This window comes from Anabrus simplex, chromosome 4, assembly GCF_040414725.1.
Source record: "Anabrus simplex isolate iqAnaSimp1 chromosome 4, ASM4041472v1, whole genome shotgun sequence".
NCBI classification, from domain to species: Eukaryota; Metazoa; Arthropoda; class Insecta; order Orthoptera; family Tettigoniidae; genus Anabrus; species Anabrus simplex.
The window spans coordinates 142,085,491-142,157,579 of record NC_090268.1 but is presented as its reverse complement, the minus strand read 5'-3'; the positions used below and the strand labels follow the sequence as shown (position 1 = coordinate 142,157,579).

The window sequence follows — 72,089 nt, the reverse complement described above, 5'->3', positions numbered from 1 at the left end:
AATTGTCATTGATTTGAGCATTAACGTTAAAATATACACTTGCAAAAAGTTATTGCATTGCTGTGAAATATGGACTTACCGGTGAACAATTTACTCCAAATCTTCTGTGTCGCTATTGCTGGTTTCAGTATCTGATGTGCCATCCTTGCCGCTGCTTATACCAATATCAGATTCTTCATCTCTCTGCCACACTGCCATCATCGTCGTATCCATCTAGTGCGTATGAAATCCCATTCCTTTTGAAGTTCTTGGAGACCAGTTCAGGTGGTATAAGGTCCCAACTCTTCATTAACCATGAGTATAACCAGTCCAAGGATGGACGCCTAATACTTCCAGAGGACTTCAATTGCTGATTGCCACTCATCATCCACTCCTAAAATAAGTGGTTTTTAAATGGTTTGTCAATGCATACGTCCAGCGGCTGCAAAGTCATATCTTATTTTCATTGAGTAGTTGCTTCACTTCGTTCATGAGGTGACCTCGGAAACTATCTAAAACGAGCACTAGTGCACCAGATCTTCTATCCAGCACAGTGGTAACGCAGTCCAGCATGAGTTTACATCCATCCAACCCTTTGGTTTTAATCATAGTTTAATTCCACGGGGAAACTGTATTTCCTTGGGCATTGTTTTCCTCTTAAAAATTATGTAAGGCAGCAACTTTCTTCCATCAGCTGTAATGGCAAGCTTTGTTAGGCATCGTAATTTCTCACTACTGCTGGTTTTCATAAATACATTCAGTGATTCCTTTAGTGCAATAGAGCTGTTGCGAGGTATATCGAAAAAAGACTGGAGCCTGATCAGCATTACCAATTTGAGAAAGTAAGTATGAAGTTTCCTGGTGCAAACATAAGACAAAACCCCTGTGGAGGGCATAGATGAAGAATATACCCACGGTATCCCTTGCCTATCATAACAGGTGACTATAAGGGGCGACCAAGGGATGATGAAATTATAACCATGAGACTACTTGTGATAAGTATCATTACGTTCGGAACACCATGGGTCAACATTACGTGTGACTAGTACGACCTTATAGTTATGAATTTCATTGGTTCCGTATTGAAGTGGGATTACAGTAAAATTAAATTCTTTCAAGGTCCACCTATTCAATACAATGACATTTTATTGTGATTCAATCACATGTCAAATGGTCAAATGGTACTAGTTTCGGCATCTATGTGCCATCATCAGCCTTAAGTACAAATTAAACAATATATATATTCCTAAAACATCTAAAACACATTTTAACACATTATAAAATACAATTACTGTAGTGATACATGAGATAAGTTAAAATTATGTTACAATTGATTGCTGTGATATAAAATTCTTAAAATTCCAGCTGTTCGTTACATAGTTCAGTCTGTGTACATCCGGGATAAGTGAATTTGTGCTGTTGTATGCTGTCTGTGTGAATGACATTTATTCCCTTGATATTAGGTGGTTCCGGGGAAGTTTATTTTGATCATGTAAGATCGTGATATAAATAAAGATGAATTCCCATTTCAATTTAAACCTTGAGCAGCATGTTAAATGTGTACACTGCTGTATTTTCCCTTTGTTGGTGAATAATTTTCTTGCCCTGTAATACTCTAATCTGTGGCCTGTTCATTCCACATGATCCATGCTCCAAATTATTGTTGTTCATATGGTAACATTATCTCCTTGTGTCTACTGCAAGTATCGCCACGGTATGCAATCCACCTGTCCACTGGTCTCTCTCTCATCATGAGGCAGCCAGCTGTCCTGAGTGGAGAAAGTAGCGCTTGATCCCTAGAGCAACTACTTGATGGCGTCTGTCGTTAACCCACCCATGACTCTCCTTAAACTGAGTTATGGGGATGTTGTTTTTGCATGCTACCTCCTATGCCTTCATTTATAACATTTCATAAGTATTTTGTAAGCTATGTAATTATTATAAATAATATCTCATCTGAAGATAAGATAGTTAGTTCTATGGAGCATTTTACATGTACAGGGGAGCTCATCCTTTTTCTCTGGACCTTCCATATTTCTGAACAGAATTGTGGTAAATTAATAATACTAATACTAAAACTAATACTAATATGATACACTGCAGCCATTGTTACATGTTTCATTGACATACACAAACATTTCTTTGTCAGTTCTTGGAAACTTTCATGTTTTAGGACCTCTAAGCACACATCTAGAATAGGAGTGCTTTTTAGCTTGTCTTTTAATTTCTGCCAATTCTGCCCCAACTTTTCACTTACTGAAAATGTCCTTTCCGCAGCTCTGTTTTTGTTCTGTTTAGCGAAGACAGCATTTAGCTTGAAGCCAACAGAATAGTTTCTATAATTACCCATGATCACAAATAAATGCTTCACATGTTAATGTGTTGCTATGTAAATTACTGTCCATAACTTTTCAGTATTATTGCATTAAAAACAAAATATTTCTACAGACACTCCAAAAACAAAAGAATATTTAAATTCTCGTGCACACATGTCTACAGTAATCATGTCACTCACAAGTAAACACATCCATATGTATAATCCAGAGCAGTCAATACCTCCGCTAAAGTACCTAATAAACATGAAACGGGAAAAACCTACATCCCCCAGGACCTGGAGAGACCCACTTGAGGTGAAGTACAAGGGTTGCAAGCACGGGTGAACCTATTCATAAATTTCCAACATTTGGTTATGTATTATAGCAGACCACAATACTGTGAATTAGGTTTTCAGTGACTCATTTTGTCGCTGTTTGCCTATGTGTTCTGTTAGCCCTGGTTTGCAAGGCTTTGAAAGCCGTACAAGTAAACAAGTGTGTGTGGTGCTGGTATTTCCTGGCGACATTGCCAAAAAGCGACAACTTACGGCCTTGTGTATTTCAAATAAGAACTCATAATATGTCACTGGTGAATAAAGTGTACATTGTATCACAACCACATCGTCGAACTACTGATAAACCTTGCGTCGTATGTATGCTGGTATTAATTCATGTATTATTTATTTATTTTATTTATTTATTCATTCATTCACTCATTTATTCATCCATCAGCATCTTGGGAAAGGCATGTCACTCTGACTGATGAGTCTGCTGCCAAACTTGGGCGAATTGCTGATAATTTTGTGACTGAAAAGGGCAAAAGAGCTTGAATACTTCTGTATCCTTTGTTTATGTTCCTATCCTCCTTCCCAGCTTCCTGTCTTTGGTGAAAATCTGTTCATTTTGTTGTTCTTTCTTCATTGCATGTGTATGTGTTTTTAATGTGATAATGTGATAATGCAAAAGTTGTTGTTCATATTCTGATGTTATTATTTCCTGCCTTCAGCAAGCTCCTCCGGAAGTTATTCGTCAGGGAGCACAGTTTGAGAGAGCACTTGCAAGTCAGATCATAATGCTTGCTCCTATGGCTCCTCATTTTGCATCTGAATTGTGGTCAAGATTTTTGAGTGCGCCAAATCGCCTCAACACTTCAACTGGAGAAATTTTGTGGAATCGTGGTGTGCTAGAGCAAGTTTGGCCTTGTGTTGATATGAATTATTGTCTAGAGCTGGTTTGCAAGGTGAGTGAGTGCCTTTATCATCTTTCTTTGCCATTCTTTCTTTTTTTTGCATTAATTTATTTATATATTGTTTTTAAATTTCAAGGTTGTATACAGCAGAACTTTGTTATAGCAACATCGGTTCCCGCAGCCCCTCATCTGTAACGTTACGTATTCTATAATACCAATATGTTCCTCATAAGGGAAATGTTTTTCGGCCTTGTTTAAATGGCAAACATGCATGCATGTTCCACATATCATTTTATACCTCAGTTTCAATTAGGATTTTCTAAGAACCAAAATATTTTAAAGATATCTGTTGTCACTGAAGGGAATTCTAGGAATTGGTGCCTACCTAAACGGGTAAACCCTGTCCGAGGCAGGACATCGTACCATCCTGTAAATCAACTTCCCTAACAGTAACTATACAGCTCAGTTCATCTTCATGAACATGGCAAGAACCCATGGCTTGCTATTGCATGCGTTGCTATTATCTACATCAGGTAAGTGCTGTAATTTTTGTGTGTGTGGTTTTTTTTTTCTTCTTCCTGAAGCCATCTCTGTTCATTTTTGACTTGGTTAATTTATAGCTGCTAGGTTCTTTAGTCTGCCAAAACTAATTATGAGTAATAAATTTATAAAGTACCTGAAAAATAAAATGTATGGGAGCAGTATTATGTTCAAAAACAAAAGAAACCGCTTAAATTTGTGTTAATGTGTTTTTAATGATGTTTAGGAAATATGCGTTTATAAACTTAATATTAACTAGAAGATCCCGTACTGCTCCGCAGTATTCATTATAAATAGGTCAAATAACGTGTCTTGATATGAAATTGCTCCATGCGTTGCCTGTAGGGATGTGTTCTTGATACTTTTGATACTAACGATACTTGCATGGTATCGTCATCGAACGATACTTCAGAAAATTTGCTCGATACTTTTTTGATACTTCGGTGGTAATTCTGCAATTTTTATTTTATTTTAAAATATTATTGCTGCAAGTAGAACATTTTAAAGTGGTCGCAATGACCACATAAACAATAGAGATGAAGACGGAGATACAGTCAGGAAGAACCTTCCTTCAGTTCCTGCTTATTCAATGCAAACCCAAACATCTAATTACCTCACTGCAAATCAAGCAAGAACCTGACCAATTACACGTTGAGTTGAATTTTCTAGGAAGTGCTTCTTTGTGATTTTCTAACGATAGAGAAATTACCTTTGTTGTGTTGTGGGAAAAATTAAACTACTCCTAAAAGAAGTATTTGACAGATCAACTTACAGTTAAAGCTTTCTGGTGAAAGTGAGTCACTTAATTATATTATCAAATCATAAAGCGGTCTATTTTGATATGTTCTTAATTGTCATATTTGAATGCCAGCGCTGTCAGTTGAGGGGGAGCATCATCTGCAGGAGCTCTGCTGCAGCTGCTAGGAATTTCCCCATGGCAGGGATTGGTCCTCATTACCTTAATTTGTGGATTTTCCCACTTGCTTGTCTGGAGATAACTAGAAATATCAACACAGGTAAATAGACAACTTCTTCGGGAAAAGGCCTAATGAGGTTGACCGCCTGCTGTGAGCATTAGTTCTCCCCTTCCCCCCGGCCACTCGCAAACTGATTATTTATTCTTCAGTTGCTATCTCTACGTGACAAAAGATTATGTGTTTCATTTCGTGGTACCATACCATCTGTATTCTATTTTGTTCAATATTTGTTAGACAGAGCTGTGAGAGACCTAAATGGGAACAAGGCACCTGAAATTGAGGACATTCCCTCTAAATTACTGATTGCCTTAGGAGAAACCAGCATGGCAAGGTTATTCCATTTAGTGTGTAAGATGTATGAGACAGGAGAAGTGCCATCCGATTTTTGACAGAATATTGTTATACCTATTCCCAAGAAAGCCGGTGCTGACAAGTGTGAAAACTACCACACCATTAGTTTAGTATCTCATGCCTGCAAAATTTTAACACGTGTTATTTACAGAAGAATGGAAAGACAAGTTGAAGTTGAGTTGGGATAAGATCATTTTGGCTTCAGAAGAAATGTAGGAACATTGATATAGGAATTAGAAAGACGTTTTCGAAGATTTTTGTCTGGAGCATGGCATTGTACGGAAGTGAAACATGGACGGTAACTAGCTCGGAAAGAAAGAGAATAGAAGCTTCTGAAATGTGGTGATACAGATGATTGCTGAAGGTGAGATGGATAGATCGAATCATGAATGAAGAGATACTGAATCGAATCGGTGAGAAGAGATCGATTTGGTTCAATTTGATGAGAAGAAGAGATAGAATGATAGGACACATCTTAAGACATCCAGGCCTTGTTCAGTTGGTTTTTAAAGGAAGTGTAGGCGGTAAGAACGGTAGGGGTAGAACAAGGTATGGCCATGACAAGCAGATCAAAGCAGATTTAGGATACAATAGTTACGTCAAAATGAAAAGGTTAGCACAGAATAGGGTGGCATGAAGAGCTGCATCAAACCAGTCTATGGACTGATGACTACAACAACAACATGAGTGAAGTGTGGAACTATTTTCAAATATAGACCCCCCCATCATGATGATCGCGCTATTTGTCGCATTTATAAAAAGAGTTTTTCGCGTGATGGAAAATCTCCCAACACTAGTAACCTAAAAAAACATGTCACATCAGTGCACAAAATTGCTTTTTCAGAACATCTTAATAAAAAATTCTGCAGAAGTGGAAATTTAACTCTTTGACTCTTCTTTCAGTCATCGACGACATCAGTACCATCATCACCACCATCATTCTCTCAACAGTCTCAACGTATACTTCAATTATTAATGGACAAAAAATCTGCATTTAAACCAGGTGATATCGGTCGAAGACAATTACCAGAAAAATTTCTACAATGGTATACAAAGATAAACAACCATTCAGCATTGTTGAGGATGAAGGATTTAAGGAGTTGATTAAGTATCTTGAACCTAGATATGCTATGCCTTCTCATAATCAAATATCTAATCAAATAATTCTAGAACTTTGTGGAGAAGTAGAAAGTAATAATAATAATAATAATAATAATAATAATAATAATAATAATAATAATGTTATTTGCTTTACGTCCCACCAACTACATTTTAGGTCTTCGGAGACGCCAAGGTGCCGGAATTTAGTCCCGCAGGAGTTCTTTTACATGCCAGTAAATCTACCGACACGGGGCTGTCGTATTTGAGCACCTTCAAATACCACCGGACTAAGCCAGGATCGAACCTGCCAAGTTGGGGTTAGAAGGCCAGCGCCTTAACCGTCTGAGCCACTCAGCCCGGTGAGAGAAGTAGAAAGAAGAGTAAGAAAAGAGCCTCAGAAAGCAAACAGCATAGCTGTCCGGGCGGATATGTGGACATCAACAACCTGCGACGATTATTTGTCACCGTTCATTTTGTGGACCTGGACTATAATCTTAAACATATTGAAGTGATACCATTTGAAGAAGTGGTGAAAATATAGCCCATTTTTTAAAGAAAAGTTTAGAAACTTGAGTTTAATTGATAAATTAATGATCGTGATTCATGATAACAGTCGCAATGTTGTAAATGCTATGAAGTTGGGAAGCTTTACTCACCTGTCGTGTTCAACTCATACATTCCAACTTGTTTCAAAGCATGGACTTTTCACTTCAAAAAATATTGAAAGTCTCATTTTGTCATGCAGGAAACTAGATGGGAGTTTCAAACACTCCTCAAAATCCACTAAGATTCTGAAAGCGGCACAGAAGGATCTTTCTTTACCACAACACCGCTTGATTCAGGATGAACCTACGCGATGGAATTCAACTCTACATATGCTAAGAAGACTTCAGCAGCAAAAGAGGGTCGTAGTTCTTGCATCCTCTGATCTCTCCTTGCCAGTGAATCTTACAGTATCGCAGTGGGATCTTGTTAATGTACTGATTGACACATTAAATATTTTCGATTACGCAACACTCGCCGTAAGTTCATCTTCAGTGTCAGTGTCCGAAGTGATACCTATTGTGGACAGTGTTATTTCTGAATTGGAAAAGTCGTCAGACAGTAGATCAGGAATTGCGACTTGATTGCTGGATGAAATAACATGAGGTATAAATCCATTGAAGAAAATGAAATATGTTGTGTTCTCAGTTGTGCTAAAGACCGACTGATGGACCTTGCTAACCAAGAGGAATGTCCTGCATCCAAAAATGATCAGGTAAAATTTATTTTTAATTATTTTTCAGTTTTTCTGGTGCCTATGTAGGGATAGTCGTGTAATACTGACATACTCGTAAAAATTGATCAATTCACAAACGTTTCTTTATTTTATTTTAGACATCACCTACTGCAAAGCCCGAGAAATTGCCAGGAATGTGGTACCTGTACAGTAACATTATGCAAGAAAATAATCGTGTGTCAGATTCACTGCTAATTAACAGTTCCCAAGAAGAAAACACTGCATAACTCAACGACGATTTGTCACCTCTTTCTAGTGCACTGGATTACTGGAAAACAAATTCAAAATTTCCAAAACTATAAAAATTAGCTGCTAAATATTTGTGTCTTCCACCTGCAACAGTTTTTCTATGAAAGAGTATTTAGCACAGCAAGACTCACTTTTCTCATGCTACTGCCATTTTTATCGCGGTGTGTCTTGATTCTGCATTTTATGTTGCCTTGTGCATCTGGTCTCTGTGTTTGCATGTGTGGATGCGTTGTACGAATGTCGGGTCTGTGGGTTTTATTTCTTTTCGTACCTTATGAATGTTGCCTTTAGTTTTACTGTTATGGTTGTTTATTTGATTACTTTGTCTCAGCTGGTTTAGCCATTTCATTTTTATATTTCAGGATCTTATTCTATGTCTTACATATCATCTTTGACCATGTTTATTTCACTTCTGTAGCTATGGCAATGCCCCCTTTTCTTCCTCCCTATATCCTCTTTGTGTTCTGTTATTATTCTTTTTGCCTGAAGTGCTTCTATGTCATTTTAAATTCTGAGAGAGGCTACTCTTTGGAGATTGTTGATGTCTTGGGGATTGAAGTTTGGCCTTGTTTTGTTCTGGAGCGGTTGCAATTACTTTTCGGGATATTTTCTTTGGTTGAGGTTCCACTTTCACGAAAGAAATGTTTTGTGACAAATTCAGAGTACCATTGTTTGGTATTGTCTGAATCTATTGATACTATCCTTCCCTATGTACTGATAAAAATGAGATAAGTGAAGAAGTTGATGAGATTATTTCTGAGGAAGTAAAAGTCCTGTGCATTTTAAAAGAAAATAGCCTCCAAGTATATGTATGTAACATTTTTCCTTATGTTTCCTTTTGTTGGTTATGTGTCCATCTTATAACTGCTTCAGCCAATTTTATGATAATAAACCCTAATCTATTTTAACTTATTTCTGTCTTGGGTTCTTGCCTTTTATGCTTTATTCATTTGTATAAGAGGCCCGGATTCAGTTCCTGGTTGTCTTTCACCAGTTTCAACCAGTCCACAATTATTGACCTTGTTAGCAAAGGATCTTATTCTATGTCTTACATATCATCTTTGACTATGTTTATTTCGCTTCTGTAGCTATGGCAATGCCCCCTTTTCTTCCTCCCTATATCCTCTTTGTGTTCTGTTATTATTCTTTTTGGCTAAGATTAAATTCACTCTCCAGTGATCATTTTTCCCATACTGTTCATGATAAAAGGAAAGCTTAGTTAGGGACTCCTCCTCTTGTTCGAAGTATGCATTATATTAATTTTGTGTTAACCAAAGGAACTTCCATAAGAGTGTGTGTATTCTCGCCAGAGTTTCTGTTCATGTTACGCCAAAATTGATGTTAAGTGAGTACATGCTAATAAGGGTTTACTTTATGTAGTAACATGTAAAGTGACTAGGTAAAATAACCAAGAAAGTTCATAAGAATGAGTGCTAGAAGAGGTGTTAGATACAATATTACGATTTAATTATAACTTAACAGTTCCAAAAATGTTGTTAATATTATTCTCATGGACTCGACACTCTTTATGCATCAAATGTATAACTCAGATATAGTATATAAGTTGCTGTGTGTAACCTTTCCTCCTCAATACCAACTGAAATAGTTTCATAACACTTTTATATTGGCCCAGCTTATAATTCACAAATCTTTTGTTTCAGGTCAATGGAATTGAGAATTGCTCCATCCGTTTACCTCGGCTAAAGTTGGACACTCTCTCACACGACGACGCATTGGAATTAGCACTTTATCAAGCTGAAGTACAACAATTCATAGCAGGATACAAGATAGTGAATACCTACTTTACATTACATCCTAGTTATGAAGCTGTGATCAACATCGTGACAGACAGATTTACCAAGCAGGAAAAGAGAAAGCGGCAAGATGGTTGAGATTTTTAAAAAAATAATATGTTTTGGTGTGTTAGAGCCATTTGTGCTCTTGCTAGGATCTGAAAAATGGCCTCATGTCAGCTGTGTGGTCTAGCTTTGCTGAATTTAGAAAGCTATGGAGGATTACAACCTGGAAGGTACCGCAAATGATGTTGTAGGGTCTAAAACTGTACATGTCCACAGATGTAACTTTTGAGAGAAAGAGAGAAAGTAAAACTGTTTGCTGCAGCCATACCTCATCCCATGTTTGTTCCCAGTCTGATATGCTCATTAGCAGGAGGTAAGGTGCAAAATCTGAGGACAATCTTTACACTGTTGAAGATACAATAAACAAACATCAGTGTTGGAAACATATGGAAACTAAATGTGCACCTTAGTTGAAGGACCAGTTTCTCAATGTAAACTAAATTTTCCTACCATAAAATGAAGTCTCTGCAGACTTATTGCATGATTAAAATGGCATAAAACTGTCATGAGGATAGCCTAACAACTAATTGTAAGAAAAATTTAATTTTGAAGAAGAAATCCCATCTGAAGTATGTGTTGCGGGAATCTTGCTAATTACCGTATAATCCTGAATACCACCCGCCACCAGATAAGACCTGCACACCTGAATTTCTAGTTACAAAATTTGGAAAAAAAAAATAAATCGCATGTTTACTTACCAATTTTTTAAATTTCCTGTAAATGTTTCACAAAATTGCTAATTTAAAACACCTTACAAGAAAAAAGCGCTAAAAACACCACAATGGGAAATAAAACTAGTTCAATGTACAAATCTGTCACGATGCGACGTCATCAGAACTACCACCGTCGGAACTTTGATCGCTTTCACCTTCCCGTACTTAGTCGTCCTCACTACCATCCATAGAATTTGAAATTCCATATTTCTTGAAACTTTTCCTGATCAAGTCATTGGAGATGCGATTCCATGTAGTCTTTATCCATTGCATAGAAGTTCCACTTAGTGGTGTTTCACTTGTCCTGTTGGTGTCAGTACGTGATCGCCAGCAGATGCCATTCACTCACTGTAGAGCTGTTTCAATGTAGCTTTGAAAGGCCGGTTGTTGCATAGAGATCAGCCCTCCTGGAATTATTGCCAGATCAGTTTTTCCTTTACTTGTCAATTCCTTTATGGCGTCTGTAGTATGCTCGCAATAACTGTCAAGCACAAGTAGGCTCTTCTTCTGCAATAAAGTTCCCAGGCAGTGTTCCCAAACACACTTTACCCAGTCCTCAGTTAGCTTACTGCCCATCCAACCGGATTCTTGGGTTGGAATTAAAATACCAGACGGCATTTCCTTTCGGAAGTATTATTTTTCAGAACCACATATGGAGGAAGTTTGGTTCCATCAGCTAACATGCATAACATTACTGTGCTGCGTTGTGATAGTACTGCTTTTAGAGCCCTTAATGTGAATTGAATTGTCTAGTGGCATTTTGAAATAAACAGGCATCTGATCAGCATTCCTAATTTGAGAAAGCAAATAGGAACTTTGCTTTCGCAAACAAATAACATGACGATGAAAGGCTGTCAACAGGGAGACGTGAAATAGATGTACGCCTTCGCATACACATTAATATTTAGAAATTTCATGATCCGTATTGAAGTGGGATTACAATATTTAAAAATTAAGAGGGTTCCTCCTATTCAATACAAAGATATTTATTAATGTGAAAGAATCACATATCGTTCAAATGAGGTACTAGTTTCGGCACCAGATATGTGCCATCATATGCAGTACATATCCACATCATTTACCCCCACTACCACATCCTTCCGCTCCATCTTAGCTCCGTGACAGTTGCACCGCCTCTACCCCTTCCCTCTCCTCCCTTACGCCTCGCCCCTTAACCTTGTAATTGCATCCATCAGTCCAGCTCTGTCCGCCGATCACTCAGGCTGCTCAAGGTGAGTTCATTTCTAGTATTCTCTGGGTTTTTCTAGACTTTTCTTTTTGATCTTTCCTTCCGATCTTTTGCCTAATTCGACTTCTAATTTCTTCCCCAGGTTCCTCAACCCATATTGAAGTGGGAATTAATTCTTTGGATCTTACCAAGTTCATGTTTACGTTTATTTTCCGGAACCAAACTACAGAACACACATAGTGTCAACTTCGTATGACAATAAACCTCACAGCATAATTTTAACAGTTTTAGAAAACTAAAGTTATATATAAGCTGGACAAACCGCCATGGGTATACAACAACGGAGTCATCATTTTAACGGATTTTAAAATGGAATGCAACTTCATCTACCATATTTTATTTTATATTCATCTGTGCAAATGTTATAATGTGTTTTTAAAGTTGTTTTAAAGTCATATTTCATATTCATCCATGCAGATGTTATAGTGTGTATAAAGTTGTTTTAGGGTTTTATTGTGTTTGCCCGATTTGACTTTGTGGCTGATGATGGCACATATCTGGTGCCGAAACTAGTACCTCATTTGAACGATATGTGATTCTTTCACATTAATAAATATCTTTGTATTGAATAGGAGGAACCCTCTTAATTTTTAAATATTGTTCGCATACACAATCCGTTTCTTCAATAAAAGTTCCTTATTCACCGACGGCTTGCAGGGAAACCTTCCATTTTAGTTCGTGTGTGATCTCTAATGATTTTAGTTGACACATTTCAGTCAATACACCATAACCTAGTTCATGTCTTTCAGTCAGGTACTTATGTATAAAGCCGCTCTTCAATTTCAGGAAACTGTGCACTCTTCCCTCAGAAACCTCTACAGTCATGTTACTTTTTAATAACATTTCCTTCTTCTTCCTCCAGTCGTAAAGACAACTGCCGGCGGCATGATTTCCGATAGTTTCAGCTTCCGTTACGACTTTAAATTTCTCACTCGCTGTAAATGACTGCAAACGCTTTTTTTTAAATTCATCACTTGTTACCAATGATGCTTCTTCACTCAGAACACAAAGTATTAATCAACTGCCGCACCATGTAGTTCTGGTAACGCAGAAATGAACGACAGAGGGAGATTTCAGCCGTTGCCAAGTAGCGTAACATGAAGCTGTGTTGACATGCCATCAGAATAATGTATTACAGGTATGAGACCACAATCCGAAAGGCTTAAATATGACCGCACCCGAATTTAAGGAGCAATATTTCTGTATAAAAGAAAAGAAAGTGAGGGTGGTATTCAGGATTATACAGTAACTAGAAATAAGTCATCTGTATGAAGTCACTTGTTAGTTGGTTTGTCATGAGTCTGCTAGTATCATATACAGTTTCTGTATAAATAAAATAATATTCTGTCTGCATATTTTTAATCTCTGTCTTGGTTAGAATGTTAGCTAATTGTGCCCTGCATCATGTTCGATGCTGATGTCATTCTTGCTGCCGTAATAGAAATGCACTACAATGACAAGTCCAGTCATGGAATGACCACCTCAACCAGTTTGGAATCTTCCTAATCATCCAGAAAATTAAGTATTTTAAGACTATTAACTCCTGGAACACTACAAATAAATGGACAAACCTTAGAAAAGGTGAACATTTTTCAGTACCTTGGCTCCCATTTCTAAGGTGATGGTAGTATCAGTAGTGAGGTTTGAGCAGGAGTTAATCCTTTGCGCTCCTGTGTTTGCAGTGGCCCAGCAAATAAATATTTCTGTTGCACTCCTGTATAAGGTGTCATTCGCCCAAGGAATGTATGAATCTTACCGACTTATAATATTTTTTTTCTCTACAGCAGGCCCTGAATAAGATCGGGTGTAAATGTGCTGAGTAAAATATTGATCTATTAAGAAGAAATGTGTCTCAGTTGTGGTTTCTAGGAGCTATTTGTGATTTGATTATATGTGTTGACCGTGTGTTGGTGTTATCCTGTGACGACAATCTGCTATTAGTGACATTAGGGTCATATTTTGCTATATTTTTGTGCCCTAAGTGTCCGACATCTTGATTTCTTATAATCAGTCCATAGATCAGTCCAGTTAGAAGGGCATTTTATTATTTTTGTCGATCATACTGCCCTAAGTGTCAGCCACTTTTCATGCTTAAAACCATAGCTATGGAAACCATAATATAGACACTCTTCATAATCTGCATTGCCCTAGGCCACAGAGTTTGTATTGTTTATCTTCAAATTTTGGTCAACGGCATTAGGATGCAGAAGGATACGGGAAACTACTGCATTCAAGATCTTCAGGGATATCCCTATAAATTCACATAGTAATCGCTCAGTACAATGCAAAGATCAGAGCTGGCTACGTGGATCACCAACCTCCGTATGGAGACGGTGTCTTAAGAAGAAAATGTCTTGTAGTGGAAAGCTTGAGCTACATCCATGCGCAGTGTAAATAAATTGTTTTTAGGCGTTCAGTAGCTCGATAGTTTTACTTTTTTTTTGTTATTGGCGTTTTGTCACGAGCAATCTGTTGAAATGTCAGACCTATCAATCATCAATCAGTACTGATCTGCTTTTAGGGCAGTCGCCCAGGTGGCAGATTCCCTATTTGTTGTTTTCCTAGCCTTTTCCTAAATGATTTCAAAGAAATTGGAAATTTATTGAACATCCCTCTTGGTAAGTTATTCCAATCCCTAACTCCCCTTCCTATAAATGAATATTTGCCCCAGTTTGTCCTCTTGAATTCCAACTTTATCTTCATATTGTGATCTTTCCTACTTTTATAAACGCCATTCAAACTTATTCGTCTACTAATGTCATTCCACGCCATCTCTCCGCTGACAGCCCGGAACATACCACTTAGTCGAGCAGCTCTTCTTCTTTCTCTCAATTCTTCCCAACCCAAACATTGCAACATTTTTGTAACGCTACTCTTTTGTCGGAAATCGCCCAGAACAAATCGAGCTGCTTTTCTTTGGATTTTTTCCAGTTCTTGAATCAGGTAATCCTGGTGAGGGTCCCATACACTGGAACCATACTCTAGTTGGGGTCTTACCAGAGACTTATATGCCCTCTCCTTTACATCCTTACTACAACCCCTAAACACCCTCATAACCATGTGCAGAGATCTGTACCCTTTATTTACAATCCCATTTATGTGATTACCCCAATGAAGATCTTTCCTTATATTAACACCTAGATACTTACAATGATCCCCAAAAGGAACTTTCACCCCATCAACGCAGTAATTAAAACTGAGACGACTTTTCCTACTTGTAAAACTCACAACCTGACTTTTAACCCCGTTTATCAACATACCATTGCCTGCTGTCCATCTCACAACATTTTCGAGGTCACGTTGCAATTGCTCACAATCTTGTAACTTATTTATCACTCTATAGAGAATAACATCATCCGCAAAAAGCCTTACCTCCGATTCCACTCCTTTGCTCATATCATTTATATATATAAGAAAACATAAAGGTCCGATAATACTGCCTTGAGGAATTCCCCTCTTAATTATTACAGGGTCAGATAAAGCTTCACCTACTCTAATTCTCTGAGATCTATTTTCTAGAAATATAGCAACCCATTCAGTCACTCTTTTGTCTAGTCCAATTGCACTCATTTTTGCCAGTAGTCTCCCATGATCCACCCTATCGAATGCTTTAGACAGGTCAATCGCGATACAGTCCATTTGACCTCCTGAATCCAAGATATCTGCTATATCTTGCTGGAATCCTACAAGTTGAGCTTCAGTGGAATAACCTTTCCTAAAACCGAATTGCCTTCTATCGAACCAGTTATTAATTTCACAAACATGTCTAATATAATCAGAAAGAATGCCTTCCCAAAGCTTACATACAATGCATGTCAAACTTACTGGCCTGTAATTTTCAGCTTTATGTCTATCACCCTTTCCTTTATACACAGGGGCAACTATAGCAACTCTCCATTCATCTGGTATAGCTCCTCCGACCAAACAATAATCAAATAAGTACTTCAGATATGGTACTATATCCCAACCCATTGTCTTTAGTATATCCCCAGAAATCTGATCAATTCCAGTCGCTTTTCTAGTTTTTAACTTTTGTATCTTATTGTAAATGTCATTGTTATCATATGTAAATTTTATTTCTTCTTTGGCCTTAGTCTCCTCCTCTATCTCGACATTATCCTTGTAACCAACAATCTTTACCTACTGCTGACTGAATACTTCTGCCTTTTGAAGATCCTCACATACACACTCCCCTTGTTCATTAATTATTCCTGGAATGTCCTTCTTGGAACCTGTTTCTGCCTTAAAATACCTATACATACCCTTCCATTTTTCACTAAAATTCGTATGACTGCCAATTATGCTTGCCATCATATTATCCTTAGCTGCCTTCTTTGCTTGATTCAATTTTCTAGTAAGTTCCTTCAATTTCTCCTTACTTCCACAGCCATTTCTAACTCTATTTCTTTCCAGTCTGCACCTCCTTCTTAGTCTCTTTACTTCTCTATTATAATAAGGTGGGTCTTTACCATTCCTTACCACCCTTAATGGTACAAACCTGTTTTCGCATTCCTCAACAATTTCTTTAAACCCATCCCAGAGTCTGTTTACATTTATATTTACCGTTTTCCACCGATCATAGCTACTTTTTAGAAACTGCCTCATGCCTGCTTTATCAGCCATGTGGTACTGCCTAACAGTCCTACTTTTAAGACCTTCCTTTCTATCACATTTATTTTTAACTACCACAAAAACAGCTTCATGATCACTAATACCATCTATTACTTCAGTTTCCCTATAGAGCTCATCTGGTTTAATCAGCACCACATCCAGGATATTTTTCCCTCTGGTTGGTTCCATCACTTTCTGAATCAGCTGTCCTTCCCATATTAACTTATTTGCCATTTGTTGGTCATGCTTTCTGTCGTTCGCATTTCCTTCCCAATTGACATCTGGCAAATTCAGATCTCCCGCTACAATCACATTTCTTTCCATGTCGTTTCCCACATAGCTGACTATCCTATCAAATAATTCTGAATCCGCGTCAGTGCTACCCTTTCCCGATCTGTACACTCCAAATATATCAAGTTGCCTATTATCTTTAGAAATGAGCCTTACACCTAGAATTTCATGTGTCTCATCTTTAACTTTTTCGTAGCTTACAAATTCTTCTTTCACCAGAATGAACACTCCGCCTCCCACCCTTCCTATCCTATCTCTACGATACACACTCCAGTGCCGTGGGAAAATTTCTGCATCCATTATATCATTTCTCAGCCATGATTCAACACCTATTACAATATCTGGTGAATATATATCTATTAAATTACTTAATTCTATTCCTTTCCTTACAATACTTCTACAGTTCAACACTAACAATTTATGTCATCCCTACTTGATTTCCAGTTCCCTGTTCCCTTATCACCGCTCCCTAGGCCATCCCGTTTCCCTGAATGTACCTCCCTATTACCCTTCCAAACAAATTTCCTAACTTATACGTACCACTGCGGTTTAAATGAAGGCCATCTGAGCGCAGATCCCTATCTCCTACCCACCCATTTGGATCTAGAAATTTCACTCCCAGTTTCCCACATACCCACTCCATAGTCTCATTTAAATCCCCAATCACCCTCCAGTCAGTATCCCTTCTACACAGTATTCCACTAATAACAATCTCCGCTTTCTTAAACTTCACCCGTGCTGCATTTACCAGATCCCACACATCTCCAACTATGTTGGTACTTATATCAGCTTGCCTTACGTTGTTGGTACCAACGTGAAACACTACCACCACCTTCTCCTTCCCCTCCTCCCTCTCTTCTACTTTCCTCAACATCTGCCTCAGCCTAATTCCTGGATAACACTCTACCCTGCTACCTAGGTAGCAAGCGAACAAACTGAGTGATAGCGAGGAGTCTCATGTTAGTCCCTTTAGTGAGAATAAAAGTTTATCTGTTAATTCAAGTGACTCGAGCATTGAAAGTGACAATGATGGTGATCGTAGAGCTGATGCGGTTCCCACACAACAAGTAGCCAATTAGAACATGCGTGAACTTCATGATGATTATTTGCTTCGGTTTGTTTTAAGTGCACAGAGGTCAAAACTTTTCAATATTTTTTCTAATGTAATACTTGGAGAAATCGTGTCTGATACTAATAGATACGCACGTAAAAAGATTTCTAGCAATGTATTGTTTCAGTACATATGTTTTCCTACATTGCATATCAATGTAATCTACTAAGTTTTTATTTTACTGCCTTTAGTGGAATATCCCTGAGCGTTGGGGATTAGTTTATTGATATGCAACACCCAGAAGATCTGCAGGGAATGCTTTATACTTTTGAAAAAATACATAATTAAAAAATGACACTTTTTTTATCCATTTTAGGAATCCAGGACTTCAACCAGGGGACTGTTTTGAAAAATATTACACCCTGAAGTTATGCCAAATACTCCTCACATTTGAGAATTTATCATTTTATTTAATATTGTATATGCATGACCAAAAGTTACTGTTCTGTCAAAATAAACTTGGAGCTGACGTATAACGTGGTGGGTTAATGTGACCTAGATGCATTGATGGGAATTCTGTGGTGTGCTATGTGACAGATGAATGCTTACAGGTTGATCATCTGCCCTTTTGCACTGTATGGCATCATTTATTGGACAACAATGATGGACCCCCAAGAGCTATCTCCATGCAATGGAGATACAAATGATCTAGTGGATACTGGATATCTGTTTTCATGGCCATGTAATAAATTATACCATTCAAAAGAAATTTGGTGCGTCATCAATTACAGAAAAGAAAGCCGGCTTCACTGGTATGACATGTTGTGAGGGCAGTACCTTCCACTGTTGCCAAAACCCCTTGTACTTGGAATAAAAAGGACAGCAATCATGTGGGCAGCCAGAGCAGAGTTGGAAGGGCACCACAGTTAAGACATGCAAATCATTGGCCTGCACCTTCAAGATCTATTTGATCAAACAAAGTGGCATTCCAATATCCAAAGAATAGACTCTGCACCTGTGAGAATATGTTAGGATAATGATGGTGGTGATGATGATGTGCTTGGTAAAAATTGCCAATAATAGCTACAGGTCTTTTATATGATAACATTAACATATGGGCTAGAGTAGTCGAGTTTAATTCAAATAATCATGTACAAAGTAAACTGCAAATTTAACTTTTATCATTCATGTTATTAGGTCTAGGATTTTAATGCACAATAAAATACAAGAAAAGACTTAAATTTGCAGTAATGTCTGCAAACCTCCAAACATGCTTTATTAAATTTAAAAAATCAGGTACTTATTGTAGCTGTCCTGTATTGCAGTACAGGACAACACAGAATCCAAAAGAGTCTCTTCATAGTGTATTATGTAACAGCTGCCCTAAGGAAACATTTATTTCCAAAAATAAGTGGGAGCTAGCAGTAATTAAATCTGTGATGAAGTTCAATATGGGGTGTGAAAAGTCCCTCTAAGTTGTGAACAGCATGAGGGATGAACGTACTACGTTATCAGCATTGGCCACCGGGCAAGTTGGCCGTGCGCTGTGAGCTTGCATCCGGGAGATAGTGAGTTTGAATCCCACTGTCGGCAGCCCTGAAGATGATCTTCCGTGGTGTCTTATTTTCACACCAGGCAAATGCTGGGGCTGTACCTTAACCCATTAGCCATATGGCAACGATTTTTGCACCTTTTTCTTTTAATACTGTTGGCAACAAGAAATAATCTGGAAGATTGTAGTGTCATCCGACAGTTAGAGAAGAGTTTGTAGAATTGAGTAATCACATTTATTTATTTTTAAAATCTATTGTTGTGACACAGAGACTGGTGGACTGTTAGTTATTTTAAGATTCCTGCGAAATGGCTGGCGGCTTCACATAAGAAGGATATAAAATCTATAAGTGAAGTTCTTTCATTGGATTATGTTTACAGTAGTGTTGTGCACACTTCATTATATATTATGTTGTAAGCATTTGAAATAGTACAATTACGGGCGCACAATGCCGTAGTAGTGCTTGTTGAATCATTAGCGTTGCCATATGGCCATGGCATATGCCATATGACAACGCTAGGCGTTTATACTCAGTAAAATTGCTGCAGCTGTCAGATCAGGATAGGCTACTTTATACCGATTCATACATCTCCCTTTTAGAAGCACTGGATATGCTACTGACTGAAGATCTTGATGGAGATATTTTTGTGGAACCACCCTATGTAAATGTACTTACAGATGAGGGCTCCTGGTGATGAGGATGATGGTGGGCTTATTGATAATCTCTCTCTCAACAGTTACGTGTCAGTGCTGAAATGAATCTTGTAAATAATGAAAGAATCTGGATTAGTTACGATGGTGACGGTGTGTTTACCAGAGGACGAAGTGCCTTTTCTGTCTACTGATGCAAGATCTGTTTCAATACCCGATGCTGCGAAAGAGCGGATAACTGATAGAGGAAATAATAAATCAAATAACAAACCAAGATAGACCAATGGGGCTGATTTCAATATTGGGCGACTGTTGACATTTCCAGAGCCTAGTTATAGCAAGTGAAAATCCATGACTGTTGTTGACATTTTTGAATTGTTTACAGATAACCAGCTGATCGAACATTTAGTTCGAGAGACTAAAATGTATGCAGTGTTTTTAAACTGTACGGACCTACAAATAACTTCTGATGAAATTCGTTGCTTTATCGCCATACTTTTAATTTCTGGATATAATAGGTTGCCCTCCAAGCGTTTTTATTGGGACACGCAGGATGATCTGAAGACAGTGAAAGATTGTCATTCTCTATTTCTGTGGCTAACACGCAAGTATTGTGGGTGGGCTTTTATATGCCTCCGAAAATATAGACTACTGTAGTTACTCTATAGTTTTTAACTATATCTGAAGTTCTTTGATTATTCATTTTCTTTATTTTTGATGTTATTCTATTGTTTCAGTGAGTGTTTTGTTTTGACAGGCAACGAATTGTACATACGTGTCTATGTACTGCAAACAAATAGTTTCTCCTTTGTTCAATAATTCTATATTTCTTTTTGCTGTGATGTGAATAAAAACTAATATTCCATGTTCTTACAATAAATAATACTAAGATATTTCAACATTGTTATTGCACAAAAACAAAAAACAAAAACCACTTTGCAACCTAAATTCGACTTTCAAAACTCATTGTTTAAAAATAGGTAGTGCAAGCGCCTAGCGTTGCCATATGGCAACATCAAATATCTTATGACGTAGCGATTCCAAAATTCTGAAACTTGTTTTATTAGTTTATTTTGGTCTCAAACATGCGGCAAAACACAATAAATAAGCAAATCTTAGAAAAAAATTAAATCAGGTGCTAATGGGTTAATTAAGGCCATGGTCACTTCCTTCCAACTCCTAGGCCTTTCCTATCCCATTGTCGCCATAAGACCTATATGTGTCGGTGCAATGTAAAGCCACTAGCAAAAAAAAAAAAAAAAAAACAGGGACCACAGATGGTGCACCAACAGCAAGGAAGGAAGTTGGTGAAATGGAGGAAAATATCAATGGAAGAGAGGAAACGATGTGTGAAGGGGAAACGTAAGGTGCAGGACAATTTTAAAGTGAATATACGAATAATAATAATGTTATTTGTTTTACGTCCCACTAACTACTCTTTTACGGTTTTCGGAGACGCTGAGGTGCCGGAGTTCTTTTACGTGCCAGTAAATCTACCGACATGAGGCTGACGTATTTGAGCACCTTCAAATACCACCGGACTGAGCCAGGATCGAACCTGCCAAGTTGGGGCCAGAAGGCCAGCGCCTTAACCGTCTGAGCCACTCAGCCCGGCTAAAGTGAATATATTTGTCTGAACTTTCAATTGCTGTTTTCTCATTAGTATTTTTTTTTTTAAACATTTCTTCCCATAAGAGGCACCTCACGGCACAGTTCTTATTGAAGTCAAATTAAACTTTCAGGAAATCTTCCAGTATACATAAGAGTGAAATTATACTATTGCAGTTGAGGGTCAAATGAATACTGAATTTTCTAAATCAGAGAAAGTTGCATGTTTGTATCTCCCACATATCTTGTCTAACAACAAAAATGCATAGTATCAGTTAATTCTATGAGTGTTTAGGACTAGTTCTGAAAATTTCAGATAGAAAAACAAAAAACTGTGATGCAAGGCATTTGTTCATGTTGCATGGTAATTTTCAATAAGAAGACCACATAACTCCAAAACTAATTAGCCAAATGTCTCAAATCTTTATGTGATTATTTCTCATAACACTCTGGTGGTCATGCGAAGAAAAGCCATGTCAGTGGTCGTGCGGATCACAATTTTGTGATCCATACTTTCTTTGTGATATGAGGCTACTCTATGCTATTTATTCAATAAATATGATTATGCATTATGGGGAGAATATTTTCTGTACAAAATAATTATGCATGCATTTATAAGAAATACCTGATTTTTTTTTTGATTTTTTTTTTTTTTTTCTAGGGGCTTTACGTCGCACCGACACAGATAGGTCTTATGGCGATGATGGGATAGGAAAGGCCTAGGAGTTGGAAGGAAGCGGCCGTGGCCTTAATTAAGGTACAGCCCCAGTATTTGCCTGGTGTGAAAATGGGAAACCTGAAAAATGACTGGACATTGTGATTTGTCTCACTCACTCCCTCCATAATGTTTTTGAGGTACTTTACTATTATACAGGGTGTTTCTAAATTACCATTACAGACTTTGAGGGCTAGCAGTGGAGACCAAGATGGTTAAGTTTATCATAGGAACTTGTTTCTGGAAATGTACCATCTTCCCGCTACCCGCAAAAAACCACCACAGCACACTTTCAAAGCTCCCGCGTTTTCGGCGCTCTGTTTGACTTCTTTTGCTTGTCGTCTGGGTCCAGTTACAGGCGGGGTTCGATGTGACGACCACCAACATCAACACAGACACGGACGGTACCTACGTATCATGTTCTTGTACACACAATCATCAATACCTGGTCCTACAACATCCGCCGCAGCCATAACCCGCGCCAGTATGTCTTCCTCAGATTCCACAGGGGTCTCGTAAATCAAGTTTTCATACGACCCCACAGGTAGTAGTCTAGCAGTATCAAGTCGGGTGAACATGCAGGCCAAGTAATCGGGCCACCATGATCTACCCACTATTGCGCAAATCTTTGGTGCAGATGATCTACTGTAATTACAGTACTGTGCGTACAGTTTACTGCTGTCTACATAGTAAAGAATTCCTGCTGTATGATTACAAGCAGAACAGCAGGTACAAAACGTCACGGTGTGGATCACACACTCAACTGAATGGCATGGAATTTCAACAAACCTGTAGGGGTATGAGACATCACGTGATTGTTCCCTGATGTACGTACTCTAGTCAGTGGCACCGACAGTGCGGGAGATTTGAACATGTGCTGTGGTGGGTTTTTTACGGGTAGCGGGAAGTGGGTACGTTTCCGGACACTAGTTCCTATGCTAAACTTAACCGTCTTGGTCCCCACTGCAAGCCCTCTAAGTCTGTAATGGGAATATAGCAACACCCTGTATGTCTAAACTGATATAGTCTGAAAGTGTTCATTCATAAAGAGACTATGCAACCAAAGGGTTGATCATCGTATTGCATTAAATATATAAATCGCCGGGCTGAGTGGCTCAGAGACGGTTGAGGCGCTGGCCTTCTGACCCCAGCTTGGCAGGTTCGATCCTGGCTCGGTCCGGTGGTATTTGAAGGTGCTCAAATATGTCAACCTCGTGTCGGTAGATTTTTATTGTCACGTAAAAGAATTCCTGCGGGACTAAATTCCAGCACCTCGGCATCTCCAAAAACTGAAAAAGTAGTTAGTGGGACGTAAAGCCATTAATATTATTATTATTAAAATATATAAATCTAATGTTACAAGAAATTCAGAGGAAATGTTACACTTCACTCACAGTCTGTTTTCAGGGAAGTTCTCCCAAGACATTCTCTTTATCACAACAAGTGTCACATACAGGTCGCTGGTGGTCAAGACACATCCAGCTGGTGCATACATGGCAGGTTTTCCTGGTTGTCTTGTTTTGTGATCGTCCGCAATATGGCAGCGGCCCATTTTGCTAATTTTAGCAGGAGATGAGACAGGATCTTCTTCAATTTTCAAAAGCAACTTTCCACGATGCTTAATTTCTCTTGGAATCATTTCCAGGTTGATCCTCTTTGCATTTCAGGTTTCATCAAATCCAAAGCAAGAGTTTTCAAGAAATTTCAGCGAGACACTACTGCATAATTTTGATTTGCAGAAAATATTATTTGAGCATTGATGCCGCCAATTTTCAGGCACTGGGCAAGTTGGCCATGTGGTTAGAAGCATGCAGCTGTGAGCTTATATCGGGGAGATAGTGGGTTCGAACCCCACCGTCGGCAGCCCTGAAGATGGTTTTCCGTGGTTTCCCATTTTCACACCAGGCTGTACCTTAATTAAGACCACAGACGCTTCCTTCCCATTCCTAGGCCTTTCCTTTCCCTTCGTCGCCATAAGACCTATCATGCAGTCGAAGAAGATAGAGGCCACCTCCGAGAATTCCTTGAAACATAAAAATGTCCACACATCTTATCCAACACATCAACACCATATTTTGTCCCACTGTATGCCGTGAAAATCTCTGGTTTTCTGTCGACACCTGTAGATTCATCTATAGCTGTATCATGATGCATAGCAGACACTGCTAGGACTGCTTTATTCTTTTTGGGAACGTAAGATACTAGAGTACATTGTTTATGAAAGCCAAACAATGAACTCTTTATCTCTCGGGTTTTGTTGGGCAAGAATTATTTTGGAATTTCCCTGTTATTTTTTCTCAGTGTTCCCACGTATGTTAGTTTCTTGTCCTCTAGTAGCTCAAGCACCAAAGGAATTGATGTGAACCAGTTATCGGCCGTGATATTCCTATTTGAACCCGCAGCTGGTTCCACAATACGTTTCACTATTTCATTTGGCACATTATTCTGCTTGAATGGTTCATCAGGTTGAACACCTACATATACTTCAAGGTTGTGAGTGTATATGTTTTTACAGTCAACGGGTGTGAATAATTTAATGCCACACTTTGCCGGTTTACTAGCCATGTACTGGCGAAATATGCAGCGTTCACAAAAAGCTATCAATTGTTCATCAATGGTGAGGTATTCACTTGAATTCTGCCTATAGTTCAATACGAAGTTCAGAAATAATTCTCTGAAGGCTACAACTTGTCCACCTACCTACGTTCAAATCTAGTACGATTATCACCAAACCAGAGGCAACGCATGAGAAATTTGAATCTTTGTGCACTCATAGTTACAAAAATAGCCTCTACTCCTGTTCCACAGCTATTGTCCCACAAATCTAACATATTTTGCCTTCTGGACTTCAACACACCAGCAAGATACAAAATATTTATACACACATCTGTAGGTTTTGCTTCTCTTTCACGCTGAAAATTATACCTGATTTTTTCAATGTAAATATTTGTATACTCAACTATTTTTTGTTTCGTGTTACTAGCCATGTACTGGCGAAATATGCAGCGCCAATGAAAAGCTGTCAATTGTTCATCAATGGTGAAGTATTCACTTGCAGAATAATTCTGCCTATAGTTCAATACGAAGTTCAGAAATAATTCTCTGAAGGCTGCAAACTTGTCCTCCTCCCTACGTTCAAGTCTAGTACGAATGTCATCAAACCGGAGGCAGTGCATGAGAAATTAGAATCTTTGTGCACTCATAGTTACAAAAATAGCTTCTACTCCTGTTCCACAGCTATCATCCCAAAAATGCCTGCTCTTAGGACCCGGCATGTGAACAATAATATTGTGGGAACATGTGCACGATGTTGGCGCAACAACTCACTTTCTCCACTTTGTTTCATCCTTTCCAGTATAGTAATTAGACGGCACAATATCATCAACAGGTTCTTCATCACCACCAGAAAATTATCCCTTGCAAGACCCTAGCTTCCTTGCTCAACAACATGCTGTGCAATTGCCTAATTCAAGTACATCACAATGGAAACATAAGTAGATCCTACAGATTAAATAATGTATTGCTGCAGGGTTCTGTTCTTGCTCCACTTCTCTTCAATCTCTACACGGCAAATCTTCCATCTACTGCGTGCCGAAAGTTTATATATGCTGATGACGTAGCCCTAACAGCACAGTCCACAGACTTTGAGACCACTGAAGCCATTCTCACACAAGATCTCCTAAAAATGGACAGATACTTCAACACGTGGCGATTGAAACCCAATGTAAACAAAACAGATATTAGTACCTTTCATGTAGTCAACAGGAGAGCCCATTACATTCCATAAGTTCAATTCAGAGGCCAACAGCTAAAATACTGTGCTCATCCAAAATACTTAGGTATTGTGCTGGATTGCTCTTTGACATATAAAGAACACCTTTGTAGAACAGCAGCAAAGGTTAAAACACGTAACGACATCCTTCACAAACTCAGTGGCATTAGTTGGGGAGCAAATGCTAATGTCCTCCGAACAACAGCTCTTGCCCTAGTAAACTCAGTTGCAGAATATTGCACACAGGGAAAGTTGATGTCCAGCTGAATGATACCATGAGGACATTGTCTGGCACACTCAAATCCACACCAATTAAATGGGTGCCAGTATTAACTAACATCCATCCTCCTCACCTTCGAAGGCTAACTGCTCTGAAGAAGGATGGTTAAATACACTCTTGCTGATTCATCAGGACTGCAACCCTCAGAAGCATGGAAGATTAAAATTTCGATATCCATCATGGCAACCGAGAAAGAGGCTAATTGAATCACAGTATAACATGAATAATGCCTGGAGGGAAGAGTGGGTGGCTTCAAACCTTGACCAGCTAGGGTTGATGTCTGACCCCTGTGGGAAACTTGCTGGGCTTCATTGAACAGAGTGCAGACCGCTCTTGGAAGATGCAACTTCTGGCTCCACACGTGGGGAAAAATTTCGAGCCCTCATTGCGACTGCGGTGATGCGGCTCAGAGAGTCCACCATGTTGTAATGATGTGCCCACTTCAGAGCTTCCAGGAAGGATACCACAAACTTCAGCGGCGAGTGAAGAGGCAGTGAACTGGATAAATTCTCTGGACATTAAATTATAAGTTATATTACCATCCATTGTTCCGTTGTCCGATTGTTGTTCTATCTACTGTAAGTGTATATTATACATATATAGTTTCTCTGTACCATCTATAGGCCATACGAAATAAATAAATAAATAAATAGTTGAAAACACTGCAAATATGTGCTAGCATTTTTGGCCCTGCTCTTAGGACCCGGCAAATGAACAATAATGTTGTGAGAACATGTGTGCAATGTTGGCGCAACAACTCACTTTCTCCACTTTGTTTCATCCTTTCCAGTATAATAATTAGACAGCACAGATCATCAATGGGTTCTTCATCGCCACCAGAAACACTGTCAGTATCACTGTCCACATCTGAATGAACTTCTACGTGGTCTTCTTCAACCTCGTCCTCATCCTCAACACCAAGCACTTCATTATCTTCCTTACTGTCTCGTTCATTCAGACATCAATTTATATTCTCATAGCCATGCATTTTGCTTGAATATACCAATAATTAATATAAACTCATAAAACGGAATAGACATATGCACAGGAACTGAGATTAGACACCGTAATAAGAAAACAAACAAAGTCAAAAGAAGTCACACTAGTGGTCACATGAATCACAGTTGTGATCCACAAGAATAAATTGCTTTATAATGCAACAACCATCAGTCAAGCTTAGCAGACTATTGCGTGTCAGAGAGGGGATGGGGTGCTAGGAAGGTACACAGATGCTCAAGGTCAACAGTCATACCAACAAACAGGAGCAAAAAAAAACAAAAACTAAACGGCTGGATCACTATTGTGATCCACACGACCACTGGAGTGTTATGAACACATATAGGTGGTTAAAATTTGGAGAAGATTGGTTGAAAAATGTAGAATTTCAATCAAGCCTCTCCCTCAGATGCTATGGCATTCAGCTAGTCTGACTAAAATTAAGAAATTGCTTTTACTTATATAAGGAGGCGACTGCAGGTTACTTTTACAGAAACTATTTTTTTGTGAGGATAATGTGTATGCATACATGTAATGTTCCACACAACTGTTTACAGAAACACAGTTTACATCTGGGCTTGAAAAATCCTTCAAGGTCTCGAAAAATTTGAGTAATAGAACCTTGAGTTATAGAAAAAATATGTGTAAAACCTATAAAATTTCACTGGGAAACGAATATCCCTTCGAGATATCAAAAATTTGAGCTATAGATGTTCAAATGGTAGAAGGTTGACTGTAATACTTCAAAAGGATTATAAACAATCTTTTTTTACCTAGTGTTGTAACTTATAACCTCTCTTCGCAAAGCGAAAGTCAAAGTTAAAGTCATCTCCGTACAGGCCATGAAGGCCCTTGAAGGAGTGAAAGGTAAAGGCTTCCACTATCCATAACCTCGGCACTAAGTGGAATATAATGGTCAGTTCTACACCCAGCCGCCTTTGCTCCAGGAATTAACCTAGTACTCAGTTTTGGTGTAGGCTGAGTGAACCTCAGGCCTGTGTGCACCTTCGGAAGTGGAAATCTCATTTATAAGCACTTCCATCTGTAAAAACTTAGATCCATCTTGAACATCAATTGGGAGGACCGTGTCACCAACCTTGCAGTTCTTGAGAAAGTGCATGCTATAAGCATTGAGGATATCGTCATTGGCCACTGTCTCAGATGGATAGGGCACGTCCGTCGCATGAGTGAAATCAGTCTTCCTCATCAACTCCTGTATGGTGAACTCTGCTTTGGCACAAGACTTCGTGGAGCCCCTTTGAGGTGTTTCAAGGATCAGCTAAAGCATACTACAAAAAGAGCTGGAATTAACACTCAATCCTGGGATACGCTTCCTGAGAATTGTACACTTTGATGCCCCACTGTTTCTACATCAGTTACGGTGTTTGAAGAGGAACGACAAGCATGGAGCTCCGTCAAGCTCAGCCCTGCCCTTCCCCAGCTATTCCATGCGAGTGTGAAAATGAAAACTGCTAAAGAATATGTTTGCTCGGATATGAGTTGTAGCTGACAACGATAATGAGAAGTCTTATTAAATATTATTTGATAGATGAACTTTGAATTTAAGGAATGTAATTGGGGCTCTTCTCTATTAATCAGCACATCTGTGAAATAGCTACACAATAAATAATTCCTAACTATACATATTTTATATAATAGAGGAAGAAACAAAGAAATATAACAGCACAGTGCAGTAGGAGGTACAGTTTATTATTTAATAAATTTTGTTGAATTAGATGTAGGTTAAATTATGAGTAAATTATATGACAAAAGAGCTGAAAATGTGACCACACTGGTGACTTGATCCTGAATCCTTCGCCCTCCATATAGGTGCATTTATCTGTTCCAATGGACGATAGCACAAGACATGATCTGTTCTTTGATGTTGAGATAGGCCATCTTTGGAGATCCAAAGGCAGATTAAATATAAACGGGAATTTGAATGTACCGCTGCTGTTAGTAATAATTCTGAGGCGAAGCATTGCCAGGATGTTGGTGGAGGTGTCTGGAGAAGGGGTTTGTGTGCGCGAACGACTGTTGAGAGCTGGGCTGCATCAGTATGCCATGAGTTACCGAGAGGTGCACACGTCTGTTGCACAATGCTTCATTATCAAATTTCTCACAAAAGAGAGCACCAAACCTTCTGAAATTTTGAGACAGCTCCGCGCACAGTTTGGGGAAGAAACACTTTCGCAGACTTGATTGTGTGAGTGGGCTAAAAAGTTTGTGGCAGGAAGAGAAGCTGTAGAAAATGAACCTCATGAAAGGAGATCGCAGACAAGCATCACTGCAGACAACATTGTTGCCATTCGTGACATTATTGGTGAAGATTGGCGAATAAAAATTTTGCAAATTGTTTAAGACGTAGGAATAAGTTGCAGAATTGTTCAAATCATCATCCGAGATGAACCCCATTTCATAAAATTTTCTGCCAGCTTGGGTTCCTCGTCTCCTCAACCAGGAACAAAAACTTTATGCCAGGAAGTTTGTCAGAGACTCCTGCGTCGCTGCGAGGAGGAAGGAGAGGATTTCTTGCATCATATTGTGATTGGGGTGCATCATTTCACCCCAGAGTCTAAGCAAGCAAGCATGGAGTGGCGGCGAAGAGACGAAGCAGGTCCGGTCAAGGCCAAGACACTCCCATCTGCTGGAAAGATGTTTGCAACCACTTTCTGGAACTCTGTGGGTGTTTTGCTGGTGGATTTTCTTCACGAGCAAAGGACAATTAATGCAGGCTATTACTATCACCTTTTGGATGAAGCAAAAGCTGTGTACCACAACAAGCAACCGATCCGAAACATCGTTCTTCTCCAATGACAATGCAAGGTCGCATACTGCCGCTTTAACACAGGAAAAATTGGAGGAAATTCACTGGACTCCTCCGGAACTCCCTCCGTATAGTGCAGGTTTATCGCCCTGTGACTACCATTTATTTGGACCACTCAAACAAGACCTAGGAGGACAGCAGTTCAATAATGATGCAAGTGTAGAAGAGTTCGTGCACAACTGGCTTAGCACACGTCCCTCTTCTTTCTATCAGGATGGCATTAAAACTTACCAGTCCGATGGAGAAAATCTGTATCCAAGGCAGGACACTACACAGAAAAGTGATCTCTATATGTGTATTTTTTTTGGTTGATGCAATAAATTTTTAAAAAAGAATTCCCGTTTATGTTTCATCCGCCCTCATGTCTATCGGGCAATAACTGGATTACTATGAAACCACATGATGAAAATTAGAATATCCGTTGTCAGCCAATGCTAGAAATTGACATTTTTTATTATTTTTAGCTTAATCCTGTAGAAGGTATAGCTTCTTCTAAAGCAGTTGTGGTTCTAAGTCAGTTTCTGGCATTGGCCAACAAAGAGAATTCTGGATTTCAACAAACTTTAAGAGCAGCTCTTGAAGCCATTTTGGTGAACAAATTTCCCACTGTAGATCACTGGGGTATCCAAATGGTTTCTTTTTGAGGATATAGTAACATTAGTTGTAAAAGAACATTATAAATGCTTTTCAAACTGTATTCAAATTTTATTCAAAATTATAATTACATACAAAAATAAATATATTTCACCCATGTCTTAATTCACTTGATACTTTGATGAAATTTGATCGGCATATGGGAAATTTAGGGCAGGCAGTCAGTCCTCATAAATATTCAGCTACTTAACTAAGAACAGTCTAACTTAATTCAGTTCTTACTCAGTTTTAGTTAAACATTTATTCACTAAGCTTGAAGATGATTTCTTATGATAACTTCTGAATTTTACTTAATATGCTGAATTCTCTCTCATATTTTTATAAGTTACAGATGCTAGAATAAGCATAATATTTATTGAAACTCTTTTCTCATGCCAGGAAAAATTACACATTTCTTTTTCCTCCTCAGACAATATTTTCTAATATATACTGTAAATTTTAATAATCGTCGTCCACTTGGATAGATTATGTGCTTATCTTCTTACCTTTTCTTTCCCACACCCCACCCCCAAATTGAGAAACGCTGAAGGGAACAAAACATGAGGTACACAATAATATTCCACTTTTCTTTAAAAATTATGTATGTGTATATATAAGATATAACAGATTTCACGTAGTTGAACCAGTGTGTAATTATCCATATCTTGTTATAAAAGGGTAGGAAGGTAAATATGTTTTAAATGGAAAGTTGCTCTCTTGCCCATTATCTGGTATAAGTTCAAGAGAGCTAATATAGGATTCGGGTAGGCACGACTCCTTTGCTCCTTCAATAATGACTTTTAAGTAGGTCTTTGATGGGCGTCTCTCCTCTGGTAGTTCTTGATATTCCTTCAAGGGTGGCGGAATATCATATAGCTGATAGGTACGACAACTAAGCTTCTCGTGGTCAGTTGTTTCTATGGTGACCTGGAGTGGAAAATAAACTCCCTTGTGGACAAGTTCTTGCCTGGATAGAAAGAAAAGACTATTTCAATAACATTAATTATAGAGCAATTCATATTTACCATGGTAAAAATTTTGATATGAAATGATATAATATGAAATGTTTTTGAATCATTTGCAGTAAATTAATTTTACCCAAAGCCATTTCCTGTCATAGAGAGTAGTTTTATATATGCTAAGAATGACAAATTAGTACCTCACTCCCAGACCTCACTTACGTGTACTGCCATACATAGTGGAGTAGGAGCAAAAATCAGTATTGTATAATGATCATTGGTCCTGAAAGGAATACTCCAGTACTATCCCTCATGGTTGAGGCAGTAGAGAATGTATCCAGTATCTCCTGCCTGTGGCAAGAGGCTACTAAAAGGAGAACCTCATGGGCTTTCACTCAGGGAACATGGGTTGCCAACCATGGAGCCCATAGCTAAGTCCTGGCATTGCTTCCATTTACTTGTGCCAGGCTCCTCGCTTTTATTTATCCTATCTGACCTCCCGTGGTCAACTATTGTTCTTTTCTGATCCTGATGATATTAGATCTGTGAGACCAAGGGCGTATTTCATTTTCACGCCCCTTGTAGCCCTTCCCTTGCTTTAGCGGATACCGTCCCCCTTCAAAGGAACAAACCCTCCTCTAGTGTTCGGAGAGAATGGTTGCCTAATTGTACTTCTTAAATAATCACTTCTACATCACCTATTCCAGCATTAGGGCCTTCTATATCATTGACACATGTTCACAATATTATCAGCATTGTAACTGCATGGATGTCAATAACCACCAAGCATGCCACGATGATGGATTAGAAGTAAGTTTGAACAACTTGGAGATTTTTTTTGGTAATATCTGAAGCTAAATCTTTTTAGTTTTTGACTCAGTTGATTAACCTTTTCAGTCCCGAGCCTGTTGATGCATTCAATGCATTATATTTTGCTCAAATAAGTTTTAAAAATTCACCATAGAAAATTAGTGTGTTTCACTAAGTTGTTTTATTCGTGTAGCATATATGCTACATCAGGACTCAGAGTCGACTTTCCTACCATTATTACTTTTTTCCTTAAATTATTTTGTTTTATTGTAAGTAGATAAAACTACATGTAGAGCATATGCTACATACGGACTGAGGAGGCTAATAACTGTTCGGATCTTCAGTCTGCCAAAAACTAAATTTGAGTTATAAATTTATGAACTACCTGAAAGAGAAAACATCTGGTAACAATATTATACTTGAAAAAGAAACAACAATTAAAATAGAATGCATGTTTCATACTTAAAGGAACATCATCAGATTCCATCAGATTACACTCAAATATTTACAAATGTGTAAACATTTGGTAAGGAAGCGGCCGTGGCCTTAGTTTAGGTACAGCTCCAGCTTTGCCTGGTGTGATAATGGGAAACTACGGAAAACCATCTTCAGGGCTGCCAACAGTGGGGTTTGAACCCACTATCTGCCGGATGCAAGCTCACAGCTGCGCGCCTCTAACTGTACGGCCAGCTCGCTCGTTGAATGCTTTTTATTTGTGACAATAAGTGTATCAAATTGTTTCAAATCTCCTAAAAGTATAGGGGTTTTTGTATGGGCTTTTTTCTTCATGTGGCTATTTCTAGCCGAGTGCAACCCTTGTAAGGCAGACCCTCCAATGAGGGTGGGCAGCATCTGCCATGTGTAGGTAACTGTGTGTTATTGTAGTGGAGAATAGTGTTATGTGTGGTGTGTGAGTTGCAGGGATGTTGGGGACAGCACAAACACCCAGCCCCCGGGCCATTGGAATTAACCAATGAAGGTTAAAATCCCCGACCCAGCCGGGAATCGAACCCGAGACCCTCTGAACCGAAGGCCAATACGCTGACCATTCAGCCAACAAGTCGGACACTTGCACGTTGATAAAATCTTATGCCTGTATATAACTGATGATAGCCAAGTAAGAATTCCATTTCTATTTCTTCTATGGTTTCCCATTTTTACACCAGGCAAATACTGAGGCTGTATCTTAATTAAGACCAAGGTCACTTCCTTCCAGCTCCTAGCCTTTTCCTATCCCATCGCCGCCATAAGACCTATCTGTGTCGGTGTCACGTAAAGCAAATTGTTGTCATTTCTATTTCAAAAAATTTTCAGTTGAAAAAATGGTTGTAAAATCCATGAAGTGGGAGCGAGAAAACAAGTCTTCTGTACAGTATGCATCACAGTTGGCTGTTCCAGTGATGCGACGAAGAATCTGTACAAAAGGAACAGAATGAGTGAGAGAATAAACATGTTGACACCGCACATTTGGCTGTTAGTCTTGAAGCATAGAACATGTCAAAATGGGAAAATGAAACATGTTTCGTAATGTAAATAGCTTTATACCAATATTTTTAGTTAATGGTAGCCTAAAGGAAGTCAGGTGTATCACACCAGAGTTTTGGTATATGTTCTGCAGATCTCCATTATGCATGAAACAGTATGTGGGACCCTCAGAATGATCTTAACTTGCCAGCTTCCTTCTTGAGACTTGCCGGGAGAAAGTAAAGTCGGGCTTCACTTTCTCCAGAGTGGTATCTCACTTCACAGATTCTGTGATTAGACTTCAGTATTTCTGCTTTAAGAATTTAAAATGAATTTAATTGCACATGAAAGATGGACATGATCAGTGAGCTCAGTTATTAGTATTGTTCATGCTAAAGCAGCATCTGATGCCTTAATAATAATAATAATAATAATAATAATAATAATAATAATAATAATAATAATAATTTTGTTTCTTTGATGTGTATTCTAATCCTAACAGTCTTAAACAACATAATCACAAATATTCATAAAAATCTAAAGTATGGGGTCATAGAGCCTCTGTTGTCTGACCATAAAGGTCTCTGGCTTAAATTTCCATTTGCAAGTAAGGGAACATATAATGTCAAGCAGATTAAGTGTTTTAGGTCATTAAATGAGGGGAAAGGGCCGATGACTTTCGATGTTATTAGGCCCCTTTAAGCAACAAGCAAGCAACAAGCACAAGCTAATGAGGGGAAATATCACAAGGTTGAGGTATGGGTTAATGGAAACAGACTGGCAGAATTAAATTTTAAACTGCAGCAGTGTTACAGAAGCATTTGAAAGATTTATAGATAAAATATGCTCTTTCCTGAATGTAAGATGTCCGAAAAGAAGTAAGATAGAAAATAGGACAAACAATGGAACAAGTAAACATGGGTTTAATTGGTATACTCCCTATCTTTCAGCCATTAGGAAACTAATGATACCACTTTATAAGAAATCTAAGAATGGTAGTTCAGAAGATAAGTATAGGTACAACAACGGAAAGCAAATATACAGGAGGAAAAAATTAGCAAAAGTTAGGGCCAATGAAAATTATATTAGAAACTCAAAAAATATTTGTAAAGCTGCCTGGGAAGTTATAAATAAGGAAATAGACAGGAAGGTAAGAAAGGTACCAGTACCCATTGAACCAGATGTCTTGAATAATTTTTCCACAAACTCAATACAAAATATTGCCAATCCTGGTAATCAGTCTATAGAGAGGGACAAGACTCAACCTACAACTATGCCTACAGTCATGGATATGTGAGGTAACCAGCAGCACCAACGAGGTAATTTCACTAGCAGATCAAAGTTCACATGTGAACTGCACACCAGGTGATATTAAAAAAATAGTTACAGAACTTGGTAATTCTAAAACAGAAGATTATTATGGTATCTCCAACTCCCTTTTAAAAGAAATGATTGATTTAATAGTGCTCCCACTAACTACACTCATAAACTGAGTATTGAAAGAAGGGAGTTTTCCAGGCGATCTGAAGATTATATTAATAGTTCCAGTTTATAAGAAAGGAGATAAAAATAGTCCAGACAGCTACCGACCAGTAGCACTTGTGCCAATCTTATCAAATATAATAGAATATTCTATGAAAATACAACTTTCAAAATACTTTGAGAACAACAATGCTTCCCAGTGTGGTTTCAGGGCAGGAAAATCAACCACTAAAGCTGTAGAATGTGTAATCTATGAAATTTTTTAATTTCGTATGGCTATTTCTAGCCGAGTCCAGCTCTTGTAAGGCAGACTATCTGATGGGGGTGAGCGGCATCTGCCATGTGTAGGTAACTGCGTGTTATTGTGGTGGAGGATAGTATTATGTGTGGTAGTGTTGGCCACTGAATGCATGATTCGAAGCAGTGTATTGATTCATTCAAGTGTCCGAGTGAATCGATTTACAGGAACGGCGAGCTCACGGCACACGATTCAGCTTACTCCCAGCGGACAGTGCTGAGTGGCGCACTCACTGGACGTTAACGGAGAGCCGAGCTTCCGCTGCAGTGAGGCAGTGAATCATGGGACATCGAAAGAATCGTGAATGAGCCCGGCTCAGTGAGACACAAGATACACACGGCTCCTTATCGGCTCACTGGACACGCGGAGAGCCGAGCTTCCACTGCAGCGAGACATACAGTGAGCCATGGCACACCGAAAGAATCGTGAACGAGCCGGCTCAGTGAGACACAAGGCTCCTTATCGGCTCACTGGACATGCGGAGAGCCGAGCTTCCGCTGCAGCGAGACATACAGTGAGCCATGGTACAGTACACTGAAAGAATTGTATGCTATAATAGATTCTCGAGCTCAGCTCATTTGAAAATAATACCCATTTGCATTCACTGTCCTCTCCTTACAGGGAGGTTTAAATAATAGATGGTTTTATTTGCAGTGTTAAAAAGGTAGTCAAAACATATTTCTGAAGTAGCTAGTAAGTAGGTAGGCTATTAGGTTATATTATTTATTAGTTTAATGTATCTTAGTATTATAACTTAATTGACATTTGACAATTAAACTCTACTCTAACCTGCCCTATGACTATGAGTCATGCTTATGACCACTCAAAAGTACCTGTTTTATATTGGGAAGAACGGCTCAGTATTCTCTCAGTTCATATCTCATATCGTTGCACAAGACTTCAATCATATGTGGACAGATGCAATAACTTAACCAACAGTATGTTGAATCAGAAAACCAGCGGGCTACTGTACATCTCGGGTAGCCTACACAAAATATGGCGATTTAAAAAAATCCTCAGCTGATAGAAAAATACATATTTTCAAAAATGACTGAGTGAGTTGTCGTGTGGTTAGTATCGCATAGCTATGCGCTTGCATTCAGGGGATGGTGGGTTTGAATCCCACCGTCAGCAGCCGTTAAGATGGATTTCCGTAGTTTCCCCATTTTCACACTAGGAAATGCTGGGACTGTACCTTAATTCAGGCCATGGCTGCTACCTTCTTAACCCTAACCTTTCCCATCCTGCGTCGCCAGAAACCTTCGATGTATTAGAGTGACTAGCATTTTTTTCTAAGAAAGGAGTTCATAGTATGAAGACCAGATGGCAGTTGCAAGCACTGAATGCTGTTGCTACTGTCTTACCAGCACATACTACACAGATGCAGTAGGAGCGGTGACTCATGTGCCGTGAATCAGATCACTGTATCGATTCAGCAACGTGAATGGAATCAAATGAATTGATTCAGTAAAATGAATGGAAAATTCTAAATTCCCATGGAGGGAATTAGATATTTTTCACCAACAGAGCATGTCAAAAATGTCAAAAACATATCAGATGTAGGGTTTTTCAGGTGTTTGCTCTATTAACCAGCGTTTCATCTTAGGTCTGACACTAGACTCATCAGAGTGGGATGTGTCAGACCCTACCCACTGACGCTGGGGTGTATGCAGGTGAATTGCTAGGCGGGCAATAATTCCATTGTGAAGATTTATCTCCCGTATGCATTTATCAGACTGTGCCTCTTATAAGGGCTTCTGATAAGTTCACCTGCATACACCCCAGCGTCAGAGGGTAGGGTCTGACACATCCCACTCTGATGAGTCTAGTGTCAGACCTAAGACGAAACGAATGCCTGAAAAGCCTTACATCTGATATGTTTTTGACATCAGTAAAATGAATCGAATGTCCCATCACTAATGTGTGGTGTGTGAGTTGCAGGGATGTTGGGGACAGCATAAACACCCAGCCCCTGGGCCATTGGAATTAACCAATAAAGGTTAAAATCCCTGACACAGCCAGGAATCGAACCTGGGACCCTTTGAACCGAAGACCATTATGCTGACCATTCAGCCAACGAGTCGGGTCTCTGAAATAATAAATAATTTTGAGTCTGGTGCCACATTTATTGATTTTAGCAAAGCTTTTGGTACAGTATCACATGAGTTACTAATTTGTAAATTTAAGCATTATGGTGTTAAGGGTCTTGAACTATCATTAATTAAATCTTTCCTCACAAATAGAAACCAAAAGGTAACGGTTGATAATCAACACTCGGAGTTACTCCAAGTAACAACAGGAGTAGTCCAAGGGTCAGTAGTCGGGCCATTCCTTTTTCTTGTGTATTTTCATGACTTTTCTGGAAACTTATCAGGCAAGTCTGTACTTATGCAGATGACATTACTCTCATAACAGCAGATAAAAAATTAGAGAATGTAGTTTTCAAAACAGGGAGAGGTTTCAGGAGTCATTGGCATGGTTAAAGGGGAATAAATTGGTCTTAAATTGCAACAAAATGGAAGAAATTTTCTTTCATTTAAGCAGTACAACTAGGGAGGACAGCAACAAATCAGTGAAAATGTTAGGATTCCATTTAGACTCAAAACTGAGCTGGAATGTTCATACACAACTACTATGAAAGAAACTGCCCCGAGTGATATTTTTACTGCAAAAACTGAAGAAACATGTTAGCAAACCTCGAATTATATCTACTTACTATGCTTCCTTGCATTCACATCTACTGTATGGAACAATTATGTGTGGGGGAATTCTACGGGTGCTCAGGATATTTTTATATGGCAAAAGAATGCAATCAGGTGCATACAGGGAATTTCAGACAAGCTATCATGTAGAGTTGTTTTCCAAGAACTGGGAATAATGTCTCTTCCCTTAATATATTATACTTATCAATGCATAATGGACATCAAAGGAAACCTGATTAATTACCCATTAAGAAAGGAGGTACATCAATATAATACAAGAAAAAGACATGATATAGGCACTCCTCATGTTAGATTAAGGAAAATACAAAAATATCATAACTACACAGGAATGATACTCTTTAACGAGCTCTCACTGGAATTAAGAGATATACAGTATCTGTGAAATCCTTTCAAAAGACTCCAAAAAGCTGGTTTATGGGAAAAAGCATTTACAGTATACAGGAATTTAAAGAAAAATTTGTGCATCTCCATATAAATTTGTAAATATGTAGATATATTATTTGTTGATACAGCATAAAATAGTACAGTATAGGTATATTCCAAGGGAATGAATGATGTTTAATAGTTCAATGTATGTAAGCAAAGTCATCTCCATACAGGCCATGAAGACCCTTGGAGGGGTAGAAAGTAAAGGCTTCCACTATTTTTAACCTCGGCACTTGATGGGGTAGAGTAGTTAGCTCTACGCCCGGCTGCCTTTGCCCCCAGGAATTAACCTGGTACTCATTTTTGGTGTAGGCTGAGTGAACCTCAGGGCCATACACACTTCCGGAAGTGGAAATCTTGTTTCTTAAATTTTACGGCTTCCTGACAGGGATTCGAACCCACGTCCTTCCGGGTGAACCGAGCACGCCTTTACCGCCTCGGCCAGGCAGCTCCTCAGTGCATGTATAGTCACAATTTTTAAGAGTATATTTTTTATGGATTGTTGGACTGTTGTCTGTTACAATGTACATTGTTTGATGATAATAAATTCTGTTCTATTCTAAAATATATGCTGAGGTGTCTGCATATTTTTGTTCCGCATGAGTTCTTTAATGTGATAGAAGCCAATGACATGGACTGTTAACATTCTCAGATACCCTATTCCTATCAACTTCAGCTGGGATTGAACCCACTATCTTAAGAACAGAAGGACTATAACTAACCAACTGCACCACTGAGGTTGACAGCAGTTTCTTACCTGTCAAGATTAGGTAGGTTGGAAATGTCAATTTCCCATACAGCTCCCCAGGTAACAGAACCTTCCTGAGGCACTATGGTTGCCACACAGCCTTTCCATCCAGGAGACCAGAAATTGAAGTCAAGCCGATAATCCTAAAAAAAAAGGAAGAAAAAAAATCACACACTGAAAACAGTGAAGGGTTTAACAACATATTTTAAGAACAATTATGCCATATCTATAGAGCAGATATCTCACTTTCGTTTGTTACCTGAAATTGAGGTACCTTACTTCCAAAATATCCATAGTGTAATTTCTTTTAAAAAATCAAATCCATTGAGCTCGATAGCTGCAGTTGCTTAAGTGTGACCAGTATCCAGTATTCGGAAGATAGTGGGTTCGAACCCCACTGTCGGCAGCCCTGAAGATGGTTTCCCGTGGTTTCCCATTTTCACACCAGGCAAATGCTGGGGCTCTACCTTTATAAAGGCCTTGGCCACTTCCTTCCTACTCGTAGCCTCTTCCTGCCCCATCGTCGCCATAAGACCTATCTGTGTCGGTGCGACCTAAAGATACTTGTAAAAATTAAAAAGAAAAGAAATCAAATCTTATTAGGACAGTTAGAAGTAAAGGCATATCACCATCACCTATTGAGAAAACCTTGTAACTCTGTTAGAAAATAAGAGGAGTTACAATGTTGTTATTTGGGGGAGGGATGATTATTTTAAATTTGAGTTTTTCCACATTAGGTTAAAAAATGTAACTATAATCAGTATGTGAGCTTCTTCATAAGACTAGTATACCTTATCCTTATCTACTTCTTGTCCGGCTTCATGGCTAAATGGTTAGTGTGCTGGCCTTTGGTCACAGGGGTCCCGGGTTTAATTCCCGGCGGGGTCGGGAATTTTAACCATAATTGGTTTATTCCCCTGGCACGGGGACTGGGTGTATGTGTCATCTTCATCATCATTTCATCCTCATCACGACGCACAGGTCGCTTACGGGTGTCAAATCAAAAGACCTGCACCTGGCAAGCCGAAGTCCTCGGACACATCCCGGCACTAAAAGCGTTACGCCATTTCATCTACTTCTTCGCATGGTTATTGCATTGAAATAGAACAAGATGTAATTCTAACAATTACTGATTCTATCCCTCATGAAAGCATAGCAGAGAATGTTTTATATCACTATTTTTCTTATGAACTACCTCCTTACCATGTCCTCATAGCTTTGACTCCTATTTCATTAAATATTAATTATCTCTTCCCCTCACCTTAACAGGCAATTCAGTTAATTCAGCATCAAAGAGCAGAATGTCTGGCCATCCTAGAGGAAACTGTTAATCACATCAATCCAGAGAGCAGGGAATTTTGGTTAAATTCCTAAGGATGGTTATGTTTTCAGTTCTTTTTTCTTGCAATCGAAGCATAACTACTGTACAAGCAAGTTTTGTTGGGCGCTGGCTTTATGGGGAAAATAAGGGCAGGAGAGGAAGAAGAGTTTATCTTTGGTGGTCAGTTCTGCAGTATTACCAACTAAAGAAAGTGAAACAAATGGAAAGGTAGTAAATTTAGTCTGAACAATATTTACTTCATACACAATGTTTTCTTTATATATAAATGAAGAGAAAAATAAATCATAAGTAATAGAGCCAATGTAAAATAGTGCAGTGCTGTAGATACTTGCGCCCATCCTGTTTGCACTTGCAGTCCCGAGAAACACTTGCAGGAATGTGACAAAATGTAAGCGGGGAATTATGATCATGCACTAAAATGTTTTAATTTTCATATTAAATCTTAAGTCTCTAAAAATACTAACAAGCAAGATATTAGACTGATACAAGGTGAATTATTTCTGTTATGTGATATCATATTGAATCCTATGATTGTGAAAATGAAGCGTTTATACCAACATAACTATCTCATACTTCTCCCTGCTATAAACCTTCTCCCCATATAAGCAGTAGCTCGTTCTATAGACTCGCTGTACAGGAACATCAACTGGCTGTACTCCATTTGGTTATTACATTTCTACCTTTGCTGTGCAACTGCCTTTCCAAGGAGGAGTTCAGAGTTCCTGAGGTGCACATAATGTGACTGGTGTCAAATCAGTCATAGAGCTTATTTTATTCACTAAATCTGTTCAAAAGAACTAATGAAAAACAATCCATTATCACCAGAACACAACACACTAGCATGGCAAGCATGACAAGACTAAAAGCTTTGTAGTAGGACCAAAAGATGTCAGGGCAGTCAAAGTGCATTCCACATTTTAATGTTGCTAGCTCCACATACGAAGTTGATCAAAACTTACTGAGTAGGGCCGAGCGCTCAAGAAAACTTGTGCGTGTAGTACTTATTTGTTTTGTAGCAATTTTTCAATTACTACTGTGGTCTGAAATTGCACTGGTTGTCATCCAACTTATTCTCCATGATGAATACTATGGTATTTCAAAGAAATACTATCAACTTCTCAGTTCCACCCTGTGGGTGGAGGTGGTAGAATATATCCACTGTATTCCTTGCCTGCTGAAAAAGGTTCCTAGAAGGGGACCCAGGGGATTTCATCTTGGGACAGTAGATAGGTAACCACAGGTCCCCTAAATGAGAACTCGTGTCCTCATCCCGAGGTGGTGCAGCTCTTTTCAGGCACACCCCCATTGGAGGTGAGCTGCATGTACCATTTCAACCACAACCAGCCCTCCTGCCATTCTTAAATTTCTGGCAGTACCGGGAATTGAACCCGGGCCCCTGAGGACCGCAGCTAATAACAGTAACCATTACGCTACAGAAGCGGACGGTCCCCTAAATGAATTGTGCAATGCTTTCACTTAGTTGTGTCAGGCTCCTTGCCTTCATCTTTCCTATCTGACCTTACATGGCCAACTCTTGTTCTTTTTGAACCCCAACAGTATTAGGTTGAGAGTTCTAGGGAGTCTTTCATTTTCATGTCCTTTGTGGCCCTTATCTTCCATTTTCTGACACCATTTTTTGAAGTATCAGACCTCTTCTATTTTCCCCTCTGATTCATGTTAATAGAGGATGGTTACCTGGTTGTATTTCCTCTTTAAAAAATAATCACCATCACCACTCCTCAGTAAGACATAATATACTGTTCTTTCCTCTTCCTTGAGTGCAATTTCCTAACCACCTATGGTCTACTTAATAATCAATGAAACAAATTCATTACTGCTTCAGCCTTAATTTGTAGCAAGTTTAAAAGTTTGACCTTTGTCCATTTGCCTAGATTGGAAATCACCAAGGATATTATGCAGAACTGCCTTGGTTTAGGCAATGATAACGCTTTGACTGTCTGAAAAGAGAAAAGAAAATAGGACGCTGGAAAAATCTCAAGCTCTTCTTCTTCTTCTTCTTCTTCTTCTTCTTCTTCTTCTTCTTCTTCTTCTTCTTCTTCTTCTTCTTCTTCTTCGTCTTCTTTGTGTGTGTACATGAAGATAAGTACAGTATTAAGATGAATACAAACACCCAGTCCCCAAGTCAGAGAAATTAACTAGATATGGCTGAAATCTCCAACCCAGCTGGGAATCACACCTAGGTCCCTCTAAACTGAAGGCCTTGGATGCTGACCATTCAGTCAAGGAGCCAGACGTTAGCCACCCTGAATAAGAAATGGAAATGGAAAAGTTTAGCAAAATGATTTTATGAGTCACTCATTTTTCATTCTAAGTACTGTAGACCATAGTGAAAAGGTTACCTGGTCAGTAAATTCTAGCTTAAATCACTCCCTAAGGTCTAAGAGAGTAAGACATCACTACATATGGCATATCTGAAGTTTAAATGGAAATGAAAAAGTTTAGAAAGATGATTTTATGAGTCACTCAGTTTTCATTCTAGATACTGTAGACCAAGGTGAAAAGGTTACCTGGTCAGTAAATTCTAGCTTAAATCACTACCTAAGGTCTAAGAGAGTAAGACATCACTACATGTGGCATATCTGAAGTTTATGAGACACTGTTCTCAAAAGTCAAGTTTCATGATTGCCAGTTGCTTATTTGATTTGACCAATATTTCTCAAGCCAACCATACAGCTGCCTGATCATCCCAGCATTGTATTACTTTAACTTCTGAAGGTACTTTCCAAGTACTGAATACAATGCTTTGGGAGACTTACTCAGTGTTATGGAATTAAGATTCCTACTTTTCATTTTAGAGCAAGTATTGAAATAAACAAAGTTGGTGGGAAAACCATAGCTCTTTGGGTTAGGAGGAAATACCAATCCAGAACCCTTGAACATCTGGGGTTATCCTTCACCTTTCTAGAATTGTAAACCCTGACTTCGGTCAGGAATGTTTTGATCGGAAGATCAGACAATCAACCAAACATGAAGAGTCTTCTAACTAATAAATCTACTGGCTTGGACCAAAAACCCAAGCAAAGACATCATTCGGATACGGTGGGATGTCACTTAGAAGATCAAGGTGAATCGGAGCATCTGGTGAGCCCAACAGATGTGCAGGCACAGCAATTTAAGAAGAAACTTAAATTCAACAAGAAAGGAAAGTTTTCATACTTTGCGACATTAAATATTAACTTGCTAATGAAACTTGGTGAGTTGAAGAACTTACAGATGTAATGGATCAACATAAAATCTTAATAACAGCACTTCAAGAACTTTGAAATACAAATCAGGATCCAATTGAATCAGGAGAATATCGTCTCTATAAAGGACCTCCAGGGAAAAGGGTAACGAAAAATGTCCCTCAGTTTGGAGTGGGATTTTTGGTTCATAATAGTATAACAGACTCAATAGAAGACTTCTCCTCAAGCACTGCAAGGACAGCAACCTTAACAATTAAAGTAGAAAACAAAACCTACACCTTGACAAATGTACATGCACCAACAAATGATAAAAACAGAAAGGATAGAGAAGAAGTGGACAAATTTTGGGGGGAACTCAACCATATGATATCAAACATCCCTGATGCACATGTTAAAATCTTGCTGAGAGATTTTAATGCAAAAATAGGACGAGAAAGGCGATACCGCCCAATAGTACGAAAATAGCCAGCTCATAATTTAACAAACAGGAATGGTCAAAGGTTAAGTGAACTTTGTACATACCATGGATTTCTTTTGGAAACTACCAGATTTAAAAGGCAACCACACAAATTAATGACATGGAAATGTCCAAACATAAAATTGGAGGAATTCCAAATTGATCATGTTGCAATGGATAAAAATTATCATAAGTAGACATTAATTCAGATCATTACATATCCAAAACTAAAAATCAAATTGACACCAAAGAGAAAATGTAAGCCTGCCCAATCCAATATGAAGAGAAATTATGACTCTGCTTATTTAATAAATAATGAAGTATACTTGAAGAAATCTAAAACACAACTAAGTGATGACTTAGAGGTGATAATTAATAAATTGAAATCAGTAGCTGAAGAACTTGCTCCCATTAAAAGGAGGAAGAAACATGTCTGGTGGAATGAGGAGTGCGATAAGGCAATTCAAACAAGGCACAAAGCATGGTTAAATGATCACCAAAAAAAAATGCTGAAAAATCCAGAACTAATGCTAGAAGGCAAGCAGCTAAAGAAATTTGAAGAATTAAAAGGAATCATCAGAATGAAATGCTCAGAACAATAGATGAATCATTCAAGCAACATAAAACAAGGGATTATTACAAGACGTTTAAACAGTATCAGTCTAAGTATACTCCAGTAACACTTATGCTGAGTAAATGGGAAAATGGCACATAACAACCAAGACAATGCAAATATCTTGGCAGTCTACTTCAAAAAATTACTCAACTGCAAAGACCCAGAACTTAACAGATGTAATGGATCAACATAAAATCTTAATAACAGCACTTCAAGAAATTCAAAATACAAATCAGGATCCAATTGAATCAGGAGAATATCGTCTCTATAAAGGACCCCCAGGGAAAAGGGTAACGAAGAATGTCCCTCAGTTCGGAGTGGGATTTTTGGTTCATAATAGTATAACAGACTCAATAGAAGACTTCTCCTCAAGCTCTGCAAGGACAGCAACCTTAACAATTAAAGTAGAAAACAAAACCTACACCTTGATAAATGTACATGCACCAACAAATGATAAAAACAGAAAGGATAGAGAAGAAGTGGACAAATTTTGGGAGGAACTCGACCATATGATATCAAACATCCTTGATGCACATGTTAAAATCTTGCTGAGAGATTTTAATGCAAAAATAGGACAAGAAAGGCGATACTGCCCAGTAGAAGTGATCAAAGCCATTAACTTGCTCAAGAACTATAAAGCAGCAGGAGAAAATCAGTTGGTTGCAGAATTATGGAAGAATGCCAATGATCAAACTCTCTGAAACTTGCATAAACGTATTATTGACATATGGAACTCTGAAAAAATGCCTGAGGAATGGAACTCAGCAATAATCCACCCCCTACACAAGAAAGGTGATAGGTCAGATCCCAATAATTATAGAGGGATATCCCTTGTTGATGTCACATAAAAGATCTTTTCCAAAATTATTCACTCAAGAATACAGGAACTACTGGACCAAGAACTTGGAGAGTGCCAAGGAGGATTTCGGCCAAGCAGAAGTTGTCCAGATCAAATCATCAGTCTTAAGTGGATTATGAAGCATCAAAAACCTCAAAGTAAGAACCTAGTCGTCACTTTTGTTGACTTCAAAAAAGCTTATGACAGTATTCATCGGGAGTCATTATTGAATACCCTTCAAGAATTTGGTCTTCACAGAAAACTGATCAATCTTATTGGAATCACTCTCAAGAATACTAACGCAAAAGTTAAATTTAGAGGAGAATTGTCAGAGCCATTTACAATCAAAACTGGACTTTGGCAGGGGGATGTTCTCTCACCTATTTTTTTAATTGTGTACTGGAGGTCATGCGAGAATGGAGAAAGAAATGCCAACCGAACATAGAGATTGGTAGAAATATAAAACTAAACTGCTTAGCATTTGCAGACGATCTTGCAGTACTGGCAAATAATATGGAAGAGGCTAAAGTCCAAATTGAACAACTAGAAAACATTGCAGCAAAAGTGGGATTACAAATTTCATTTGAGAAGACAGAAATTATGCCAACCTTTGAGGTGGACACCTCTGTCATTCAATTAAACGATAACAAACAAATTAAGGTTGTAAAAAAGTTCAAGTATCGTGGCAAAATTATAACTTGGAACCTAAATAAGAAAGCCTCAATAAAATACAGAACAACAAAACTGAGACAAGCACAACCAGTCACATGGTCAACATATAAGAAGAAATCTTTTTTGATAAACATCAAATTCAAACATTATGGTTCAGTAGTTAAATCTGAAGCAACTTATGTAAGCGAAATTCTGTTTAAGTTGAATACCAAAGCAACAACGGATAAAATAGACAGAAGGATCATTAGGACAATCATCAATAAAAATATCAAGTAAATGGGCAATGGAGACTGCTGCCTAATGAAATAGTCTATCAGGAAAATGAATCAATTGTGGACACAATGCAAAAAAGGAGAATTGCCTTTTTCACCCACATAGTAAGACTACCAGAGACCAGACTACTGAAACAATTATTCAATTTCTTTTGGAAAAGTAAAACCAAGAACAACTGGTTCGCTAAGGTCCAGAAATATTTAGAACTGAATATAACAATGAAACAAATTGCAGAAAGAAAAGAGAAGAGGATTCTGAGAAGTAGAGAAGCAAGACTAAAATTAAAAACAGCCAAACAAAAACAGTACACCATTACAGATGAAGAGAGGGCGGCCAGGTCAGAAAAAATTAAGTTCTGGGAAGAGAAGAGGAAGTTGAGAAAACATTACAACTAATATTGTGAAGACTGTAGTGTGCCATATCATATATGCCCCAAATATTAATTATATAATATGGTGTAACATTGTGCATCTAATACAAGTAAGAGTCATGATGCGACCTAGAAGTTGCGTAATGCAGTATTCCGTCATCGCGTGACATCAGTAATAGCTTCTTATCTATGCATAGCGACAGTGAATAACTCGGGTATTCCGTATGATTCAACCGGGGATGCACGAGAGTGTTTGAGAGCGGCCGATTATAAAAGGACCAATCACAGCCCTGGAAGTGATATGGCAGAATGAAGGGATTTACAAAACAAATTAAGTCAGTCTTACCAACTTCTAAATTTACAGTGCTGCACTACTCTTTATTTTATTAGGCAATTTGTTATAAAGCTATACTCCACGGTTTTAATATGAAATAGAAGCCAGTTAAACATTAAAAGAACTACCTGTAGACAGTTGCAATACTTAATTTGAATTAATAAAGTAATTAACATATTTTTATTGAATCAGCGCTTTGTAGAGTAGTGGGTGAGCAGTAACGTCATCACGCCAGTGGAATCCCCTAAGACATGACTAATACCGGGAGCTTGGTGTATATAGTAGCCTCTGGAAATGGAAAGTGACTCTGCTTTTGAAGTGTGAACCGCGCGGGTCGGTGTTTTTGATATTAAGCCAGTGGTATAGGAAAGTCACTTTTTTTAAAAGTGACCAGTTTGAACATATAAGTAGTCAATTTGTGAAGCTGAAACGTTTTCCTTTATGAAAATATGCATTACATGAATGCAAGTGATAGATTGCAGTTACGAGTGTACATAGTATATTAACAGAGCAATTACCTTTGCTATATAAATAATATCAGGTATCACGTGTGTCAAAGTGCGGTGGTGACACGGGATAATATCAATAAAACGATAGTTACTGTCGATATTTCCGTACCCGTGTATGCGTAATTTGCATACGGTTTGTGCAAATACCGTGTCCGGTACGCGTTCGGTTTCGCGAAGAACTTGTACGAACCGTCGTCATCGTATCGGTACAATTAAATGGTGTGTGCGAAGCACTATTACATAATGATGAAGAGAGAAGAAAAGACTTGCAGAGTATTTGATAACGCCATGCAGTTTGGTGCAATCATGGCGTAATTTGCTGGACGCTGTGGCCTGGAATCATGAAGAAACTGAGACGCTACCAGTTAAGTTCATTTTTAATTATAGGCATGCTTAGATAGAAGGAATTAGGCTAATTCGATCCCAGTGTAATGTAATGTAAATGTAAATGTCAGTCTTGTTGTGACTGAGCTATGTTGTATTTTTATAGATTAGTGTCATGTTTCAGGGAAATGCATGTTTGGAACCCTGATTTTTATATTTTACTTTATTTCCTTTTTTATAAGATGGGAAAGAGGGAAATGATTAGGTGTAGATGAGGATATATATGTCTAAAGGTAACTGTGTATTCCATTTTGGTACAAGATGTAGACTCTTTTAGTATGAAGGCTACACAGCCTAAAGTTTGGTCTGGGAATAAAATTTAGCAAGGTATTTTTTTTCCTGCATGTAGCACGTTTATATGAGTACATGGCAGTGATGACCAACGTAAAAGTGCACCGTCGAACTAATATCTTCTAGATCCGCAGAGAGAACTAGCTAATTGGTATTGAGTTATGTTTTTACGAGAAAAAGGCAAGATTAGCCTGAAACTGAGATTACAATGTGTTATTACAGGACGGTCGTGCCTGGAAGTGAATATCGGAAAGATATAATGGTGTCAGCTGCATGAAAAGAGAGAGGTTTGATTTGCCTCAAGTGTTCATTATGATTGTGAGAATCGAACTCACGGACCCCAAAGTGTTAGGCCAGATGTGTTGAGTATCATATCTGCAAGCCGTGTTATATTGGAATATGTAGTTAAGGCCATAGGAATGTGTATTGGCTCTTTAGTGTGAGTTCGTGGCCTTGTGTTAATTAAATGAACAGAGAAGTGAATGGCAGCGTAATTTATGTTTTCAAATATATTAAAATTTCTCAGGCAAGATTTACCAAACCAATTAGTTAGAGTCTTTTCTGGCGAAGTAAGGTGTTTCATAGCTGGCGCATTAGAAGTGTTCCGTGATTTATATTACAGCGTGCTATTGAAAGATCAACAGACGGATAGCTGAGCCTGGAGTTCGGTGTTCTTTTTATATGAAGGAGTCTAGTATCTTATTGTTTATATTTTAGATATTGAATACACAGATGATATTATTTTTTTATTGCATGTCATTACAGGTTTCTCCGAGAGTGTATTTTGTATTAATTTGTGTTACTTGGATTGTTGTTGATTATGTCATGGCCAGCGTTGAAAAGATTTGTTCTTAAATATGAGTCCGAAACTCATTCTATTGGGGAAGCAGGCTTCTAAGCCATCCAATTTATAACAGAACGGTCTGTTAGGTAAATTCAGTGTAGATGTAAGCTAAGGTCCCTGAAATATTGATTTGATGCTAAGTGATGTACATATCGTTTTATTATGGATCGGATTTAGCATAATTTTATTCTGTCGCAGTATGTCCTGTAATTATAATTTAAATGATATCCGTCAGGATGCGTTAAAATGAATTTAACTGCGTAGGTCGAAGCGAAGTGTGAATTTCTTGCCCAGGTCGTTGCGTTTATTTTGTAAATGTTTTCATTTTGAAACGGGACATTGCCCGTCCTTTGTAAATTGGTGTAATTTATGTTAATTATGTGCCCGGCACATATTAATTTTTTTGGCATTTATTTGAGCCATATTTTAATCATTTTCCATTTTTTTGTTTATCTCAAAGTTCAATAATGTTTATTAGTCAATAAATCCATCTTACCCCTTTATTTTGTATTTTATTTCGGAAGTATGATACTGTTTCCCGTTCATATACCCATGGTATTTATTTTATCCTGAGATTTTTAATTTATTTTAGCCCGATCAATTTTTTTTAAGAACCGAACACGCAGCTCTCCGATGGGCGCCGGTAGACTATATTTCAGACGGGAACGGTACAGTAGTGTATATGGATTGATTTAAGTGCTCCACTGTGGGTATAACCTATGTAAATAATAAAGAAAAACAAAGTTAAAATGCTAATTGTGGTTGGTTGTTTTTTCAAAGGATGGAATATTCAATGTTCATACTCTAGTGATTACTCATATTACCTTCAGTTTCCCAGTAGCTATTCGCTTAGCAGTTGGATTATTGATGTGAATTCGTTGAGCCAGTAAATTACTTCCGTAAGCAAAGTACAAGAATTTGTCATTGGCAGTGGGTGCATTTTTTGTCATCCTAGAACAAAAGAATGACAACAATTATAAATTGTTAAATATTACAATTTCTGGCTTCCAAGTAGCATTTGTCAATAAACATTGGCATGGATGATTAACTGGGCTATGCCATGGGGTGCGACAACATTTTTTAAATTTGAAAAATTGAAAAAGATGAAAGTTGTTAAAGTTGTTGTGAACATTTCACATTCTAGGTAATATTTTACGGATTAAAAAAATATATATATAAAAGAACATGTCCTGACTGACTGACTGACTGACTGATTCATCATCGCCGAGCCCAAAAAATGGACATAAAGAAGTGAAATTTTGAGGATACATTTCTATTACAATGTAGATGGTCACTAAGGGAGGATTTTTTAATATTCCATCGTTAAGGGGGTGAAAAGGGGGATTAATTTTTAAAATGAGTGTATCTATATCTCAAAACTTTAAAAGTTTACAGATGTAAAAATTGGTATTGTTTTGTTTTCAGTAAACTAGGAGGGGTGAAAATGGGGTTGAAAGCCTTTAATGAGGATACTTATATCTGAGAAACTGAAGATTTTACAGACCTGAAAATTAGTATTTAGAAACTCCTTAAAAAATAAAGAAATACGTATTTTTTGTTTTTGGAAAATCCAGTTAATGGGGGTTAAGCAGGAGTGACAAATGCGGTGATTTTTAGAAAGACTATATCTACAGTATATCTCAGAAAAGTAAAATGTTACAGACATAAAAATTGGTATTTGGAATCTCCTGTAAAAGTAAAGAAACACAGCACTATTTTCAGAAACTCCACTAACGGGGACAAAAAGGGGATGAAATTTTAAAATAAGCATGTCTACAGTATATCTCAAAAACTTAACATGTTACAGAAGTGAAAAATGGTATTTTTAAGCTCTATTAAAAATAAAGAAACATATATTTTTTGTTTTTGGAAAACCACTTAGGTGGGGGGGTAAAATGACTGAAAATGGAGTTGAATTCTTTTTATTAGGATACTAATATCTCAAAAACTGAAGATGTTACAGATGTGAAAATTGGTATTTAGAATCTCCTTTAAAAATAAAGAAATATGTATTTTTTGCTTTCGGAAATCCACTTAGAGGGAGGTGGGGGGTAGAATTGAAAAATTAGTTGAATTATTTGTATGAAGATACTATTATCTCAAAAACAAAATATGTTGCAAATGTGACAATTGGTATTTGTAACCTGCTTTAAAAGTAAAAATCATGTATTCCTTTGATTTTGGAAAATCTAATGAAGGTGGGTGAAATAATTCAAAATTTAATTAATTGTATGAGGATACTTATGTCTAATAAAAACTGATACGGGTTTACCCGTGGACCAGCAAAGGTGAAAGAAGGTGCCACGGTGAGTGGGTCTAACTACAATATCAAAGTTAATTTAAAACTTTAACAAAGGTTATATTTTTTGAATTTCCAAAAATCAACAAATAACAGTTACAATTAGCAAATTTGGAACAAGTCGAGGAAAATACAATACAGTGAATTCCACAAGTCCTGGGCTTTAAGCCCCATGCTTTACATTTCCTGAGCTCTCAGCTCAACTTTACAAGGAGCACAAATTTTATGCAATGGCAGAACTCCCCTAATACATGGAGCGCTTGCTCCCACTACACAACATCAAGCCTTCCAGAGGCACTTTTACAACACAAGAAAAGAGCTGACGTGCTCTCAGTTTTACAAGCCTATTTTAGGCGATATCAGAAAATTACTATCACTCGCCATCAAGGCACCACTTACAAGATTTGACAACAGGGGTATCTAGTACCCAACCTATTGGGCTGTAGCGGAAAATAACACGTTAAGTAAATGGCCCGAAACACAAATTGAATGGAGGTGTGTACTTGCACTCCTAAATATGCATTCTTAAAACCTAAGGGGCACTAGGCCGATTAAACAGGGGCTATTCCCAAACTATGGAGGTGACTCGTATAAGAAGAAATTTAAGACATTACGGAAAGAAGAAAACTAGTTACAAAACGTAGTCACCTCAAACCAATATAAAGGGGAGCTCCAGAGGGTACCTCACTCTCTATCCCTGATTCACAGTTAAAGATTTATGAAGTTATTACATAAGCCAGCAGAAGTTACATTTACGGAAAGGTATGTTACATAGTTAAAGTCTCAGACCTCTCCCTCGGGTTAAACTGCAGAGCTAGCAGGAAATAAAGATGTTAATTGGCCATTACCTTGTCGTTGTACTGCTGCCTGGTGAAAGAGGCGCCTTCCCGCCTCCTGCTTGACACACACACTAAGTTAGATGACGATCAAATGGCCAAGAGACATGAAAATCCGCAGTTTATAAACCCTCGGGGAAAGTTTGAGACCTTTCATGAATAATCAAGACACACCCACAGGGTTTTATTGGTCCAATTTAAAAGTGACACTCAGAATCGAGGAAGAAGCCTGTGATAGGCCGAAAATTAATTACAGAAAATCATGATAGGCTAAATTCAAAATTGGCGGAAAGAAAAGATCAATATTGCCAACCCAAAAATGAATGAACATAATTTAGTACAAAAATAAATTATGAATACAAAACTTCTTCAAAAAAGTACTTCCACTTTGCACCAGGGTGCATGATCATACACTGAGCGGCACGAAAAACGCAACACCCAATAAATGATGTGTAATTATCTATTTAATCGAAGTGAAGCACTTCAACCATTCTTTTTAGACGGCGTTGCTTTGCGAGTAAACAGTGAAGTGTTGATTGCTTATTGCACTAGCTTCAATTGTTTTTTGTTTTTTTTTTTTTTTTTTTTTTTTTTGCGCAACCTGGAAAACATATCTCTGGATGTGAGCCAATAATGTTCTCCCGCTCTTGTAGCGCTTATTGTTGTACCTTTAATTGTTCCCCTTTCAATCACACGTGTTTGTAGAATCTCTCTGTGATTCTCTTAATCAGCTTTCTGGAGTAAACATGCCGTTAAGCCCTGAACAATCTGCGAAAGCTGTTGCTTTGGCGGAAGATGGTCGCAGCATGCATTACATTGCAGAAGTTTTGAGTACTACACCTTCTACAATTTCTAGAACCGTACGAAGGTACAGGGAAACTGGAGGCTTTGCAGGGAGACCAGGATCAAGCCCGAGAAGAGCAACTTCGGAGAAAGATGACCGCTTCTTACAACTTCAAGTTCTCCGCAACCGTCACACCACCGCTATTGAAGCAGGAAATCTACTCCACCAAGTTCGAGGGGTCAGTGTTTTAGAACCGCTTGAAGCAGACTGGAAGAAGCCAATCTTTAGTCCAGAAGGCCTGCTACAGGACCGGAACTCACCAGAGAGCATCGCACAGCTCGACTGCGTTTCGCAAGGGAACATCTTGGCTGGACAGTACAACAATGGGATCAAGTGTTGTTCACCGACGAGTTGCAATTTAGCCTCCGATCACCTGACGGAAGAGAGAGGGTCTGGAGAAGGCCAGGGGAAAGGTATTCCCCTTGCACATTCTTATCCAGGACGCCTTTTCACGGTGGTTCTGTGATGGTGTGGGCAGGAATCAATACAGCTGCAAGGACGGATTTAGTCTTCGTGGAGCATGGGAGCCTTACCGCACATCGGTATGTGGAAGAAATCCTTCTGGAGCATGTTGTGCCTTGCGCTCCGTTTATTGGTGATGGTTTTACACTAATGCACGACAATGCACGCCCACATGTTACGAGAATTGTGCAACAGTTCTTGGATGAAAGAGAGAATCATGCTATGGTTTGGCCTGCTCAAAGCTCCGATTTGAATCCCACTGAGCATGTTTGAGACCAGCTGGGGAGAAGAGTCCATCAGCGCTACAGGACCTACGGAACGCCCTTCTGGAAGAATGGGAAATGATTCAACAGAACATTAGCGCATTAATCAGGAGCATGCCTGAAAGGTTGAATGCCGTCATTGCTGCAAGAGGTGGCAATACACGCTTTTGAAGATGCGAACAGAGGTCCCCGAGATAGTCTCCGAGGTCTGTGAAGTGAAAGTGTGACGTGTGTAACATTAAAACAGAATGCATTACCTTTATGAGCTTACTTCAAATTTCCTTGAAATGTGCATCTCTCGCTTAATTTGTTCACTTCGTTTATAATCGTCTTTTCTTTTCATTGTTAGACCGTTAGATGGGACCGTACCACAATATTCCATCATAAGATGGTGGATTAGTGTCATAAAAGTCATAAATTTAGAATAAATTTCAGTTTTTGAAAGAAATTGAAGTGTTGCATTTTTCGTGTCGCTCAGTGTAGTTTGTTAGCAGTGACATCTGTTGAAGAAAGTCCAAACTTCTTGATGGAGGGTAAACAAAGCAAGTAAAAATACACACAGTACTGGAAACTTCAAAATGACAAAATTTCATTAGATTTCTGTAGTGACATCTTCTGAGTAAAGTTTTGAGTAGGTGTAGTTTCCAGTTCAAGATTTCTCCAGAAGAGGAGTTCTTTTAGGCGCAAGATTTAAATGTGCAGCGTAGAGGTGTACCTCCCGGTACAAAAACTAAAGTTGTTACAGACGTGATAATTGGCATTTGGATCTCCTTTAAAAGCAAAGAAAAACGCATTTTGGGGGGAAAATCGTCTTGGGGGGCAGGGGTGAAAAGGAGTTGAATTCCTTTTATGACACATACCTCAAAAACTGAAGATGTTACAGTCATGATAATTGGTATTTAGAAGATCCTTTACTAATAAAGAAACAAGTATTTGTTTTCGGAATATTCACTTCATGACGGGGAGTGTAAAAAAGGAAGTGAAAAAACTGAATTCTTTTTATAGGGATACTTCTATCTCAAAACTGTAGGTAACAGACGTGAACATTGGTATTTGGAATCTCATTTAAACATAAAGAAAGAAACATGCCTTCTCTTATTTTTTTTGGGGGGGGAGAATCAACTTAACAGTGGTGGGGTGAAAAAAGGAGTTGAGACCAATTGATTTTACTGTTCATAATATACTTGATTCTGATCATAAATCGATCATTTTTAATCTTTCCTGGGTTTGTTTTCAAGAGCCATCTTTTCCTTTGGAGAAGTCCGGCTCCATAACTAAATGGTTAGCGTGCTGGCCTTTGGTCACAGGGGTCCCGGGTACGATTCCTGGCAGGTTCGGAAATTTTAACCACCATTGGTTAATTTCCCTGGCACGGGGACCGGGTGTATATGTTGTCCTCATCATCATTTCAGCCTCATCACAACACGCAGGTCGCCTACGGGAGTCAAATCAAAAGACCTGCACTTGGCGAGTCTAACCCGTCCTGGGATCTCCCGGCACTAAAAGCCATACGCCATTTCATTTCTTTTCCTTTGGAGAACTTAGATTACAGTAGATTCTCCTGGCATATAAATAAAAATGTAAACACATTTGAAATAAACGATAGGAATGATATTGACCGTGCAATTGTTCACCTCTATAATAAGGTCAATAATGCACGGAAGTACAAGTTGTCCGGGTTAAAGGTATTATAATATAAAATTTAATAACTTGAGAAGTAGTGGAGATATTTACTTGTGGTTTGTTTCTACAAGGAGGATAACTCAAAATGTTTGTTTACATACCTAATAAACCTCGATATGCGCACCATTAGTGGCGCGACAGACATCTAATCGGTACCGGTATTCCACTTCTCTCCAAGTGTTCTGCAGCATTGTAGGCGTAACATTTGCAATAGCTGCACGATAGCGATGATGCAGGTCTGGTACACTGAATTCTCGACAAACCCCCACAGGAAAAAATCAAGTGGTGTAATGTCAGGGCTTCTAGGGGGCCAAAGCAGTTGATGGACTACCTCTCCCAATCTAGCGATCTGGAAACTTACGATTCAAGAAATCCCCCACAACTTCCGCATAATGGCATGGTGCACCACCTTGCTGAAAAATCACGTCACGAGGAAGTTGTGGCACAACATACTGCTCCAGCTTGTCTAGGTAACGTGTTCCATTAAGTGTAGGCTCTGCGAAGGAGAATGAGCCAATAACCTTGTCCTTCAACAATCCACACCACACATTCACTATCGGAGAGTCCCGTTCCAACACTATCACTACGTTGGGGGGGGAGGGGGGGGGCAGATCCTCATACGTGGCAACTGTGCTTGTTTACTGTGCCGGGAATATGGAGTGTTGCCTCATCCGAGAAACAGACCGAATTGAGGAATGCCTCGTTTCCATCAGTTTTTGCCACAATTGTCTCCACAAGTGCCTTCCGTAGCGGCCTGTCCTAAGGTTTGATTTTCTGATGAAGCTGCAGTTTGTACTCCCGTAGGCGCAACCTTTTGTGGACGACATCGTGTACTGTCGAACAAGGTAACTGTAACTGCCTACTTGCTTGTCAAATTGACTTACGAGGGCTCCACTTGAAGGACTCACAGATTAAATCAATAGTAGCCTCTGAAACCGCGTGCTTGGCGTGGCGGCCCGACATCAACAGCAAAGTCCCAGATTCTCGAAGGCGCCTGTCCCATTTCATGATTGTTACGTAAGTGGAAACATCATCAGTTGGTAACAGTCCATACTCACACCGAAATCTATGTTGTACTAGTGTAACGGATTTTTTCTCCGCTAGCGAAAGCACACAGAACACCTTCTGGTGTGCTTCTCGTGAACAATACAGTTATGCGCATGTGGTTCCACCGTCACTGCAAGCGAACACAGGAAATATTTTTAGTTACCCTAGTTGTAGAAAAAAACCGCCAATAAATATCTCCATTATTTCGAAAGTTATTAAATTTTATGTTATTAGGTATACCTTTAACCCGGACACCTTGTATATCATTCGTATTGCCAGAAATCCCGCACACTTGTCTACACGCGACAATGGTGCTGGTCACATTGTCAGCAATGACAATGGCAGCAGATGTAATTTACCGCCAAGTAGCGGTCTTGCATCTTGCTGCGGGGTCCATAATGATAATAATAACCTAAATTCAACTAATATCACCCACCCTAATAATAATGGTGTTCTGGACCGTCCAAATGTGCGGACCGCACTGGAAACGGGTCCTGGCCGGGCAATGACTTACGAATGCTGTCCGGCCGCGGATTCAGTACCATCAAGGCACTCAAGACGACACCACGCCGGATCTCCTCAAGGATTTGAGTCATATTAAAATTGCTTATAGGAGAAGATAGCAAAGATTTAGGGACCCAACTGACCGGGCGGAATACCTGGACCTAGCCCGGAAAGTACGAAATAGATTGCTGGAAAGAAAGATTGAAAAATGGGAGGAACTTTGCTGTAATCTCTCATAAAACAAGTCAGATAGCGAATTTCGGCGGATTATGTATAAAACTTTAAGCATTCAATTATAAATTTCAGTATAATACTATAGCGAAGCACGAGTTTCTTGCTAGTATTTTTATATAGGACTTTATTATAGTTAGCTACAACTAGCTGTAGACTATGCCTGTACTTCACATGGGTTATTGCATTATTTTTGAATGAAAATGAGGAATTTTTGTTTGAAGCTTAATAGCATGGTTCTTAGCGCTACTGATAAACACCATGAGGAGGTGATTATGTATCATTTCTTGTGGAGAGTTTTATTTTCATCAGGGCCCCCTGCATACTGCCTTTTTTATTTGAAATATAATTGCATGGTTGTAAGCGCTACTTGAGAAACACCGCGAGGAGGTGACTGTTTTGTTTTTCATGGGGATTTTTATTTTCACTGAGTGAGTGGCTGTGCGGTTTGTGTCATGTAGCTGTTAACTTGCATTCACGAGACAGTGGGTTCAAACCCCACTTTCGGCAGCCCTGAAGACGGTTTCCCATGGCTTCTCATTTTCACACTGTGACTAGGCAAATACTGGGGTTGTTGCTTCCTTCGTACTCCTTGCCCTTTCCTATTCTATTGTCATCATAAGACCTATCTGTGCCGGTGCGATGTAAAACAAAATTTCAAAAGTCCATAATTTTAATATAATTGGTCTGTTATAAATTTTCCAGCTAACTCATCTTGGTTGCCAGCATTTTGGAATTAGAAAGTTTTATTTCTGGTAGGTCCCCTTGCCTACTAGCTGAAGAGTTTTATTTTTGGCAGAGACCGTTGCCTACTACAGTTTTTTTTTAAGCCTAATAGCAGGGTTCTTAGTGTTACTCGAGAAATGCCATGGGGAGGTGACTATATATTGTTTCTCATGGGGAGTTTTATTTTCAGCAGGTCCCCTTACCTACTGCTTGGGGAGTTTTATTTTAGGCAGGTCCCCTTGCCTACTGGCAGATGAAATCGTAAGTCCTGGGATAGTTGCATCTCAAAATTTAAACTATACTCTAGAAGAATGGGGTTGAATGGGATTCACCTCATTTATAATACCTCTCAGTAAATAACGTTGGATGTTCTTCCACATGGTGCTAAAATTTCAAGGTTAGACTGGCCTAAGAGAGGCGATCACCATTTAGGAGCCCTGCCTTGTCGCATCAAGGTATGAAAAGAAGGCTTTCTAAAAAAATAATCAAAAATGAGGTTAAATGGTTTGATAACCTTCAAACAGGCTACTTAAAACTGCCCATATATAAAACAGTTTTCTTGTACATTGATACCAGCCTTTTTTTTTTTTTTTTTTTTAGCAATTGTCCCTGTGATTTGTTTATAGTCATGGCAAAGCAAACCTTAACAAGGAACTGGAGACATTTAAATTCAAAAGCATAATCTGATGGAATAACTGGAATTCTTGGAATGAACACAGTCTCATTCACAGCAATCCCTGTTAAAATTTTGACCTAAATGATGGTTTTCTAGGTACTGGTAGTTCATGAAGCAATATCACCAAACGTCAGTATGCAACATCTTTACATTTCTTATTACCTTGTAAGAAATATATGTGCCAAATTTCAGTCCACCAGGCCTGTTTGAACTGTAAGATGAAAATAAGTGATATTGTTGATAGGGGTAGTTAGCCTGATTTCACTCCTTTAATCACAGAACATCAGAATTAAAGATATTTGTTTTTCGAATTAGCTTATAAGGAATACCTGTGCCAAATTGTAGCCCTCTACCTTCCCGGCAAGCTTGAATATAAGAGATGATGTTTAGGGTACTGTAGTACACAGCGATTTCATCCCCTTAATCACAAAACATCACAATAACATTTTTATCTTTACTAATTAAATCTGTGCTAAATTTCTGCCATATAACTTTGTGTGAAGGCCAGGCTGAATGGCTCAGATGGTTGAGGCGTTGGCCTTCTGACAATGAAATGAAATGGCGTATGGCTTTTAGTGCCGGGAGTGTCCGAGGACATGTTTGGCTCGCCAGGTGCAGGTCTTCTGATTTGACGCCTGTAGACGACCTGCGCATCGTGTTGAGGATGAAATGATGATGAAGACGACACATATACTCCACCCCCATGCCAGCGAAATTAACGAATGATAGTTAAAATTCCCGACCCTGCCGGAAATCGAACCCGGGACTCCTGTGACCAAAGGCCAGCATGCTAACCACTTAGGCATGGAGCCGGACGGCCTTCTGACACCAACTTGGCAAGTTCGATCCTGGCTCAGTCCTGTGGCAATTGAAGGTAGATTTACTGGCACTTTACAGAACTCCTGCGGGACAAAATGCTGGCACTTGGTATATCTGAAAACCGTTAAAAGTAGGTAATTGTTGGGATGTAAAAACAATAGCATTATTATTTGTATTGCTTTGTGGGAAATGAAAGAATCAGTGATACAGTGATTAGGGTGGTTACCCCAATATCACTCCTTAATCACAAAACATCGGAATGAAACATCTTCACTTTTCCTAATTAGGTTGTGAGGAATATGTGTGCCAAATTGCAGCTTTCTAGCTTCTTGGGAAGTATGAGAATTAAATGTTGTAGCCTAATTAAGATAATTACATGCAATTCACCCCTTAATAAAAATATTGGAATAAAACATTCTTACTTTTCTTTATTTGCTTATAAGAAACACTTGTGCCAAATTTCAGCCCTCTATCTTTGTGAGAAGAGTGATTTTATGATAGTTACCTCCAGTTATCAAAAAACATTGGGATGAAACCTTTACTTTTCCTAATATACAGTTTATATTACCATTTTTTAAATGCTATCTCTTCAGGGCGTCGACCCATGTGGATCTTTTGCTCCTACTGGCACCATATTGTATGACCCTGCGTGTAATTGGAATAGGACGTCACAAACACCCAGGCCAGGGATATCAATCATTACATTTAAAATCCCCTGACCCGGCCGGGAATCGAACCCGGGGCCGCCGGGTGACAGGCGGACGCGTTGCCCCCTTCACCGCGGGGCCGGACTTATATTACCATACTGTAAACAATTTCACATTGTCATTTATGATATACTATCACAGAAGCAAAACAGCTAGTAGTCACAGCATTAGGCCTACAACACAGTGCAAAATCAAGCATTAAACTTGTTGAAGTACTGTATGTAAATATACTACCGGTACATTTTATTGAATGAATAACAGAAATTTTACTTTTCTTTTCGTCGTTTTAAAAATTAGCTTTACGTCGCACCGACACAGGGAGGTCTTATGGCGGCGATGGGATAGGAAAGGCCTGTGATTGGGAGGGAACCGGCCGTGGCCTTAATTATCTTTTTGCAAGGTGTTTTACATCGCACCGACACAGAGAGGTCATATGGCGACGATGGAACAGGAAAGGACTAGAAGTGGGAAGGAAGCGGTCGTGGCCTTAATTAAGGTACAGCCCCAGCATTTGCCTGGTGTGAAAATGGGAAACCACGGAAAAACATCTTCAGGGCTTCCGACAGTGGGGTTCGAACCCACTATCTCCCGGATGCAAGCTTACAGCTGTGCGCCCCTAACCGCACGGCCAACTCACCCGGTTTACTTTCCTTAGTGGAAATTCTGTCATCCAAGAAATTGTTCAGTACAGCTTGCACACCGTGACACGAAACTTATTACGTGTCGGTTTTCTTTGAATGTGTAAATAAAAATGTAAAACCATGCCTATTAATATCGAGCGCAGAATAAATCAAACCGGAATATTTTTAAAAGATCGGCTTTTCTTGTGATTAGAGTGTCATTTTTAAATACTTGTCTCCAATCAACATTTCATTGAATGGTGCGAGGAGAGCTCCGTAGTCACAATCCTCCTGTGCCGTACCAAGACCAAATGATAATATTGTAGTTGGTCTCGGCAGTACCTAATGCATTTTGTTCTTTCCTTGACTGTGACATACGCTACCCGCATACCGTACAAGCGAGCTCGGCCGCACTGGGCAGGGCAAGCTTCAGTGGGCACCCAGCTGAGCAACTCTTTGTTTAAACGATAGGGTATAACGAGGATCATATAAGAGAATAGGTATAATGGTATTCTTTGTCCTATTCGCACTCCAAACTGTTCGGGAAGTTAAGGTAAATGAATAATGCCAAGGACAGATGACGCCAATAGTCGGCCATATTTTGGTGAAATCGGAACTCTGAGCGTGCGGTAAAATCAACACCGTATATGCCCAGCCAAAATATGCTTATTCGTTTGGTTACCGGTGTTAATAATTAATAAAAATACCATCATTTTTCATGTGAGCTCTGAAATTAAAATGTAGGCCTACTAAATATGAAACGTAAGTCAGCTGAAGAGGCAAGACTGCTGTAGTTCTGGCTGATCTGTGGTGGTTTTCCTGTGGTTCGTCCAGGGTACTGTGATGTTCCACTTGACCCATCCCGCCGCAAAACGTTTTTGGATTGTAGCTATGTAATGGAGGACCATTCACGGAAATTTAAACAAAACACACACACATTTGAAAGTGTTGCAAATTGTAAGCAGTTCCTTGGATCAGTCATTGTTATATTCATGGCACTGAACTTCCACTCGCATTTGATTGAAGAAATGGGAACAATTCAGATCTTACTTTTAAGGTCTTTTACACATGGCGAAATACATTTTTGATTTTATTTGTGGATACGATCTTTCACAATTGATGCGTACATTTTTCATTTACAGTAAATTTCTCTTTTCTGTAGTAGGCTTACGGTAACCACATAAACCATAAAACACACGTTCACATTCAGCTCAGAATTACACCAGGATTTAAAACAGCCGCATCCAAAAAGAGGCTTGTGTTCAAAACAGTTCTTAATGTTGTTCACTGGCCTGAAAAAAAGAGGCTCTCCCGGTAAGGTTTAAATTTAATTAAAACATTAATGTATATAAATGTAAAATATCCTGTGGTTGGATATTCATAACATGAGGCTGGGAAGGTCCAAGACAGTGGAGAAAGCCTCCCTCCTGCCCTACAAATTGCGCACTGTCTTGCCCATTTAAAAAATGTAGAATGCATTTTTGCGGAGGTCCTACTTGGTCAAAGTAACACACCAACATCGTTATCTGCAGCCGTATAGCGCATGCGTATACTCTGTCGAAGTCATAGTGACCATAAACCATGGTTAAGTATAACTTCAGAGTGTGAAAAATCAAAATCAAATCATTCCTACTGATCTGCATTTAGGGCAGTCGCGCAGGTGGCAGATTTCCTATCTGTTGTTTTCCTAGCCTTTTCTTAAATGATCGCAAAGAAATTGGAAAATTATTGAACATCTCCCTTGGTAAGTTATTCCAATCCCTAACTCCCCTTCCTATAAACGAATATTTGCCCCAATTTGTCCTCTTGAATTCCAACTTTATCTTCATATTGTGATCTTTTCTACTTTTAAAGACACCACTCAAACTTATTCGTATATTGATGTCCTCCCACGCTATCTCTCCACTGACAGCTCGGAACATACCACTTAATCGAGAAGCTCGTCTCCTTTCTCCCAAGTCTTCCCAGCCCAAACATTGCAACATTTTTGTAAGGCTACTCTTTTGTCGGAAATCACCCAGAACAAATCGAGCTGCTTTTCTTTGGATTTTATCCAGTTCTTGAATCAGGTAATCCTGGTGAGGGTCCCATACACTGGAACCAAACTCTAGTTGGGGTCTTACCAGAGACTCATATGCCCTCTCCTTTACATCCTTACTACAACCCCTAAACACCCTCATAACCATGTGCAGAGATCTGTATCCTTTATTTACAATCATATTTATGTGATTACCCCAATGAAGGTCTTTTCTTATATCAACACCTAGGTACGGTACTTACAATTATCCCCAAAAGGAACTTTCACCCCATCAACGCAGTAATTAAAACTGAGAGGACTTTTCCTATTGGCGAAGCCTAGTATTTTAAATTATATGTTCCATTTATCTGTTTGTACATTTTAATCATTGTTGCGGCAAATAATAATTGTCTATTAGAATAAAATAGTAATTGTAGTAATAATTATAAACACATTGTAAATAACATTCCATATTATTGCTAATCCCTAGGCAACTGATACTTCGGATAAGTGAAAGTATCTCTAAACAAGGAGTCAGTAAAGTCGGATACCTACCGGTAATAAAATATACATACTTTTTCATTTACTTTGTGTCATTTCAATGTTATTAAAAAAACTATACTACGTACCGGTATGATGTTATGCACTAAATAAACGCATTAGAAGCAACCTATCTTACTAAAAGCCTACACATTTGTATACGTACCGGTTCTCGCAGATAGTATGTAATTGGCCGCTTTGTGCAAAACTATAGAAAATAGACGTGACACAGAAGATCTGGCACACTGGACTGAAACACATGAGACTTAATACAGTTCTTAAAGAAGTCGTCCTTACAGATTACATGTGATGCACTAAAACTGTAGTCTAAATGTAAAACTTACATCCCAAGAGAGATCATACCACTAGATGTTTCTCCTACGGTAATAACATTTGACTGTCGGCTAATGTCTATGAAAAAGGCAATTAAGGTTTATCTGCAACGTCGTAAAAATGAAATGTCGTATGGCTTTTAGTGCCGGGATATCCAAGGAAGGGTTCGGCTCGCCAGGTGCAGGTCTTTCTATTTGACACCCGTAGGTGACCTGCGCGCCGTGATGAGGATGAAATGATGATGAAGACAACACATACACCCAGCCCCCGTGCCATTGGAATTAACCAATTAAGGTTAAAATCCCCGACCTGGCCGGGAATCGAACCCGGGACCCTCTGAACCGAAGGCCAGTACGCTGACCGTTCAGCCAACGAATCGGACTGCAACGTCATAAGAATCAACAACGAGTTCCAGACAAGTTCATTCGACAGGTTTCCTTAATGATTTTTTAATGGATTTTAAGGAACGATATCGTTTGACTTCCTGGAATAAATTACGCCTACTCTTGAAGAAGAAGTAGCACATTAGGAAAAGGAGAATTGGTGGGATATTAAGAATACGATCATTACACTAAAACACAAAAACCGATTTAAACTACATCACGTAGAATTGTTCACTACTCACTCTAGTCTTGTGAGAGTACATCCATCATACTTCCGTGCATCGTTTATCTAAATCCGTTGTGATGTTTATATAACGGTTATTAGTAATACGTAGAAACTGGGGAAGTGCACAGTTTTGTAGCCTATATTGTCAGGTAATATTGTGAAAGTGTTGGGAATACATTTTTATTCTGGAACTAGGTAATTCCAACTATGTCAGGAGTTTGTATATCACCGCTACTTGCTAGCAGTAAGACATTGACTTAGTGAAATGCCATACATGGTGCAGAAAAACTTCGTTTCGTTAGTCAGAGTAGTATTAGATGATACAAATACAAGTATTTTGAACATAATGAACCACAGATCTGCGGCAATTAGTTTCCGCGCTACGCATTCTTAAAGATGTCAGATCGTCTGCCATCCTCTCAGGCGCTCGAGCGTAAACGTGACACACCGATTGTTTTTTATTTACATTTGAATAGTGCCGGATTAAGGTGTTTGGGGGCCCTGGGCTAATGAAAAATGCGTTGCCCCTTCTTCGTAACATCACGTAAGACTAGCATACTGAAGTCGTTATAGAACTACTTCCACTTAAATAATGATGAATACGGAAGTGTTGAAATAGACTACAATTTTTCTCTATTTTTCATGCTAATATTTCATAATGCCAAAACATATTTTACATTTGTTTCATCATCACTCTCAAGTCGACATACAAAACAGAACTTACTACGATCTCATTCCCATTATCTTACTGGCATTACATGAATTTAAAATCTAAAATTTAAAACTAAATCAACATGTAAAAAGCTAGCACAAGTGGCATTATGAGATAACGAAGAACATTGTAGTATTATGACTTGTACTACACTGCTGTTTTTAGAAAGTGAAACACTCAGAAGCAATGGTCTGAAACACGCCAAATCAGAGTACGTGTAGAACAGTAGAAGCATAATAAGTGATTTCAATTGCAAAGAGATGGCGTGCACGTAAGCCCAGCAATGCCCTTCTGTGTGTGACCGGCCAGGGCAGTGTTACGCAACGCTCAGTCTGTGCGGAGCCGTGGAAACGTGTACCTCAGTGCCACTATGCCTCGCCGACATCACAAGAGGGAATATCAGCATGCGAGTGCGTTCGAACGGGGCAGAAGGGCTCCGGGGGTTGGATCTGCCGTTCCGTGACATTGCGGCTCGTACAGGGTACGCTGCTGCTTCAACAGTGAGGAGTACGTGGAACCAGTGGAGAGAAGAGGGCCGTACACAGCGTCGACAGGGTACTGGACGACACAATGTGACCTCAGCGCGAGATGACCGCCATCTTGTCCGCTTGGCCGTAACGGACAGAACAGCTTCGTCCACGGTGTTGGCTCGACGTTGGAGCACTGCAACGGGTGTGAGGATGTCTGCATCGACGGTTCGATGCCGTCTTCTGAGGGCCGGACTGGTGGCACGCATGCCATTGCGCCGGCTTCCATTGACCAGCAACCACCAACGCCGTAGACTGCAACGGGCACGTGAACATCGACACTGGCGTGCTGAGTGGCAAAATGTAGTGTTTTCGGACGAGTCCCGCTTCAACCTGTCCTGCAGTGATGGCCGCATACCGTACGCGTTAGACGCCGCCGTGGTGAACGCCATCGGAAAGACTGAATTGTAGAGCAGCATAGCGGACAAACGCCAAGTGTGATGGTTTGGGGTGCAATTGCCTATAACATGCTATCTCGCCTCCTACGTCTTGAGGGCAATCTGAACAGCTACCACTACATCAGGGAGGTTTTACAGCCCGAGGCACTGCCCCTCCTGCAGGCCGTTCCAGACGCCATATTCCAGCAGGACAATGCCCGGCCGCATGTGGCGAGTAACGTTCTTCGAAGAACGGCGGATACCACTGCTTCTCTGGCCTGCCAGTTCGCCGGATATGTCACCCATTGAACATGTCTGGGATATGGTCGGTCGGCACCTTGTTCGTTCAGGTCCTCCTGCAGCCACTATTGATGGTTTATGGACGTGCCTACAAACCACGTGGCAGAGTATTCCCCAACAGCATATTCAGGCGCTCTTTGATTCCATGCCACGACGTCCAGCGGCTCTGATTGCAGCGCATGGTGGTGCTACGCCGTACTGTATTTCCACGCTCACCGTGAATGTAGAGTTCTGTGATTGTAATCATTTGTGTCTTGTCATGTCCCTAATATGTATGTGGAATAAATTGCATTGAGATCACAGCTCTCGGTCTTGGTGTTTCACTTTCTATGAACAGCAGTGTACTTTTTTACAAGTCATAATACTACAATATCCTTCGTTATATCATTGGCAAACTCATTCCTGCCTCCAGTAAAGTATCGATTATCCGAATGTCGATCAATAGAAATATCGGCTGACAGAAAGTGTCCCAGTCAGCAAATTCAGATACCTGCATTATGTATATCCGCTAGTGCTGTGACAAAGTAACGTTTTCTCCTTCCTACGTCAGCAGCTTCGCATCCAAACATACAGAAATATCGTTAAAATATATTATAATTGTAATCTAGGTCCATTTCAGCCAATTGCAACTCTTTTCATCCAAAGCTTACCTATTTTTTTTTTTTTTTTACTCCGACGTAGTTAACAATACTGCCGTTGCCGTCAGTGGCGCATGAATCTTCGCTTGTGGCAGGTATTGACATGAAATGAATGATTGTACAGTTCGCAATGACGTCTAAAGGAATACAGGTCATTTTCTGTTTTCTGATAAATTTAAAATAGATTAGTTAAAGATGGTGTTGGCGAATCAACATTAGTTCAAGAATTTGGAGTGATACCTATTCGAAAATTATAAGTGCATTTGACAATAAGGACGGAAGCTTGAAACAGAAAAACTTTGAAAGTGTTCAGTATCACTGCATTGCTCTTATGGCGTAGGAGCAGACTTTTTCGCAAATGATCGGCTACCCGAAAACTCACTTACCTGATCGTTCCCACTCCGGAATTCTTTCGGATAATCGATGCTGTACTGAACTGACCTAATTGGTAGTTGAATAACTTTTACATTAAAAATTTCTTTTTCCTTGCCTTCAGATTTGCAAATTACTGTAAAACATCATCGATTGACAACTCATTTGTTATGTTCTAAAGACATGATAGTCAAACCGTCCAGTCTTGGTTGAAGCATGGTTGACCGTAATTTTTATTTTTTGATTAGCGCCAGTTTAGAGAAAGAATAATCTGCTTCGCCCCCTGCGGGTGGGGGACGCACATGTAGAATACACCCGCGGTATCCCCTGCCTGTCGTAAGAGGCGACTAAAAGGGGCGACCAAGGGCTGACTGAATTAGAACCATGAAACTAATTTTGAATCGTACCATCACGCGGGGAACACCATAGGTTGCCTGTACTTGCGAGTAGTACCACTAAATTCGGTACGAAATAGGTTTGTGATTAGTAGCAGTAAAAGCCTGGCCTGGTGGATTCCAGTACCCGTGCGTCGTACCCATGTGTGCAACACCGCGGGTCTGGGCGTAGCCTGTGAGTTGTACCACAATATGAGCAGCACCGTGGATCTGCGTTGCCTGTGATTAGTACCCACTATGTGAGGAACACCACGGGAATACCGGCGCCCGTGTTTAGTACACCTAGGTGGGGAACCTTCTCGATTTGCGTTGGCTATGAGTTGCGCCATTGTGTGAGACACACCATAGGTCTGCGTTACTTGTACGTATTGCAATACTTGTGAGTAGTACCATCTTTTGTGGAACACCGTGAGTCTTCGCTACTTCTGATTAATACCCCAACATGACACATACCATGGTTCTATTTTACTCGCGACCTGTACCATTCTGTGGGGCCTTAGACGTGGATTTTGCACCCCCTTTAGACACCAAGCATCATTGTGCTTTATAAGTGGTTCCTTGGTCGGTAATAATGTTATTTTCGATCTGTATTGAGTCCGATCCACTGGTTTTTGTTTGTTTGTTTTGTGTTTGTTGAGTTCCTGTCCATCCATTCATTCTTCATGCCATATTCTTTTTATTTTGGTCAGTGGATGCCTTTGCAATTTTTGTTCTTTCATTTCGTACCATTAGGGGCCGATGACCTTTGATGTTAGGCCCCTTAAAAACAAGCATCATCATCATCATAATCTGCTTCGCAATTGGTTATTGGAATTACCAAATAATTTCAATGCCACAAATACATTTAGAAATACACTAATCAAATCATTTTCGTATATGTATTTAGCTATCTCCTGGCAAGTAACTACATCTACACTTTTAACGAAATCATAAAAATGTTAATTTCTAGTTTCAAATATTCAGAACGTAAACAGTTATTAAGAGAAGTTTCATCCACAGTTCATGAAGTCATGCAGTCTACTAGAAACTGGAACAATGACATAAATCTTTTTTGTAAGACTGAAGACAATTATTAAGTCGACTACATGAACTATAAATTATCACCAAAAATGTTTCTACTTCAAATTCTTTTCTTCCTTTCAAAATAGTTTCGTTAAGGGCATTACCATCAGAACATCTCTTCTTTGATTGTCTTTCAGATGTGTGCTCAAAACCTGTGAGATATTTTTCACATACGGTAACCTTTTAGCTTCCTCTTCATATTAGTCAAAATTACCTCTTTCATTGGCTGTGAATGTAACCAGAGACTCCAGAAGTTTACAACCTGTTAACAAGTCTAGTATAGGTTTCTGTAAACTCACGCTAACTTTATCCGATCTTAACAAAATTTCATGCCAAAAGACACACATAAAAGCCGATTCAAATTTCATGAACTTATTTTTCAGTGATTTTGCTCCTCTCCGCGACACATATTTTTCTTCGGCATTCTCACATATAATATCTAATACGCAAGGCTTTCACTGCTTCATAATGACAACACCATCTCGTTTGACTCAAACTCTTCAGGTGAAGAAGTTTGTAATTTAAGTGCGGTTCCAAATTTCTCGACAACATAGCCTGTTTACGAGGAGAGCTTGAGAAATAAACATACAGTTGTTGCAGGTAGGCGAAAAACTTCATCACGGCAGGATTCAAGAGCACTTACTCCGACTAAATTTAATGAGTGACCTGCACAAGGCACGAACGGGGCAAATTTATTTTCCTTCTTTAGTTGTGCCTGAAACCCATTGTACTGGCCAGACATATTTGCCGCATTATCACAAGAAAGACCTCTACATTGACTCAAAGGTATGCTTTTGCTATTCACAAATTATTTTATTGCATTAAAACAAAGGAACCTTTCTTTGACTTCCCCAGAATGCAGATATCTACATACAATTGACAATTGGTCTACATGAGCACAATCCAGGGAAGAGTCTACTATCAGTGAATAGTAATTTGATTCTTTTATTTCACTTAGGATTGTATTTAACACCTTTTTCCCCATTAAATGAATCAGTTCTTCGGCAATTGTCTATATAAATAAAGTTGTAGGGGGTCCGCTGCCTGTAATTTCTTTTGTTTTGCCAATTTTTCAGATATTTATCCGTTTAAGGTCAAATCAAGACCGAATCTGTGGTTTTTACTTTTCGTGTTTGTTTGTTTGTTTGTTTGTTTGTTTGTCTGTCTGTCTGTCTGTCTGTCTGTCTGTCTGTCTGTCTGTCTGTCTGTCTGTCTGTCTGTCTGTCTGTCTGTTCCACCATCACGTCGAAACGGCTTGATAGATCTCAACCAAACTTCATATTTAGAGTATACTCATCCCGGGGAAGGTTTCGGTATGCGTATCATTTTAACATCTTTGAATACACGGGGTGTTTATAGGAAAACAAGAACGGTTTTCCTCCATTTTCTCTTATATTATTGATTTTCTGTAAACTCCGTGGACCGTACGTGAAACGTCTGTTCATTATAAACAACTTTCGTTATGTTCATAATTTACCTTACTCTTCACATGACGGAGAAATTATCTGCGGGTATCATGCTCTGCATTGAGTGACCGACAGACCGACAACGAACCTACAGGTTACCATGGCAACGTCTCTGACTGCTTGCCAGCAGGGAAGTAACGTATTGCTATTTTCCTCATCATGCTTTTAAATTTGTGGTTGTTCCTTGAGTAGAAGGCAAGAGAGGCGTCAATCGGCCTATCTGCGGGATATTGGCGGAATATCGTTGGAGGTTATAACCGCCCTCGAATAGATTAAGTAATAACACCATTAGTCATCTTCTTATCTGTTTACCTAAGAATCACTGCGCCTAAATTTCTCCTCTGTTACCGCTTTCTTATATCCATAACTCACACCAGCACAATTTATTGAAGGGCATTTGATTTTCCAATTCATTCAATTGGCATTTACATATTTGTCGTTATCCAACTGTCCTCAGTTATAATCCATTTTCTATTAATTTCAACTGTATTATTTTCTTCCTTTATTACTCCGTATGTACGTGAGTGTTAGAATCTACTAGATATATTTCCACCAAACTTCATATTTAGAATCCACTGTCCTTGGGTAGGTTTTAGGGCAAATATTGATCTAAATCCTTGAACTGACTGGGGGTTTATACGAAACCGAAACCGTGATTTTTCACTTCCACAAAATGTACACAACCAAACTTAACGGAAATCTACCTGATTATACGAAACCGAAACCGTGATTTTGCACTCCCACAAAATGTACACAACCAAACTTAATGGAAATCTACCTGCCTTAATGGAAATTAATTTCTAAACTTTTTTCTCATGTGGATCATTTCAATACGAGGATTAATAAGGGAGATATCATTAATGGACCGTTTTTCGGTACAATTCTCATCGGACTTAAGAGCGGGTGCGTGTAAAGCGTATTTCTTACAACTTGAAAACTACTAAAGATATTCGAACCAAACTTTATATTTAGCATACACCTGTCCAAAGGTAGGTTTTAAAGGTCAATAACATTTCATGTTCCCAGAATGGACTGGTGGTTTATAGGGAACCGAAATGGTGATTTTACTCTTCCACAATATATAAAGTACAAGACCAACCTGACTGGAAATCGACCAAACGTGATGGAATTCCATCTCTAAAACTTTTTTCATGTGCATTTTTTCATCAGGAGGATTAATAAGGGAGATA

General features: G+C 38.9%; 2 protein-coding genes across 5 annotated transcripts in view; one reads left to right on the top strand and one right to left on the bottom strand.

Annotated features, from left to right (window-relative positions):
* LeuRS-m (Leucyl-tRNA synthetase, mitochondrial) overlaps positions 1–13,156 on the top strand; it is a 144,391-nt gene extending 131,235 nt beyond the window's left edge. For both annotated transcript variants that reach the window (XM_067145231.2, XM_067145230.2), the window contains exons 10-11: positions 3,301–3,534; positions 9,642–13,156. In XM_067145231.2, coding sequence (XP_067001332.2) covers positions 3,301–3,534; positions 9,642–9,872 — 465 coding nt within the window. In that variant the 3' untranslated portion in view covers positions 9,873–13,156. The remainder of the gene's footprint in view (positions 1–3,300; positions 3,535–9,641) is intronic.
* A 17,707-nt stretch (positions 13,157–30,863) lies between these two features.
* On the bottom strand, positions 30,864–65,968 carry LOC136872511 (gamma-glutamylcyclotransferase). 3 transcript variants are annotated; one of them, XM_067146323.2, is made up of 5 exons: positions 65,775–65,968; positions 64,275–64,358; positions 50,659–50,785; positions 39,708–39,841; positions 30,864–31,755 (listed from the first exon to the last, which is right to left on the bottom strand). In XM_067146323.2, the coding sequence occupies exons 1-5, from the start codon at positions 65,789–65,791 to the stop codon at positions 31,443–31,445; spliced, it is 675 nt and encodes a 224-aa protein (XP_067002424.2). In that variant the 5' UTR covers positions 65,792–65,968; the 3' UTR covers positions 30,864–31,442. The 3 variants fall into 3 exon arrangements, with proteins under 3 accessions (XP_067002424.2, XP_067002423.2, XP_067002426.2); XM_067146322.2 differs by lacking the exon at positions 65,775–65,968 and adding an exon at positions 64,453–64,523 and having other exon boundaries at positions 64,275–64,373; XM_067146325.2 differs by lacking the exons at positions 64,275–64,358; positions 65,775–65,968 and adding an exon at positions 65,067–65,533.
* Between the last annotated feature and the right edge of the window lie 6,121 nt (positions 65,969–72,089).

Coding starts and splice junctions, on each gene's coding strand:
- LOC136872511 (XM_067146322.2), bottom strand. Junction 50,786..64,274: donor CATACTATCTGCGAGAACCG/GTACGTATACAA, acceptor CTTTTGTTCTAG/GATGACAAAAAATGCACCCA. Junction 31,756..39,707: donor AACCTACCTAATCTTGACAG/GTAAGAAACTGC, acceptor CTTTCTATCCAG/GCAAGAACTTGTCCACAAGG.